Raw genomic sequence first — 72,089 nt, 5'->3', positions numbered from 1 at the left:
AGCTCTGACATATTAAAATCAACCAACCTTACACATGAAGGGAGACACACAAGTGCACACACAGCACCAGCAGCAGGGCAGTAACTCAAGGCCAAAGGAGGAGGTTTATTTTTATCATGGGCAAAGGTGCCAAATCATGTTGGTATGAAGGGGGCTATATAAATGCAAATTGTATTGGAGGGCTATTAGTCCTGGAAAAGGTTTGTATGTAAATGCCCTATATGACCACAGTAGAGCGTTCATCCAGTTCAGATTAGTCGGGTTTCTGGCAAATGTGCTGCAAAAGACAAAAGAGAGAAATAAGCAGAGACTGCAACTGCCTTGTGGTAAATCATGGTGAACAAGACCAGAATTGGCCGGTTAAGGTGTTTCTTTGCTGTGTACTGCATATGCATAGAGAGTTGTTGAGGTCTGTTTCCTTGTAGGTGATCGTATTTATGGTCATTTTTCCCTAAATCTTGAATGTTCGTCACTGAAGCAGAACACGAAGAGCAGAGATGGCGTCTGAATGAGAGAAATGGTGAGTGATCACTGAACGAATCACTGCTAATTAACGCCCGCTGTGCATGGCCTTGAATCTGTTTGACAAAATGCCAAAAACACACTTTGCGGTTGGTAATAAAGACTAGCATACACTGCTGGAAGACGATTATGAAAAGAAACAAATCATAGCACATGACGCCACAGCACTGAAGGATTGAGGTGGTGATACATTAAGCTTGCGCATGGCGCCCTCTAGCGTTCACCAGAGACAACAACATCAGGCATGGCTCCACCACTTCAAACACTATTCATTTATTCTCCAGACATCACTGGAATAAAATCAGAACATTGAAAAAAAACAACACTATTTGTGCAGTAACAGCAGTTTGATCAAACCAAATGAACTGCTCAAACACATGTTGAGAAATATGAAGTTTGCATGTATAGGGTAAATATGCAGACAATCATTACATATAAAATATTACTTGTACCTCCAAATTAATAGAAAATGACAAAACTTTAAGTGCAATTTAATAAAAAGTAAAGAAAGAAAATCAACAGATCCCGTTCAAGAACATTCATGTAATAGATCAGGTTTAAAGTGCAGCTGCAAGGTTTCTTTGTCTCCGAGGTTATTTCTTGTGAAATCTTATGTTTCTGCAGACCCAGGTCATACCATCCTACATAAAACAAAGAAAAAAGAAAGTGAAATGAAATTAAAGAAATCAAACTTGTAATGACTTGAAGCAAGATGAAAAGCATTTCTAAAAGTTGACCATCTACAGAGAAGATTGCGATTCCTTTAAAGCTGAGATGACCAAACTCTCACGTCAGTCACAGATAAAGTATGTAGATGCAGAGAATGCAGTTCATTAAAACAGAAACTATAATGCGCTCAGTCTTTTTCCTCTTAACTCAGTGAAATTACATAACTGAGTGGCAAAAGCACAAGGAGCTCAGACTTGAATAGTGTTGTGACATCTACTGATAAATAAATGTTTCCTGTAACTGTTTATCAGCACTGCCCATTGGCTTGGAGGAATTTAAGTAAATAGCCATGTTTAACTTATGGGATCAAGTTCACATGCTCTGTTTGGGCCTGTATAAGGGTTTGCCATTAGTTCTTAGGCCAGTTCAGACGACTTGGAGACAAACAGTATTATTCTTTTGGGAGAAAACTGACTTTTCCTTGTTTGCTTTTTTCCTAATCTTTATGTATTCATTTTTATCTACTATCTTTGGATGCACCCTTGTCAAAGAGATTCATTGAATGAATGAATGGTTTATTTCGGACAGAATACATTGAAACATTTACATGTTCGTTTCACAAATAAAAAGGTATAAAATAAAATAATAATAAAAGGTAAATAGAAATGTCCGAAAAAGGAGTAGGCTGAAGCCAAGGGCTTATTATAGCCTATCCTGTGCAGTGTATATCATTCGGTGGATGATAATACACAAAAAAGAAAAGAAATATATAAAAAGAAAACAAAGAGAAACTGTCATTGCATTATGTTATATAAAAATAGTAAAACCAATAATGCAAAAAGGAGTATATAGTGGTGCTATTTTCATGTTAATCTATAATAGGCTATACCAACATAATTAACAGATTTCTTTATAACTGTTTATCGTTTTATATTTAAACATTTTTTTGAAAACATAAATTGAGGTACACATTCTTAAATCCTTATCACAGCAATTCCACAATTTCACACCTTTCACAGAAACACAGTTTTCTTTACTTTTGGTTCTTCCCCATGCCGTTTTAAACATACCTGTGTGCCTTAGTTTATATTTACTCTTTTGGATTTGGAACGGCCTCTGAGAACATCTTGGGAGGAGATTATGATGTGCTTTATATATAAACAATAAGGTTTGAAGGTTAACTAGATCCCAGAATTTTAATGTATTAAATTAATAAATAAAGCATTGGTTGGCGCCAGGTACTCTGCTCCCGTAATTATACGTACTATTCTTTTTTGTAGTAAAAATATGGGCATGAGATTGGTTTTATAGGTGTTTCCCCACACTTCCACACAATATGTCATGTATGGGACTATAAGGGAACAATATAGCAGGTAATGTGATTTTTTATTTAAAAGTTCTTTGGATCTATAAACTATTGCGATTGTTTTGGACATTTTCTTTTTGACATGATTTATTTCTATTTCCATTGGTTCTTTCTTTCTCTTCATTAAACAAATCTTTAACATCAGTGTTTTAGCACTCAAGTGTAAATCTGAAAGCAAGTCTGCTGTATTCACCTGCACTCCCTCAGCAGTGATGGCTGAGCAGGCCTGCACCTGCCACATGCGGTCGCGGATAGTGTGCAGGTTCAGACTCTCGGCCAGCTCTGATGCAGGGCTGGCTGTCATCAGGTCCTGTTTGTTGGCAAAGATTAGCAGTGGCACGGCAGCAAGCTTTTCCTCCTCCAATAACTCAGCAAGTTCCTGCAGGGACAAACGAGGGTAATCATTTCGTGTAATGTTTATGCTTAGTCACTGTTCCCTTAACGAAGATTCTCTATCTAAATTGCAGAATCCATTGATAACAAATCTACCTTTATTACCTTAAAAAAAATGAAAACAGGGACTAGATCTTACCAAACTTGTCTCTTCAAACCTTTTTCTATCTGAGCTGTCAATCACATAGATCTGTAAACAATCCAGCAAAAAAAAAAGTATAGTGCAGTTAAAATACTAAACTGTGAGAGCTGTCTGTGTAAGTGCAGCCTGAATACGTCGAGTGATTGTAACAAACAGTTTAGTCAGGGGGCAAACCCTAAGATTGATAACTATGCTCACGATTCTGGGCAAAGTTTGACAACCTTATTTTTTTGTTAGAAGGAACCCCTAGGAGGAATAATAGGGGTGTTGTCATCTTGGATTGTTTTGCTGATGACCACTGGAGGCGCTGTAACATTCAAATAACGGCCAGAAAAGTCAAAGAGAAGTCTCTTTCTGGGCGTGACGTCACGGCTGTGTCCGTGCACTCCATGGATGTATTATATTAATATATATTAGGCTATATAATTATATTATATTAATACATGCATATGGTCACAATAATGGTCAAAATGTACAGTTTATATGCAAAATCTTCAATGTTCAAGATTTCATATTTAGGGAAATGGATAAAACATCAATTGAAAAACTTTTTTTTTTATTGTGTTGCTATATTTTGTCCAATATTGGTTAAAAAATATGACTTTTTTATAGGCGTTTTTAACACACACATAATAACCATCTTTTTTCTTTTTTTTTTTTTGCAGTGAAACACATTTTCTATGAAATCCTGTGTCAAAAACGTCTATAAAAAAGTGATATTTTGTAATAGTAAGTAATATTGGCTAAAATATTACAATATGATTCATAAAGGCTTTTTTTTAGTATTGTTTTATCTATTTCCTTAGATATACAATGTTTTAATCTTGACAATTATGCATATAAATTGTACACTTTGACCAAAACTGACCATATGCCTGAATTGAGAACTTGAATATTCTAGCGCCTCTAGTGGTCACCAGCCAAAAAATTCAAGATGACAACACCCCTAAAATTCATTCTTTAGATTTGTTCTAACAAAAAAAATAGGTTGTCAAACTTTACCCAGACATGTGAGCAAAAGTCTTAACGGAGGCTCTTTTATAAAGTTGCCCCTTGACTAGTTCAAGAAGATCAGACTGAACCTACCAGTACATCTGTGTTCTCAAAATAATTCCTCCAGTAAGGACGGATCTTGCGCTGCCCTCCAATATCCCAAACATTCAGCTTGAAGCCAGAAGACTGCATGCTCTTTATATTGAAGCCCTGTTAAAAGATAACGTCAGTGAATTCAAGCCCTGTTAAAAGATTACATAGTGAATTTAAACATTCCTTGAACTTGCTTTTAACTTGAGTATAATAAAATGAGGCTACATTTCCGCATTGAATGACTAACCTACTGACTAGATGTGTGAGTGTGCAAATGTAAGAAATGTTCATAAAAATTACAGTGAAAAACTGTAAAAATAGTAAACGGCCGTAAAATTCAAAATAGTATATCACTGTAGTAGATACATTATATTACCCTAAATCAAGAAAAGAGTACATAACTATACTTTTTACTGTAATAATATGTAGAAATCACACAATTTTAGTGTAAAAATGTAATTCTTTTGGTAAAAAAATTCTAAAATACCGTAATATCACAAGCATGTAATTACCCTAAAATTAACGGTATTATTCTGTCTAAATTACAGATTTAGCTGATGTTTACATTTAAATTTACAGTATAAAACTGTTCAACATTATGCAAAAACATACTGTAATTTCTACATAAACAGGTTTACAATATGTCTGTTTTTCATAGTAATTTACTGTAAATAAAACAGTTCTCAACTATGAAATTAATGGTTGCCTGAAAAGCATGCCGTAATGTCATATACATTGTTAACGTTTTTTTACGGTGAAATTCTGGCAACCACAGCTCAGCTGCCAGTATTTTACCGTAAATTTCAGTTTTTTTTTTTGCAGTGTAGATGTACTTGTGTGGGGGTGATGTGGCTGATGTCTTCGGCTGCAAGCTGTTTTAAAAGAGTGGTCTTGCCAGCGTTGTCCAGTCCTAACAGCAGCAAGCGCACCTCCTGCTCAGGAGACTGTTTGAGTCTCCGGAGAATGGACAACAGGCCCTGCAGGTGAATGACTTAAACCTCAATGAGACAGCAGTTAACAAGGTGGCACAACACTGCAAGAAAACCTGCCAGACATTTCTCACTGATGGAGTCGCACAAGTGTATCATGTGAATCTTGAATAAGGTCAGAGGCAGGCCTGGTAAAACCCCTCTCCCTGAGCCAATCATCAAGAGCAGGAGAATTTAGCTGCTGGCCTCCATAGTCAGCTATAAATGTACCAGATCAAAAGCCCTCTTTGGTTAGACAAGATTAGACTGGACTGTGTCCAGAAAGTAAGAAAGCCTTTTACCCTGCAGCACAGTTTGTTGAGCTTTTCTCTTTGTGTTATGTAACTATTGTTACAATAGAATCACTACATTTGGTGATCATTTCAGCAAATTTTTGTTCACAATCTTTAGAAACTGCCTACATTTTTTTAAATTATTTTTACATCAGCAAAACCTACAGTTTGCACTGGCAAAAACTGTGTCTTTATCTTATTTTACAGGGTTTATACAGCAATCCTTATGTTAAATTTAATACCAATTTAATACCTTTTTCACTACCTTCAGATTTTTTTTTAAAAACTGTCACAACATTAAGTGTTAATCACGGCCCTTTTAACATTAATACAGATTTTGAACTATAGAACACTATACAGAACAGATTTATAGACTCATTGATGTTGACCAGATGTTTCACATTTATTTCACTTTGTGAATGACAATAAAATAGACTGCTTAAAATGTAAAAGGTAAAAAATAATACCAATTAAAAAAAAAACAATACCTCTGACAGCGAATTTAACACTTTTAATGGCCTTAAATTTGGCAATTTTCATTTATCACTTTTTAATACTTTTTAAAACCCCGCGGAAACCCTGTTTTAATTTACTTTTCTGCTCAAGTCTCTGTAGTTTTGAATAGTGAGATAAAATAAAAGCTACGGTTAAAGAGCTCAGCCGAAACATAGTCTGATACAACTTGTCAAATTAGACACTTGAGCAGAAGCAGACAGACTGGACCAATTGTCTCATTCAAAGCGCTTGTTCTGGCAATTTGCAAGGTTTACATCAGAAACAACAGTTATCTTTCAGCAAAGAAGTAAATGGTAAATTCCATGTTTTTATTGAACTCACCATGATTTCCCCCGGTGCTTTGGTGGAAGTTGCTCAAGCTGAGTGGATTAACATCCTCCTCACCATGTGTCCTGGGCAAGTAGGTGTCAATATGTCGTTGCCAGGGAAACCATGACGTCTAAACAACAGGGCACAGGGAATATCTACAGATACCTATCTACAGGTCCCAAAATCCACAAAACATGTACCCTAAAAAACACATTTGTTTTTTCACTAACAGAGGCCAATTAACATTCTTTTATTTTTCTACTTAATTTTTTTTTTTAATCCATACATTTTCGATGAAACCTTGATAGAATAACAAAAGGCATTGTGTTAAGCTAAAAGTATTTATTTTTCACACAACATAATGTCGAATTAAAGGTAGTCAGGTGGATACATTCAGGAGAATTTAAGTAAAAAAAACTGCAGACTGGTCAGTGAGTGCCAGTGTTTCACCCCCCTTTTTTTAATGAGGTTTTATTAAAAATAAAAAGTAAAATCCCATCTCAAAACCCACCTTTACAGAACTGCTTTTAATGTGTGATTAATGTCCTGTCTCATGTTGTGTCCTTATGTACTGTCCTGTGTAATTGTAATTTGTATTTGTGTTTTGTTGTAATGTAAAGCGTCTTTGAGTGCCCTGAAAAGCGCTATATAAATAAAATGTATTATTATTATTATTATTAAAATACAAATAATGGCCCATACAACACACAGCCACAAAGATGTGTTACCAAAACCATTTTTATTTTTTTGAGATTTAATTAATTAGTGCTCAATTTTTTCTCTCTTTTTCCACTTTATTCATTTTAGTGTATTTCAAGTTATTACAAAAAACTAGAATGTTTCTCATTTTGGAAATGGGAAACATCCACTGGTTTTGTATCGTAAATGGTTGAGTGGGAATATATTTTTTTTAAAGTACAATTTGCAGGTGTGGATAAAAACATCATTGACAGTCCAAAGTTAAGGACTCATGGAAGTCGAGACATCTCAGCATCTTCTTGGCTAATATACAGTTATGTGAAAAAAAAAAGTACCCCATTTTCAGTTCTCAGGTTTTATATCGAAACATAAATCAAAATAAAAAAAAAAAACAAAACAATTTGATAAATACAACCTCAGATGAACAATAACACATATTGCCTAAGATTATCATCAGTTGAAGCAAAAATCTAAGCCAAACTGCAAAAGCATTTAGATGGAATACTGAGTATAGTAAGTCATGGATCCACCTTCAATAATGTAATTGTTTTCTGCATCTCATATCATTATGTGAAGTTTCTGTGCATTTGTGTCCTCCTGTTTACACGTTCCCTTGAGTTTATACAGATTTGTGTGTATTTGTTTATGCTACTTTACCGTCTCAGAAACCATTAATATCTGATATACATATTCACACAGAGTCTGCCTTTGGCTGGTGGTTTCCCTCAATATATTACAGTGACCATGGGGTGAACATGTCCACTCCTTGGAAGATTGAACTTATTTTAAGACAGTTGCCACTCACTTTAATACGAATCCTTCCCAGGCTGTTGGTAACAATTGCTTTTCTAAGATCATTGCTGATCTACTACTGTCTCTTCTTGTAACACACACCTGGAAGCAGTAATAATTACACTTTTCTGCACTTTTGCTTCTGCAGTTTGGCGTAACCTTTGTTAAATAAGTAACAGTGTAATAAAGTCATGCACCATTGCTCATATGGGGTTGTATTTCCCTAATTTTAATGACTTGTATAAACCAGAAAACTTTTTGTGTCATCAGAAGTAAAACCTTGAACGAGGGGGTTCTCCATCATACAACTTTAAGCTGGCTTTGTTCAATGTTGACGTGTTAAATGTGTACAGTTTATAAAATGTATGCTGCTGTTGTAACCGAAGATTAAGGACAACAGTCCAATATTTCATCTCAAAAATCATGACAACAGAAAAATAAGGGAACTGTAATGATTGAGTCTAACAAAAAAAACGAGGGCCAGAGAAGCTGAAAACAGACCAAAGACATCACAAAAGAGTTGATCCATCAAAAAGAATATATAAAATTTTTCCCTTCAAAACACAGAACTTGAAAAGGTGGTTTATCCATTAGTTGGGAGTATAAAAAAGCCCCAAAAAGTAAGGAAAAAAAACAATACATACGCTAGAAAAGGCTTTTTAACTCAAGCACCTGAACAGACACAAGCATACATAGTGACAATATCATTATAGTAGCATTACAAGTATATATATATAATTTTTTTTTTTCATTTTTTAAAAATTCTCTTAAACAAATACATAAACACAACCAAAATTACAGTACAGTGCAACAAGTACTGAGAGTTATATTGCTTGTACTGGTGACCACAGACAAATGAGAAAGGGTCGCAGCATATAACAGTAGGTTAATGTTTTTGCATAGCCTAGTTGAGTACAGTTTACGGAGATGTGTGATGCACAAATAATATCCAACTATGGGATATTAAAATAAAAGTTTTAAAAATCATGACAACTGCTTTGGTTCTTTTTTTTTGAGACAACGGTCAAAAATGTGTTGAAGCACAGCTTTTTTTTTGTTAGTTTTTTTTCTTAGAAGCACAGCTTTTTTTTCTGTTTGTTTTTTTTTGTGTTGTATTTCTTAGAAGCACAGCTTATTAACAAGAAACCCTGAGAGTGTGAAGCCAAACAGACCATCGTCATGGCAACCACATAAACTAGGGCAGCACAATCCGTGATGATCCACGGAGCATGGAAATGGCAAAGACTTTGGTTGATTATTCAGTCAGAACCTATGCATGGGTGGATGTGTCCCTTTTGTTATCAAGGATCTGCGTGGGGAGCGATGCAGCGGAAAAAACAGCCAGCTACAAGTGTTGGCTAGAGTTTGTCACCACAGACCACTGGAGAGTTGAGTCAACAAAGAGCGAACGGGGCAAAGCAGACATCATCTGTGACATCTACACATGCAGATAGTTGCACTAGTAAAAAAAAATTTCAGTGTGCTTATGTGAGAGGAGGGGGTTGGTCAAAACAAAACACACATGGTCAGAAACAATCAGCTATAAAATACATATGAACTCCAACGCAACATTAAGAGACATCTGTATTCAAAGAATGACCGTGTTTACATTACACATTTGTGTTCAGCTGAAGAACCTCAACGACTGCATGCTCTGAATGAACAGTACAGTGCAGACAAAACCCTCAATGAAATAAATGGATGTCTGTCAAGAATGTGTGACTGATATAGCCCTTACTCTCAGTAAAACATGTGAAAACCAAGGAGGCATAGTAGAGGTTTGACAATAGGAAAACTATGGACCTCCAGTTCACTCGTGCACCAAAAAAAAAAGGTCCTTTCCTGACTCTTTAAACCGCTCCATTCTTTTATTTTTTTATATATGTATACAAAAAAACAAAACTGCACCTTATCAAAAAGGTTACATATCTATGTGGAGCTAATTTCTGTACTCCAAACCCAACCAATAAACACCATGACAAACAGCAAAACCATTTTTTAAGATAATGTTTCTCATGCTTTCCAATCTGGTTCATTTCAAGCTAACTGCAAGCAGATACAACTGAGCATAAACTCAACAACCTGTTTTACAAAAATTCTATCAGTACCACAACTAACTATACACGGTATTTTAAACTCAACCCGACCACTTGTCTGATATAAACCCTCCGGTAAATATAACTGTACAGTACATGTTAGTTTCAATCCAGTGGCTTTATAATGTTTATACACCACATCCTTTTCTCACAAGACGAGCACACTTCCCCAGAACAAGATCAAATGCTATGTTCTACCAATTCACATCTCTGCTCTCTTACTACAAGCATGCTGATACTACACAAATAAGGTTAGAAAAAAAGAAAAAGAAAAAAAAAAGCATCTACTCTACTAAGGCATCATAAAATCATTTTCCACATATAGAGGCTATATTTTATTGTGCAGCTCCATATTCAAAACTCCCCTCTATAGAAATTCAGCAAGGCAATTTGAGGTGTGCTTTCAAAAACAAAAAAACATATATTTTAGTACTTCTGTTAATGAGTGTGCAGTCATGCCCACACTGCAACTACTGCTCTGAAAGGTTATTGTCACATTAGTACGGCTTCGAGTTCAAGCACATGCTCACTTGCGTAACACTGACATCGAGATGACTGCAAACCTTTAAATACAACATGCCTGTAAAGGACTGTTGATTGAAGCTGTGCATTTTGTTTCACTCAGTATGAACAAATGCAGTTACCGAAACTTTTGGTAAACTTTACCCACAGCAGTAAGTAATCAGGACGAGCACAACCACAATGACCACCTGCAGCTGTGAGCTGTAGGAAAAAGGAAACACTTCTTCGTCACAGGGGTGAATGGACACTATTATTCAGATTTGTGCACTGAACTGTCTTTCAAATGCATACGATGAATGCAGATTTCTTTTCAGACCAAACTTAAACGAAAGCAGTTAGTCCCCAGTTCAGAGAGTGAAAAGATATGCTATGAGGAAGTCACGGTGCATCTTTGGAGTCAGTGCGGTTATAACAGAAAGTTTAAACAGCTTTTTTATAAATATAGATTTAACCAGGGCATGGCTACTTACAGTAGGCCTGTAGAGATGCGTCGATGTCACCGCCACGAACACGTGACATTGACGCTTATCTCCATCTGCTTGTGGATGTGCTGATAATTGAGTGCACTGCTTTTAGTATTTCATTTTAAAGTTTCTTCAAAAGGAGGGAGGACTGCCAGCCACCAACATGTCAAGCAAAAGGCCAAGTTCAAGGAGGCTTTCAACATGATTGATCAGAACAGAAATGGCTTTATTGACAAAGAAGACCTTCATGACATGCTTGCCTCGTTAGGTAAAAACCCTACTGATGAGTACCTGGAGGCTATGACCGGGCCCAATCAACTTCACCATCTTTCTGATCATGTTTGGGGAGAAACTTAATGGCACAGATCCAGAAGATGTGATTCGTAATGCGTTTGCCTGCTTTGATGAAGAGGGAACAGGTTTGATTCAGGAGGAGTACCTGAGGGAGCTGCTCACTATGATGGGTGACAGGTTCACAGACGAAGAGGTGGATGAGCTCTGCTACGAGGCGCCCATTGACAAGAAAGGCAACTTCAACTATGTAGCATTTACACGTATTCTAAAACACGGTGCAAAGGACAAGGATGATTAGTGACAGAGGCCGTGCTGTGTGAGGTTCATCCTGTGCTTCGTGCATATCTTTAATGGGTTTCCATTTAGTTTAGAAGAGCTATATCATGTAGTTTGCTACTGAATAAGCTTCACTGTGGTATAGCTGGCTGAAGGTCATTTGTTTAATAAGCTGCTCTCTGGGTCCCCCCCAATCTGCACATCTGTAACAACACCACTTCAGGGTCTGTGTTAAGCTTGTAGAGATGTATGAAAAGACCATTATGGATAAAGCTGGAAATAAACTGATACAAGATGTTTTACTGTGAGAAAAAAAAAAAAAAAAAAAAAAAAAAAAAAAAACAGTTCGCCCTTTGCAGAATGGAGACCAAAACTACGACCTCCTTACTGCGTTCCCAACAAAGCCTTGAAAAAAGCCCCCCCAAATTAGTCTTACATCATAAAAAGTATAGGAATACTTTAAATTAAGTACCAAACGCCGTTTGAAGTTGATACCAGACCAGCGCAACAGCGATGTCGGAGCATAAAGCGGAGGCACCCATAATTGCAAAATATAATAAGCTAAATAATTGCAAAAACGAACGTCACATGACGACATGATGGTATGCATCAGGTCGTACGTTTGATGTTTTCTGGTCATAACTCTGTTTACCGGCATGAAAAACGCATTTTTTATTGGTTAGCAGAAGCTAAAGTGTCACCGGAAAATCATTCCGGCCTGAAACAACTTGTTTTTTTTTTTAGTTCCATCCGCTATAGAAAGGTACCTTTCGTGATTAGACTTTTTATGTAATAAAAGCAGTACTCGAGTTGTAAAAAAAATAAATAAAAATAAAAAATTCAGGGGGGGATGGTGGATTTTATCATATGGGGACAGATAATTTGTGCCGATTACAAATAATACAATATATTACAAATAATAGCACTGACCAAAACACCTGCAGAAATACTGCAGGAATGACATAGCAGTAGTTAAATGCAGCCTTCTGTAAAAGCTTTAAATATCCACTGGGCTTACATCAAATACATAAAAACGCAACAATAAAAAACAGTTTTCTGAACTTATCAATATGCCTCTGTCCTTCACAGGATAAGTAAAATAGATAACTGCAAAAACTCAAAAATCTTAACAAGAATATTTGTCTTATTTCTAGTTAAAATATCTCATTTTTAGTTAAAAAAAAAATGCCATCCCCCCTCAACTTGAGTACTGAATAAAAGTATGTAATTTAGTGTGAAACAGTGCCCCGTTTTATCCAAATATTTTATTTTTATTTATTCTTGATAATGTTTTGCATTGCACTGCATTTTTTTTAAAATCTTCTGAAATTTTTTACAAGATACTTATGTTGGACTGTAAGAGTAAACAGTTGGCCTATTTATTTTGTGTAATTGTATTCTATTTTTATTTTGCTGTGCAAAACAGTTTAATAAACTATATTATGGATTTTTTTTTTTTACATTTATGTGATACATTATGGTTTCTATTAATCGAAAAACAGAAAAATAATCGTTAGAATAATTACTAATCACTCATTAGATTAGTTGACTAATCGATAAAATAATTGCCCTATTAATCGTTTTTAAAATAATCATTTTCACCCAGCTCTAACTTACAGCACAGAATATAACCCCATGGAGAACGCATCTAGATGGTGAAAAAAGGTCAGATAGGTGCAGCACGTTGTGAGCATGAGTGCCTGCGCGAAGCAGTGTGACCTGAACCTTTACACTATTTCCATTTTAACACAAAGAAAAAAGCTTTATCACCGTTTCAAACTAAATTCTGAAAATAAAACATCCCGATTCACCTGTAACTATTTGTCCTGCACAGGACTAGTAATTATCTGTATTGAATTGCAATTTACAGTGGGTGTCTGACCTAAGATGACTGATGTGTCATGTTTTGTGTGCATACTGTACAGTATATAAAAATAGCATGACATGCAATGCCTACAGAACATGAAGCCAATCAAAATAGATTCTGTAAGTCGCTTTGGATAAAAGCGTCTGCTAAATGACAGTAGTAGTAGTAGTAGTAGATTCTGAGACTGTGCCAACATTGTATAAACTGCAGAGCAAAGCTTGAAAGCATCTCAATTTGCTAATGTACTAACCCCTCTGATGCCAGTGGAAAATACCTCTGCACATCCTTCACACCGCCAAGAGCTACACGGGCAAAAAAGACAAAAGACAGAACCATCTACCGATCTACCAGCCCTGCAAAACAGCATAACATGGCTTACAAAGTCCTAACAAAATAAGGAAACATCATCCACATATCTAAAGGTTTAACCCCAGTCCACTCTTGACCAAAATATATTCAAACAGAGTAGAGTGGCCACTGTATACCATCATCATTGCAACTGATGTGCAAAGCAAGTAACACAACTGCTAGAAAATGCAAATTAAGTCAAATGAATACCAAATCGTGCCTCATGCAAAACACAGATACTATTTCCATCATGAATGCTGCGTTAGTGATTTTAGGCAGATGCTGCAGCAATTTACAGACATGCACACACACACACACAACTCAGCCTGTCTACTGCACTCCAACACTCAAGAGTATAAACTCGTGCAGCCCCTGGAAGGAACTTTGTTGCAAATTGATGGTGACACTTGTTGCAAACCCGGTTACGAAATGAAAAAAAAATATAGGAGCAACTACATCCATCAATGACATACAAACTGAACAATAAGTCCTTCAAATATTATACACGAAACAAAATACACTAATGTAGAGCCACAAAAAGGCTTTTTATTGACTGAAAAACTTGGTGGCATAGCCCATTTTGTTATTCTATTAATTTACTGCAGTCAGGAACTTGTGTCTGTCTGTGTATATGTGTGTGAGTGAGTGTGGTGCGCACACACACACACACGCACATAATAAAGCGAGAAAATGCTGAGCACCTCTTACATCATGCTAATTAGTGGACACACACTTGATGTGACAACAATGTGAATATCAAATTTAAGAAGGGTCAGCATGACATTGAAATCTGAAAAACCAACCAGGAAAGTCTGAACTCTGCGCTGCTGCAGTGTTTAGTCTCCCCCACTGGAGATCCACAGCCTTCACATTAGATAACGCCAAACATTGGTTTGTATCACACGGTGAAACACGCACTCAGCTTTGGAGAAAATGAACATATTCGCTTTTCATTTCATCCAATTTAATGCTGAGTTTTCAAGTGGTTTGTTTTTGACTCGTCCGCTAAGTCACAGCGGGGATAAGGGAGAAATGTTGTTGACCGAGCTGGCATGCTTCTGGTGGACCATCCTACTGGAGGTAAAATGTCAGCTGGAAGGCTGTACGGAAATGTCCTGACGTATGAGAGCGGCGGGACAGAAAAGGAAACATGACAGCAGTACTGAAGGAAAGGGCAAGGGAAACCGTCAATTTTGGATTCAGTCACAATCATCTGCTGTCTTCCCACCACTTAATGATGTTTTCATGTTTAATACTACAGGGGGAAAGAAAAAATCCAAACAGAGTAACATTGTGTAATTGCTGCTTTCTCCATTAACAAAAATGACAGGAAAGAAAGCCTGGAGTCTGCTCATGTATTATTTATCTGTCCTAAATAGGGGCCATAGAAGATTAGATGTCGTCATCATCATCATCATCTTAAATTTCATGTATATGCAGTGTTGGGACTAACACGTTATTTAGTAACGCGTTACAGTAACGCCGTTAGTTTGGGCGGAAACTAATACTCTAACGCATTACTTTTTAAATTCAGTAACTCAATTACCGTTACCAAACGGTGCGTTACTCCGTTATTTCTGGCTACAGTGAAGCTTTCTTTCCCCACACACGGAGACCAGAGGAAACGTAGTGAGCATGTGTGTGCGTTCAAAAACATGACGGTCATGGCGAGCCAAGAGAAGGCGAGTTGCGCAACGTGGAGATATTGTCATTACAGTAATCCCTCGTTTTTTGCGGGGGTTACGTTCTAAAAGGAACCCGTGATAAGTGAAATGCGCGAAGTATGAACCTTTTATTTTATACAAGGCTTCAAATTGCGGAGATCAGCACCACCTCGCACGTATTTCACTGCTCTTCTGACTGCGCTGCTGCATCCTGACTCTGCTCTGCAGCGTCTTTTTCTTCTAAAGCCTGCAGTGCAGGTGTTTTTTTAGAGAGAAGAACATAGTTATAGGTAGTTGTTGTCGCTCTTTTTTTCTTCTGGGCAAAAAGATTCTTATAAACCGACATGTCACCATGGATTATATCTGAGAACTAATGAACGATTCATCAAAGACTCCCGTTCTTGAGCTGCTGCTGAAACTCATTGGCCGTTCCAGGCATTATTGCTAAGCGACCAACGTTATTGACACAGGAAGTGAAGAAGCGGGGAGACTGTTTAGCCAATCAGAATGCAGAACACGATGCAAATCCATACAGTATCATGCTGAAATGAAGGCTAGAGGGACAATGGGGCATTAATGGGAGCATTTAAAATAATGTTGTTTTTTTTAAGTAACTAAAACGTTACTTTTCATAGTAACGCATTACTTTTTGGTCTAGTAACTGAGTTACTGAGTTACTTTTTAATGAACTAGTAACGGTAACTAGTTACTATTTTTCAGTAACTAGCACAACACTGTGTATATGTATTAAAGCACAGACAGTTCTGATGATGATGACGATGACGATGGCCACAATTATCACCCTGTGAGAAGCAGGAAGCTGCACTGGTAGGCTGGTTAGTTACACTGTGGGTCACACCATGTGGTCTCCTGGACTGGCGTTGGCGGTATGGCCAGACACCTCTGAGGTGCATTCCTTCTGTCTGAAGGTTTCTGGCTGGTTACCGGAACAGCAGCCCCTGTCGGCGATGTTGCACACCCTGTTCTCTTCATCACCTTCCTCCTCAAGCCCTGTGCCGTCGTATGTATCCAGGCGGCAAACGCAAACTTCAATCCCTGAGTCTCCGGTCACATGACGGCGTCGAGTAACAAGCTCCTCATCTTCCTCTGCGTTCTCTTCTGCCTGACGCGGTGCCTGGACTGGGAGCAACTCCGCCTCCTGCTCTGCTGATGACCCTGAAGCTTGACAGTCCATCCTCGGCTCTGCCTCAGGCAGTGGTTGTGACATGGACCCCGTGTCTGACTGGTTCAGCTGAGTAGGGAGAACTGATGTTGACTCCGAAGTGCTTACAGAGTAAGGAGGAGGTGGAGTTGGAGGATGGGCTACAACTTCTTCATAGTCTGGAAGCTTGTAGTCATTCCAGAACCCTGAGGGTCGACAAATGCAAAGGTTTTAGCTTCTGGAGTGATTTCAAATACTTATCAATTCGGGTTTGCACCGGAAATTAAAATTTCGATGCAATGGCATTGTGGCACATTGGTGAATATGGCATATTTACAGTTTATATGAATAAATAAAAGAAAGAAGTATACTTAAATAGTATACATAAATATAGAATATGAATAGAAACATAATTAAAACTAACCTTCCAACAATTCACCTGCTCAAACAAAAGTTGTTAGTATTTTCTTTTTTCCAAAGCCCTCAACTCGAGTACCGTATTTTCTGCACTATAAGGCGCACTGAAAATCCTTACATTTTCTCAAAAACTGTCAGTGCGCCCTATAATCAGGTGTGCCTTATGTATGAATTTTGTTGTGCTTACTGACCTCAAGCCAGTTTTATGCGGTACACTGCACTCAAATCTGTCAAAATGTTATAGTGCGACTTTGGTAAGGGACGCAGCCGCTCCACTTGGTTGATTGTCGGACCATTCCCAGCTGACACAGGGATGTGAAGTCGTCCTTGGTTGGATGCGGGTTGCAACGTTATATAACTAATTATGTAGCACCTTATAACCCGGTGCGCCTAATGTATGAAAATAGACCAATTCATTGATATTGCACCTTATAATGCGGTGGGCCTAATGGTCCGCAAAATACGGTAAAAATGTCAAAATATTTGCACAGTCTTTGTTTCATGCTAATAAATGTCTAAGTTTATTACATTTTCAAGACAAAGCTAACCACTATGCAAAATAATTTGTATGCAGAAAAGCAGCTCCCAAAAGCTTTAACACAGTTATATGCTGAGCTGTTACCACATGAATTGCTTATTACAATTTTCCTCAGGATGAAAAGCCAACTAATTTCAATGTTGTGGAGTCACTGTCTAAGTATGCCCCCAGTGAGAGTTGTGTTCTCATTCCTGACTTGAAGTCAAGCATGTCTGATTTGAGATTCACACTTTCACAACTGTGCACCTAGATCCAACTTCCATTTGTGACATTAACAGATATGATATCCGGTTCTAGGCTTCAGCAAAGATCCAGACCAACCACTGACATTAGTGTGGCATTTCTGCTTTCAGTGATGCAATTTCAGATCCGTTTCATTAATACACACAGGCAATTGAGTATGTATATATGCCAAGATCAAGACAATGATCAGTATCCAACCATTTATGAGTTATAAGTCCATTTTAGGGCTGGCGCTTCATTAAAGAGGAAAGGAGAACATAAGGCGTCTTATGGGTCTGAATAATCCAGAGTTTTACTGTGGAAATGCAGATATTGTATTGGGTCTTAGTGAGGAAGCACAGAGCTGTGTCAAAGATATTCCTAATCACTTATGCACATGAGCTTTGAACTGTGCAGACAGGGTTGCTGCAGAAAAGATGATCCAAGCCTTTCTAGGCCTAACCTGTATTTGACACACAAATATCAATCTGAGATTGCCCTCTCCATCTGATAAAGTGGGCACCAAGCAAATGTTAGAGGTACTGAGACATAGATGATCTATACAAAATCTGCAAGACATAAAAAATAAAATAAAAAAAACTTGCAAGGCTGAAAACTTTGGCACAAATATTAACAGCTAAAAATCAGAATGGGAACAGAAAGAGTACTCACTTAAACTGAGAGGTGGAGGGGAAATAAAGGAACTGGAAGCTCCTTGGTAGGCCATGAGGCTGATCTCACGTTGCCGTTGCTCCTGTTGCATACGCATTTTAACTCTCCGATGTCGGTAGGCACAGCAGCAACTGAGCATGATAATCAGAGACCATACTAACCAGAACCCTGCAAGAGGGAAGAGACTCGATGTAAATGGATCATCAATATTATACAAAGTATCTATTACCAGAGCCTCTTCTGACTCAAGAACTTCACAAGGAGAAACTACAGAAATTTAATACAACACTGTTTTAAACAAACTAAAAGAGGCATATTTCCAGCATTGTATAAGTTAAACGGCACATAGTTACTTAATTAAACAGAATTTATCTGAAAATGAAACTAATCAAGAACAAAACCACTGCTGCAAGAATTACATTTCAAAAAGCAATGATTGAAACAGTAAAGAGAAACGTATGCAGGTCTAAATGAAAGTCAGGGACATAAAAAAATAAAAGTATGCAAATATACTTACACCAGAGTTCATAGTAGTAAGTGCAGCATTCTGTCTCGCCACAGCAGTACCCCATCTCACAGCGATAATATTCATTGTTTACCCCCAAACACGTTCCCTTTCCCTTAAACACACATAGGAGGCACAAACAGGGAATACCAGTCAATACTTATTCACACAAGCAAACAAGGAAATGACCAGCAAACTCAACAACCTTTCTCACTGTCACCTCAATGCAAATGAATGTGTTTGCACATTTCTGCTACATATATGACAAGTTATACACACACAGACATATATATATATATATATATATATATATATATATATACACACATACATACGTGTGTGTGTGTGTGTGTGTGTGTGTGTGTGTGTGTGTGTGTGAGAAAGAGAGAGAGAGATTTCTGCAACAATAAAAAGCTGCTGACTGCAAAGTACATTTAAGCACGTATTACAAAAAAAAATGTCAGGACTGGAAACCAAGGACAGAGGAGGTTGGTAAGACAGGCTAATAATATATTTAAGACTAAATAATGTGGGTGTCAACAGTCAAGTTTTGTCTATCTATGACTCCAATGCAAAGGTTTTATGAGAAACCTCTGATAAAAGAAATACCATCTGCCACTTTCTTAAACAATCCCCCTTGATTCAGGGAAATTTGAAATATTGATTCTACCAGGAAATAAACTGGATAATTGGAGCATCTCCAGCTAATATAGTTTAAATAACTATTTAAATTATCCCAATTATTATAAAAAATGTTTATTCTTTGATCAGTCCATGTTGTTTATGTAATAAAAGGACCATCTGATCTACATCCTCATATGTCTTATTTTTCTAAACAAATTCTTTTTTTCATTTTAAAATTAAAAACAAAGATTGAAAATGCAGACATTTAGAAATCTGGGTTTTCAGAATAGTGTGAAATCACAACATAAGTATATATATATATATATATATATATATATATATATATATATATATATATATATATATATATATATATTGTATTTTATTACATATCAGAGTAACTAAACATTATACCGAGTTACCAACATACTTCAGGACTTTAGATTCTTGTTGGACTGGAAGAATTAAAATGTTATACTTTTGAGTGTGTCTGACAGAGTTGACACAAATCAAGTTCTAAAGTGAAACCATTTTTTATTTAGAACCTGTTCCTTTACATGGTTAAATAGCTAAGGCCCTTCTCTACAGAAATATACTGTTCCAATGAATGCATTATAAAAATGTGCATACAAAAAAAAAAAAGATTTTTTAAAACCTGTCTTGTCCCTTATCTCAAGAATCCCTGTAGTTATTTAAAATATATTTATTTCCTATTTTATTTAATCACGTAAACACTGAGGTGTAGTTTATGTCATTTTAATTGTGGACTGTTTATTTCATTCTTACTCTTATTTTATTATATTTTAATAGATGTACTTTGCACAGTGGCTCAAAGAGAACTGTAATTTAATTTGTGCTGTATGTCTATGTAGCATATCTGTCAATAAAGCGTGAAACTTAACATCAACACCGATAAAATAAGTCGATTTACCGGGTACCCCCGTTAGCAATGGCTACCCTTAATCTCGAAACTCTGCGTTTAAAATTGATATCGAATCGATAAAACATATCTATGGATATTTTCCAGCTGTCACTTAAATGTAAGCAGAATATAAATACAAACTTTCCCTGCCTGACGCCCAGCTTCCTTTGTGGAGGAGAGCGAGGGCCTTCACCCAGCCCAAGAGCCCCGGCCTCGCCTGCGAGCTGCGCCGACCCCCGTGAGCCCCAGCCCGCGCTTACCTGAGCCAGACAGGTCCCGGTACAAAGAAGACCCACAATGGATCCCAAAGTTTTCTGCAGCATCTCTCTGGGTTGTCGCCCGATGATTTCAGGGCGAACATAAAGTAGTCAGTCAAGTAGACGACTTGTTGCAGCACCGGCAGCGGACTGCGGCTCGCAGCGGCTCAGGATGTGTTTGTTGTTTGACCGAGAAACACGCTGCTGGTGCTTATATGCTCCGAGGCCAGGACTGGTCTGTAGGGGGCGCTGTTTGGCCGTCTGCGACCAGAACTTTGAGGAAAGCATGTGGTTTTACATTGCAGCTTGGTGTGGTTCGTCAAACAAACCAGTTTTCAAAGGCTAAAAAAATAAAAATAAAAAATAAAAAAATGCACCTGCCAGCAGTTGTCCTTAAAAAGGGTTAAAATTGAGAGAAAAGAAAAGTCAGATCAGCAGAAAATAGGAATCAGGTTTATATGGTCAAGTTTGAACATGCCAGACAGGGAATTTGACTCCGGTTATTTCGCTCACTGTACAGTAAATAGACAAATGACCCGTAAAATACGGAATTGTCCTTTATTTGAGAAAAAAATGTTGCGTCCCGTATTGAACTAATACGGGACACGATTTGTACCGTATTTTCATTAACTTTTACACCTTATTCTAGTTGAATTATTGAAATAAGTTAACTTTTACACCATATTCTAGTTGAATTATTGAAATAAATTAACTTTTACACCATATTCTAGTTGAATTATTGAAATAAATTAACTTTTACACCATATTCTAGTTGAATTATTGAAATAAATTAACCTTTACACCATATTCTAGTTGAATTATTGAAATAAATTAACTTTTACGCCATATTCTTCACCTGTAACTATATTATACATCTTGGCTGATGTGGACATACTTAGCATAGGAGGATATTTCAGTTGCTAGTATGGTTGTCTGTCTCTACAGTCATGCAAGTTCAATGCCATTAAAGCACTTTAAACTTTAAATCAAAGCATTTTGTTTTTTCATATAAAATAAACACATTTTTATTCAGTTTAGAAGTTTTGGGGCTTTTTTTTTTGGCTCCTGCGCTGCTGAATTCACGGCGTCCCTTATTTCCATTTCTGAAAGGTGGCAACCCTAGCTCCTATTAACATATGTACAATTAAAAAAAAAAGTGAAAGGTGCAGTAGTATGAGGTAGACATGGTTATTGAAAGGTGCATTGTTACAGCATATGGGGGGGGGGGGGGGGGGGGGGGTGGTAGTGGCTACAGAGGTGGGCTTGGGTCTGGAGGACTCAGGTTCAAGCCCTGGAATGGCAACCAAGATGAACCACCTTGGGCCCCTGAGCAAGGCCCTTAACCCTAATTGCTCCATGGTGAGTGTGTCTCAGATGTAAGTCGCTTTGGATAAAAGCGTCTGCTAAAATAACAGTAGTAGTCGTAGCATATGATTGATGTTATTATTATTATTATTGCACAGTTGATTGATTACTCTGAGACTCTATGAGTGATGAGAGTTCATCAGAGCAACAGCTTGGAGGAAGAAACTGTTTCTGAGTCTGGAGGTTTCGGCGTGCTCTGTGCTCGTCACAAAATGATGCAAAATACTGTTTATTTTATAGAAGAATATATTAGGAAATTAATCGAACATTACCATGGTGGCTAGGGTTGCCACCTTTTAGAAATGAAAATAAGGGAGGCCCACCAGAGATCCTCGGGGCACGAGCACCATGGGCCCAACTTCTGTAGGGTGGGTTACCCACATCAGTGGTATGCTTTATTTTATGCCAGTGCTTTTAGTAAAGGGTTGATCAAGAAAACAGTAAGACACACTTAAAGCTTTTCTGCCCTCATTATCCCTATAGTCATTCTTTTTACAATTTTTCAATCCAGTAGAATCTTTTGATTCAGTTTATTTCAGTCCACACTATTAGCTGAGGTTTGTCTGGCTGTGTGTTACACCTGTGTCATCTCAGCTGCACTAACCATGGGAGGAGTAGGATGACAAGTTGTTAATAAAATTAAACATTGGTTTGCTGTTGCTTATGGCTTGAAAGGAAGTGAGGTCATCCAAAATGTATATATTTAAAAAAATAGTTTCCTTTTTATTTATTTCGCTATTTATTTATTAACTCTTGATCCATTAAGATGAGGATTTGATCTTTAAATAACTATATATAATATTTATAATGTTTATTAATACTTACTATATTAAATACATAATTATTAATTCATTCAAAAGTCAACATCCTAAACAATCGATCAAACCACAATAGTTATTTAAAAGATGCTCTGCCTAAGCTCTGACGTCTTCTGATAAAAGCTCAACAGATAGGAAACTGAATCAGTCATCATGACATGTCCCATATCATATCATATCATATCATATGATACCATAATATACCATACCATACCATATTATATCAATTGTTTATTCTTTACATCAATGACTTATGCCAAGTATCAAAAGTACTAAAACCTGTTCTATTTGCTGACGACACAAATCTGTTCTGTTCTGGCACCAATTTACAAAAACTAATGCTTGATATCACAACAGAATTGAGTAAGTTAAAATTATGGTTCACTGATAACAAATTATAATTAAACATGAGTAAGACAAAAAATAATGTATTTTGGTAATTGAAGAAGTGATATGCAAATAAAAGTTGAATTGGATGGCAGCGATATTGAAAGAGTAAACAAAAGATTTCTTGGAGTAATAATGGATGATCAAATTAGCTGGAAATCTCATATTAAGCATGTACAAAACAAAGTTTCAAAGAGCATTGCAGTACTTAACAGAGCAAAACAGTTTTTGGATTACAGGGCCCTTCACATTCTTTACTGTTCACTAATTCTTCCATATTTCACTTACTGTGCAGAAATTTGGGGCAATAACTATAAAACTAGGTTACACTCATTACTCAATCTTCAAAAGAGAGCAATACGATACATTCATAAGGCTGGTTATCGAGATCACACTAACTCACTATTCTTACAGTCTAAAGTACTAAAACTCATGGATCTAGTGGCATTTCAATCTGCACAAGTAATGTTTAAAGCAAAAAATCATTCGCTACCGGATAACATTCAGAAATTATTCATTGGGAAGGAAGGGGGTTATAGTTTAAGGGGTAACCTAAACTTCTAATCTTTATTTGTCCGTACAACAAAAATACGTTTTTGTGTAAAAGTTTGTGGAATTAAACTGTGGAATGGTTTGAATTTGAAGTTAAAAGAATGTACAAACACAAAACAATTTAAAGGGGACCTATTATGAAAAACACGTTTTTTCTTGCTTTAACATATGGCAAGTGGTCTCCCCTCAGCCTGCCAACACAGAGAAGGAGGAAAGCAACCAAATTCTGCAGTGTCTGTACAGCCGCCCGGATAAGCCATCCAGTCTGATGTGGCTTCTACGAGCCATTCAGATTCTGCGCATTTTCGTTACCACGCCCACAACTAAACACTGTGTCCTAACTGCATGCGAGCATCCGACTATCGCGTAGCACTGCGTGACATCGGACACTCTCTGTCCATCTCCCTCCAGCCAGCTGCCACTTTATTGAGGTTTTTGTAGTGAAATGAGGAGGTATCATAGAGATAACTTCTCATTTCAACTAATAGGATCAGCCGTTCCTCATCCGTGACCGATTCCTACAGCGCTTTCAACCGGCTTTCAACGCGAGCGGCAGGAAGAGAATAGAAGCAGCCGGGCGTCCGACAAATGTTCAGCTCAAAACGGCGCACCGTGGCACGCCGCGTCGCGTCGCTGCGGCCAGTTAGGACAGTCCAATAGGAAATAAAGCACTGGAATTGATTTTGTCGCTGACGCTCGCTCACATCGCATGCAGTTATGACACGGTGTAACTCCGCAAGCTGGAGCTTCCGCCATTTTTTCGTAACAGTGTATCGCGTCATTCACGCAGCCAATCAGCACAGTGCCTCATTATCATAGCCTCCCCGCCCACTCAGAATCCAGCATAGAGAAGGAGGTTAGAGAATGGGATGATAAAGACATGGTTTAGAGGCTGAATTTCTAATTTATTTAGCAAAAACAATCAAAAGCTTGTTTTTAAGACATTCAAGGCCTGTTTAAAATAGGGATTAGATTCCATAATAGGTCCCCTTTAAGAAGAAATATAAAGAAATGGTTTATTTGAGGTATAAAAGTGAAAACGTTTAAGACTCATTAACTTCTTTAGGAACAAAATAGCAACTATACGCTCTCTCCTCTCTGGTCCCTCTAGCCCCTCCTACCATTCGGACCGACCTGCTACCAAGGCCTTTTAGACCTCTCAGCTACTTTTCCACTGTCACACAACAGGAGGTTGAGGCCATCATCACAAAGATGAAACCATCCACCTGTGCATTGGACCCTCTCCCCACAGACCTGGTAAAATCCAATCTTGCTGCCATCAGCCCCCTCATTACCCAGGTAATAAACCTTTTTCTTCAAGCTGGCGTCGTTCCACCTTCACTCAAAACTGCTGTCATCAGGCCACTTCTCAAAAAACAGACACTAGATCCAGACGACTTTGCTAATTACAGGCCCATATCAAACCTTCCATTACTTTAAAAGGTGCTAGAAAAAGGCTACTCAACTCCACAACCACCTCAAACTCAACAGCCTGTATGAAACTTTTCAGTTTGGTTTCCGTCAAGGCCACAGCACAGAAACAGCGCTGGTCAGGGTGACAAATGACCTGCTTATGACAGCTGATGCCGGCTCCCCATCCCTTCTCATTCTCCTGGATCTGTCCGCTGCCTTTGACACCGTTTACCACAACATCCTGCTGCAGCGTCTTCACACCACCATTGCCAACTCTGCCAACTCTCTCCAACTCTGCCTACAACTGGTTCTCCTCCTATCTGACTGGAAGAACCGAGCATGTTGCCCTGGGGAAAGTCACATCAGAGGCCCACACGGTCACCTGCAGGGTTCCCCAGGGCTCAGTATTAGGACCATCTCTGTTCACAATATACCTGCTCCCCCTTGGTCATGTAATCAGTAAGCATGGACTGTCATTCCACTGCTATGCAGACGACACACAACTGTATTTAAAAACTGGCTCTAACCACTCCGACCACTCTGCACTCTCCACCTCTTCCACTCTCACCACCTGCCTGGAGGAGATAAAAGCATGGATGAAGCTAAACTTTCTTCATCTAAACAGCTCCAAGACTGAGGCCATCCTAGTTGGTACTCCGCACCAGGTCTGCACTTCCACCATAACCAATATCACCTTTTCTGATCAAAACATTCCACTACTTCCAGTGATCACCAACCTTGGGGTAAAAATGGACCCCCATCTCACATACGGGGCCCACATTCAACAACTCTGCAAAACCTTGTACTATCACCTCAAGAACATCGCCAAACTCCGTCCTTCACTCACCATGGCAGATGCTGAAAAGTTGGTCCATGCTTTTATTACCTCCAGGCTGGACTACTGCAATGCACTCCTCATGGCGATTCCTAGCAAGAGCACTCAAAAGCTCCAATACATCCAGAACAGCGCTGCTAGGATCCTGATGAGGGTGCGAAAATACAGTCATATCACTGCCATTCTCAAAACCCTCCACTGGCTCCCTGTATCACTCCGGATTCAGTACAAGGTCCCTCTCCTCACCCACCGATGTGTTCATGGAACTGCCCCGACTTACCTCATGGATCTCCTCACTCCTCAGACATCCTCACGCTCCCTCCGTTCCTCCTCCACCTACCTCTTAAAAAACCCCAAAACTAAACTCTGCACAATGGGTGATCGAGCCTTCAGTTGTGCTGCTCCTCGCCTATGGAATGCCCTCGCAGACCAGCCGAGTGCCTTGCAGACTGTGGATGCTTTTAAATGTGGCCTAAAAACCCACCTTTTTAAAAAAGCCTTTTCGGGCTGATTTTATTCATGGTTGATTTTAACTTTTAGCACTTTGACATTTGTTTTTAATGAAAAGTGCCCTAGACATAAAATGTATTATTATTATTATTATTATTATTATTAAGACTGTGTTTAAAGATCACCAGCTGTGTGTGTACTGCTATTTTGTCATGTTGTCTTTGTATGTTTATATAGTTAGATATACGTATTATATTTATATCATAGTTATATTATATTTATAATAGAGCTTACATCTTGTATTAAACAGGTTATTTTTTTAAAAATGATATATATTTATACAAATTGGTGTATAGTATAAAAAATAAATACAGACATATAATTCATGTTTAGTTGTGGAAATGGGGTGGGATTAAATACGTTTATACTTCCTCCCACTCCTTTTCGAACATGTAACTTGAAATATATGTTTTTTGATGTTGGTTTTTTTCTTTATGTGGTGGAATGCCCACCTGTATTTCTTTTCTTATCTTTTTTCTTGTTTTTTTTATACATGTTGGAAATAAACAAAAACGAACAAATATCATATTATGTCATATCACACCATACCATAGCATACCATACCATACCATACCATCCATACCATATCATATCAGTGTCCCAGTACAAAGAACTGGGACACTGACGCTTGGGTCGTCTGGGTCCCCATTGTGACATCAACACAAAATGGTGATTGTCAATTCCAAACTGTGTTTCTTGAATTTGCCCCTCCAGAAAAAAACACAACCTCAGACCCAATCTGCATTTTGTTTCTGATATAAAGCGGTTGGTACAATTCCACACAGAACATGAATGAGGCATCTTTATGGAGCTAGAACAGCCTCAATAGTCACAAATGCACAGGACAAGAGTTACAAATGCACACACCGATTCACAAATGCACGGGACAATTCACACACGTGTAGGACAAGATACACAGATGTATTTCTGATGTACACAAATATAACCTGATTTACAAATGTTTTTTGGTCTGTGGTCTTTGCTGCATTTGTGTGTGAATTTTGAGACTCCCCTGACTTGCCTCAATCCACAAATCTCTTTTTCTAAACACGGAATGATCTGCAACCAATCACATATCTTCCTTGTTTCAGGCAATCATAAGAATACAATCCATGTGGGAAACAATTTACTCATAAGCCAATCGCATTAAGCCATTCAAACCGCACTATATGCATGTGTCAAGTCAGTTCAACATGGCTTCCAGCAAAGACAATAATAAGTAAACTTGCTAAACACTTGCTATGAGAAGTGTTTAGTTATTAATCTCAGTCGCTTTAATTGTGCAAATACTAATACAAGCCACTATTGTAGTGGCAGCTGTCCATGCAGCAGCACTGTCAGGTGGGATGGTTCAGGGACTCATGGGATGCCATATTCCTTTGGAGGTTTCCTTCACTAACTGGGGTTTTGTGCGTTTTATATGTGTGGTTTTGCCAGGTTTTTTTTTTTTTTTTTATTGTTTGGTCCCAGCAATATAGTTTTCACAGTTAATGTTCTGGTTGCTGGTGCACCATGAGTGAGATAAGTGTAGCAGTTAATCATATCTCTCTGTTGTTACTTTAATTGTTAATAAAATCTGACTTGCCGAATTTAAATAAAGTGTTCTGAGTCTATTTACATTAAGCTCTGCTGGTGACACGTGACTAGGGTTGCCACCTTTCAGAAATAGAAATAAGGGACGCCCTGATTTCAGCAGCGCAGGAGCAAAAAAAAAAAGCCCCAAAACTTCTAAACTGAATAAAAATGTGTTTATTTTATATGAAAAAACTAAATGCTTTGATTTAAAGTTTAAAGTGCTTTAATAGCATTGAACTTGCATGACTGTACAGACAGACAACCATACTAGCATCTGAAATATCCTCCTATGCTATGTATGTCCACATCAGCCCAGATGTATAATATAGCCTACAGGTGAAGAATATGGTGTAAAAGTTAATTTATTTCAATAATTCAACTAGAATATGGTGTAAAAGTTAATTTATTTCAATAATTCAACTAGAATATGGTGTAAAAGTTAATTTATTTCAATAATTCAACTAGAATATGGTGTAAAAGTTAATTTATTTCAATAATTCAACTAGAATATGGTGTAAAAGTTAACTTATTTCAATAATTCAACTAGAATATGGTGTAAAAGTTAACTTATTTCAATAATTCAACTAGAATATGGTGTAAAAGTTAATTTATTTCAATAATTCAACTAGAATATGGTGTAAAAGTTAACTTATTTCAATAATTCAACTAGAATATGGTGTAAAAGTTAACTTATTTCAATAATTCAACTAGAATATGGTGTAAAAGTTAATTTATTTCAATAATTCAACTAGAATATGGGGTAAAGGTTCATTTATTTCAATAATTCAACTAGAATATGGTGTAAAAGTTAAGGAAAATACGGTACAAATCGTGTCCCGTATTAGTTCAATACGGGACGCAACATTTTTTTCTCAAGGACAATTCCGTATTTTACGGGACGGGTGGCAACCCTACACGTGACACTCTCTGAGGAAGGCGGAAGCTCCGCCGAAACTGTCAGAAAAGTTTTAAGGTAAGACCTCTGATCCTTGTCTGAACAAAAAAAACCCACAAAGCTAAGCTCTGCTGCTGTTACATATTTGTAAAGCTGAATTCCTTGTCAATGAAGAGTTACAGTGTCGTCCTGAGCCCAGGTAGCAGCTTGGTTCTTTGTGCAGTTGTTGGCCCGGGAGCTGTGCTCCGCCCAGGTACGGGAAGAGAGAAACAGTACTGATACTTACTCCAACACCGATGCTTCGAAGCACTAGTCAAGCTCCACGGGGTTGTTGTGGTGAAGCAGTGGGCCGAAGCTTGCTTCCTGTGACGTCACTGGTGACGTTTGAAACATTCCATTGCTTCGTTCAGACCGAGTCAGCAGACTGCTTCGAGTTGACGGGCGGTTCAAAACTTTATTTAAATTCTACGAGTCAAACTTTATTAACACGTCACGTTCCAACACAGAGAGATATGATTAGCTGCTACACTTATCTCACTCATGGTGCACCGGCAACCAGAACATCACCTGTGAAAACTATTGCAACTGGGAGACCAAACAATAAAAAAAACGGCAAAACCACACGTAAAAAAAACACATACAAAAACACAGTTAGTGAAGGAAACCTCCAAAGGAATATGGCATCCCATGAGTCCCTGCACCATCCCACCTGACAGTGGCTTGCATGGACACCTGCCACTACAATAATATGTGGCTTGTACTGGAAGTTGCACTATTAAAGCAATTGAGATTAATAACTAAACACTTCTCATAGCAAGTGTTTAGCAAGTTTACTTATTGCTCCGCTGTCTTTGCTGGAAGCCCTGTTGAACTGACTGAAGTTCACATCATATAGTGCAGTTTGAATGGCTTAATGTGATTGGCTTATGAGTAAATTGCCAGGTGTGCGTTCTTATGATTGGTCTGAAACAAGGAAGATATCTGATTGGTTGCAGATCATTCCATGTTTAAAGAACAGGTTATATTTGTGTGTGCATCAGAAATACCTCTGTGTATCTTGTCCTACACACGTGTGAATCTTGCCCTGTGCATCTGTGAATCTGCGTGTGCATTTGTGACTATTGAGACTGTTCTAACTCCATACATCTCCTGTCGCTCTCCTTTTTGCCACATCCATTATGGTGGCAGTGTTGACGTGTGATTTAGCGCTCAGTGAGGGATCTACGTGTATACATCTATGGTTTCTCCAATCTTCTATTGTCCAATTTTGGTGAGCTTATGTGAACTGTAGCCTCCGTTTCCTGTTGTTGGCTGACAGGAGTAGCACCCAGGGTGGTCTGCTGCTGCTGTTGACCACCTGCTTCTAGGTTCCACGTGTTGTGCATGGAGCTGCTGCCATGTGATTGCCTGATTAGCTAGTTGTGTTAATAAGCAATAATAAGGTATCTTTATTAGGTACACCTCTGTTAGGTACAACTGAACAAGAGTATCTTATAAAAGGTGCACCTCCACAGTTGTACCTAATACTATATCATACCTACTGGAATATATATGTCTATTAAAAAGACTTATCTTAATATTCCACAAAATCATTAGAGCAATAGCAATTTTGTCCACTCTTTCGCTTGCTACTGAATGGTATCATTTGTCAAGCGGCATGACTCATCTAAACATCTTTAAATGGGTCAAATCAAATAAATAAGAAAAAGAAACAAGATTCATTTATTACATGTACAAACTGTAATTTTCATCTGACTGAATGAATACATGTAGAACACAATAGTTCACACAATAGCTACAAACAATAATATAAATAAAGTATATTTTCATGATAGTTACAGAAATAAGGAAGTCTTTGCAAATTTCACAACCAAAGCAGTTAAGTTAAAAAAAAACAACACAAAAAACAAACATGTCGTAAGCAGGAATTATGCAAACCATTTCCTGAACGTAAATACATATACAGTGTGAAGACTGAGCTGCAAAAACACCTTGTCAATGACTGATGTTGTAAGAGCAAGAGGTCAGACCTGTGTCTGTTCACTGGAAGACATTTTCAGGAAAAGAGAGGTTATGTTTTTACTTGGAACAATAGAAACTCAAACTACAAGATCATTTTAGTGTTCTAGAGTGAAAGTAAATAAAGTCAATGACTCTCGTTGCAATGCTAGTATGAATCCTAATTCTCGTAATGACTCTTTTCCGTGCATATCAGACATGCACATTTATCAATTTTAAATACATTTAGAAAGTTCTGCTTAAACCTCCTGTGGAGCAGAAAGGGCAAAAGCTAGCTTCATCTTGATTTTAGTCTGAATACAGACCGTGAAAGCAGGGCCTCACAATCCTTCTGACTTTTGGGGTTTTAAGCAGGAAGTATATCTGATCTGTATCGGATGCCTCCTGGACGCCTCCCTAGGGAGGTGTTCCAGGCATGTCCCACCGGGAGGAGACCCCGGGGAAGACCCAGGACATGCTCAAGAGACTATGTCTTGGCTGGCCTGGGAACATCTCGGACTCCCCTCGGAAGAGCTGGAGGAAGTGTCTGGGGTGAGGGAGTTATGCAATAGCTTAATTGACTTTTTCAGAGCCAAAGTCAACAACATCCGCTCACTGATGCAAATCTCCTCCTCTCTGTTTCTCCCTGCCTTTAACCACTTGCCTGGGAGTCCGCCATCCCTACCATGTCTCACTGGGGTTCAGCAGAGCTACATTGAGGAAACCATCAGAGGAATGACTCCATCCACCTGCATCTTGGACCCCTTCCCAACTGCTCTGCTCAAGTCATACATCCCCATCCTCAGCCCAATCATCACCCAGGCTGTAAATCTCTCAATCCGAACTGGTCATGTTCCACCTGCTCTCAAAGCTGCTGTCACCCGTCCCCTCCTCAAAAAGCCAACTTTGGACCTTGAGGTCCTTGCTAACTATATGCCCATCTCAAACCTCACCTTTCTGTCCAAGGTACTAGAAAAAGTAGTTGCCTCTCAGCTCCAGGGCTATCTCAAACACAATAATCTGTTTGAAAAATTTCAGTCTGGCTTTCGTTCAGCCCACAGCACTAAGACAGACAAATGATATACTGATGACAGCAGACACAGGATCACCATCTTTACTTATCCTCCTCGATCTGACAGCAGCATTTGACACTGTGGACCACACTATCCTCCTGGAGCGCCTTCAAAACACCATTGGACTTTCAGGCAGTGCTCTGCAGTGGTTCCGGTCCTACCTCTCAGACAGGACTGAATATGTGTCACTAGGAGGCTGTAAGTCCAGGCTGCTCCCTGTCACCTGTGGTGTCCCACAGGGGTCGGTCCTCGTCATCCTTTTCATCACCTACCTGCTCCCACTTGTTCGTGTCATCAGCAGACATGGGATATCCGTCCATTGTTATGCTGATGACACGCAACTCTACATAAGAACTGCCCCCACTCCCTCTGCAGCCCTGTCATCTCTCACCATCTGTCTTGAGGAGATAAAGGCATGGATGAGTAACAACTTCCTTCAGCTGAACAGCAACAAAACTGAGGCTCTCCTTCTTGGCACACCACATAGGATCCAGTCTTCCCCCATATCCCAACTCGCCTTCGACGGCCAGGTCATCCCTTTATCCAGCTCAGTCACAAATATGGGGGTTCGATTTGACCTCCACCTCACTTTCAACAACCACATAAAACAACTATGCAAAATGTCATTCTACCACCTCCGGAACATCTCCAAACTCTGCCCCACTCTAACCCTACCAGATGCAGGGAAACTGTTACGTGCCTTTATCTCCTCAAGGCTGGACAACTGCGACTCTTTTTCGGGATCCCTGGCAAGAACATCCAGAGGTTGCAATATGTCCAGAACAGTGCTGCCAGGGTCCTGATGAGAATCCGGAAATACGAACACATCACTCCCACTCTTCACACGCTGCACTGGCATATTCTGGGGCGGTTTGAATACGGGTGCAACGCGGCGAAGATGGGAATCAGCACCTCCAAAGCAGAGGCCATGGTTCTCCACCGCCTCCACCGCCTTCTCCAGGTGGGTGGAGCAGTCCTGCCTCAAGTGGAGGAGTTCAAATATCTCGGGGTCTTGTTCACGAGGGAGGGAAAGATGGAGCGTGAGATTGACGGATTGGTGCAGCGTCCGCAGTTATGCGGCCGGTGTACCGGACCGTCGTGGTGAAGAAGGAGCTGAGCCGAAAGGCAGAGCTCTCGATTTACCGGTCAATCTACGCACCTACCCTCACCTATGATCATGTACTTTAAATAATGACCAAAAGATCGCGGATACAAGCGGCCAAGATGAGTTTCCCACCCGGTGAGTTTCCTCCGCAGGGTGGCTGGACGCTCCCTTAGAAATAGGGTGAGAAGCTCAGTCACTCAGAAGGAGCTCGGAGTCGAGCCGCGGCTCCTTCACATTGAGAGGAGTCAGCTGAGGTGGCTTGGGAATCTGTAAAGGATCCTCCTGGACGCCTCCCTAGGGAGGTTTTCCAGGCATGTCCCACAGAGTGGAGACCCCGGGGAAGACCCAGGACACGCTGGAGAGACTATGTCTCTCGGCTGGCCTGGGAATGTCGCAGACTCCCCTGGGAAGAGCTGGAGGAAGTGTCTAGGGTGAAGGAAGTCTGGGCATCTCTAAGACTGCTGCCCCAGCGACCCGGTAGCGGATGAGTGGAAAAAAATGGATGGATGGATTGGAAATAGATTGCTGCAGTACAGTCATGATTTAAGTCTCTTCAAAGGTGAGAGAGAAAAAAACTGTTGATAAAAAGGAAGGATACACTTAAGCAGTATCTTAGACAATTACTTAAAGAATTAAGCTCTATAAACTACAACCTAAGTACAGTAACATTAGGAAATTAGTGGACGGCGTTTCTCTAATGCAAAGAAAAGTGCTGATGTATCTTGCAGTTTTGCTCCAGTGAACAAGTACAGGTAAATAAGTGGTTTTTAAAAATTCAAGATCTAATATATAGTGATTGTAACAATCTGCAAGCCAGTCAAGCCATTTAAGCCCCATTTTTAAATTAAATAAAATTGCACAAAGAAGACATTTTCAAATATTGAAACAAGATTTAAAAAAACAATGTCTTAATTTGGAATTCGATGACTGACATGTCTTAAAATTGTTCAGACAGAGGCAATAAAAGGGTAACTAAGTTGTGTAGTGGAAAGTCCAATGCTGAGACTTTCAGTTGTGAAAATATGGGAGATTAAATGTATCACTCCACAACTTCAAAACTATCTGGGAATTTCCTCCCGTCTGCGATGCAAAAGGATAAAAAAAAAAAAAATCGCGAAAAATCTCTTTTTGCAATGGACAAGGGTAAAAGGCAGTACTAAACAGGAAAGATCTTCAGGCAGTAACATTAGCACAATATTAAAATCAGACACCAAACTAAAAATGATTAAATGGGCTCAGAAACAATTCATCATCAGTTCCAGAGTTGATTGATGCTCATAAAGATGCAAATTGAGCCTTTTTTGAAAAAGAAACGTATTCAAATTAAATTCAAGAAACACTTACATTTATATCATGCTTTTTTGTAGGACACTCAAAGCGCTCACAATGGGTCCAATTATTCATTCACTGATCATTTGTAGCCACAGCTGTCCGGTGACTGACAGAAACGTAGCTGCCAATCTGCGCCAGCGGCATCTCCGACCATCACTGAAACATTTGTACAACATTCACACACCAGCGATGCCCTCACTGGAGACAAGGAGGGTGAAGTGTCCTGCCCAAGGACACAAGGACAGATAACTGGGGGAACAGGGTTCGAACAGCCAATCCTTCGATCATTGGACAACCTGCTTTACTACCTGAGCCACTGCCCTGCTGCCCACTTCAACTGAGGACATTTAACTGACATCAGAGAATCAGGCTGATGTCTGACTAATTAAACTTTGAGATTGTATTTGTAAATGATGGAAGCTGCTTGAGAAAAGAAGCTGTTGGACTTATTAAAAAAAAACAAAAAAACACAGCATTCATGTAGGTGTGAAGTTTTTTTTGTTTGTTTGTCAGAGAAATAATTAATTGATGCACATGACATTGGTAACTTACACATCTGTGAAGGTAAAAATAATATCATGTGCTGCCAGCCAGATGACATTTTTAGAGAAGATCTTCCTTATTTCAGCAAGATAGTGCTGAACAATATTCTGTACTTCCTGTAAAGAATCTGGGTGCACTGGTTGCTCACAGAAAACGGGATGACAGCAACACCTGTGTGGTGCATTATTATTTTAGTAACTCTGCTCAATGGTTTTGCTCCACCTTTGTCATATTTCTCACATGCTCCTAGTTTAGCTGTTTTAAGACATGCAATCGACTTTAAATCTAAAATGACCTTCATCAATTAAAGAAGAAAAAAAATCATTCATACCCTGCGATATAAATCTTTCTTTTTCCTTCTTTTCTTCTTCTTCCTTTCCGTTTTAATTAAATATTAAACTATCACACCACAGCCTCACAGTCCCATTCAGGATCAACGGTCCTGTTTTATAAGCAGGATTATTTTTGTTTACGACTTCATACTGCAGGTGATTAATGTAATTAACAGGAAAAACCTGCATACATATACATATATATGTATATATATATATATATGTATATGTATGTATCAAAAAACATTTGAAAATATCCGTTTTCAAATGTAGTAAACCTCAAAAAAATGAAACGTACAAGTAGCTGCTCATAAGCTGTGTATCTGTTGTATAACAAGCACAGAGGAAGGGGGTGGTAAGGCTGAGTTGGTGTTGTCAGGCTTGGTTTGAAGACAAAATGTACCAGCAACACCTCAATTGTCGCTGGTACCTCTGAGTATTCAGAAAAAAAAAGGAAGACAGAATGTAAAATAAAGCCAGGAGCAGCAGGTTGAACTGAAGGTACTCCATTACCATGTCAAATTCGCCCGCCTGCCTCTCCACTGACCAATGGCAACATCTCAGTTTTGTCTCGTCGCTGTTCGAGTCTGCCGGCCACAGTAGTCATTCATCACAGTCACCATATCCTTCCTTATGTTCGTCAGTAGAAGCGTTTGCGTCGGCTCTCTTTCCACTGGCTGTAGACCACCAGACCGACGACGAGGAGGAAGATGCAACCCAGCATGGTAAAGAGTACGGTAAAGAAAAGCGCTACTCCACTCCTCCCTTCTTCAATCTGGCCCACTGGAAGATGGAGAGAAGGGAGCAAAATGCCGAACAGTAAAATAATCTGTGATTAAATCATCTGTGTGTTTGTGTGTGTGAGGGGTTTCTTACATCTGAGGAGGTCCATGTTATCTACACTAGGTATTGTTATTTCCTCCTCTTCCTCCTCTTCTTCCTTTGGACTCCGCAACACCGTCAGTTGATAGAGTTTCAAGGAAATTATATCATGGTTATCTACAAATTAAGAATTAGAAAATGTGATTAAAATAAGGAAAGAAGTTATGAAAAAAAACAACTAAAACAATATACCATAAACCAGAGTTCTTCAGTTCCGGTCCTTGAGGTCCAGTGTCCTGCATGTTTTAGATGCTTCCCAGTTCTAGCACATCTGATTCAAATTAATGGTTACCCTCAGCCTGTCATCAACATCTACACAAGTCTGTTAATATACAAATGACACTGTCATTTTTATCAGGGCGTGCTGAAGCAGGGAAATATCTAAAGCATGTAGGACATTGGACCTTGAGGACCGGAACTGAAGACCCCTGTCATAAGCAATCCAAAGTGATCAGGTGTGATTTTCAGAGTCTCACACTGCAGCTCTTAATGTGGCAAAGAGAGAGGTCACAGCATTAAAACCACCAGCCTAAAACTGTCAAGGTCCGACTCAAGGTGGCAAACCAGCTCTGATCAGTTGAGCAGCTGGGGGAGTTCCCTGTGATCTTTGGTTCTGTGGCACTGCCACAAAGTTCTTTCGGATCTTATGCACAGCTACGAAAAAAGAAATACCTTTTAGACTCATCTGCCAGCTAAGTTGAAAATATTTACCGTTAATTTTTATTTTAAAAACAGACACACACTTTACCACAAATAATTACTACCAGCTGTTTCTGTGGACGCTGATCTGAAACATCCCTTTGAAGAAACAATTTGGAAACCAGCTGCAGGCAGCCAGCGTGGTTATAGACACAGATACTTTTGCTCACCTACAGATCTGTAGATATTGAATGAAGAAAAGGTGTACGTTTACATTTTATCCACCTTATGGCATGAAAGGATCATTTTCATTGAAAATACATCTCAATAACCATGCACAGTCCATGAACAAATGCATGTTTTAATATTTCAATCAAGTTTAGAGTAGTTAAAAATACATATATCCTCCATATTCGTTTTTAGCAGTGGTATCTGAAATACAATCATTTTTAAAGTGCTATTGTACCAAATTCACACGTCTTAAGGTCCCGTGTCAAAAGGTACTTTTTATTCGAATCATTTAACTACTAATTTTAAATTAAATTTCTAATATGAATAATTTTGATTTAAAGTTTAAAAAACAAAAGATAATTCATGACAAGCAGCATGTGTGTCGCAGAAGGATGGCGAAGAATGTTTTATATAAAATCAATCCAAAATGATACATTTAATCATTTATTTTAATGGTAGAATGAAAAAAACAAAAAAACAAATGAGATCAGTTAGTCGATATCTGTCTATGGATATTACAAGATGTGTTTAGATAACAAGATACCTTGATAATTTGCCCTATGAGACAAAGAATAAACAAAGATAAATAGTGTGAAGCACTGGTACAGAGATCTTGCGTGGAGCCCCAGACCAAGGGAGATTATCAGGGGTCTTGTATGTCTTCCATTTTCTAATAATTGCTCCCACAGTTGATTTCTTCACACCAAGCTGCTTACCTATTGCAGATTCAGTCTTCCCAGCCTGGTGCAGGTCTACAATTTAGTTTCTCGCGTCCTTTGACAGCTCTTTGGTCTTGGCCATAGTGGAGTTTGGAGTGTGACTGTTTGAGGTTGTGGACAGGTGTCTTTTATACTGATAACCAGTTAAAACAAGTGCCATTAATACAGGTAACGAGTGGAGGACAGAGGAGCCTCTTGAAGAAGTTACAGGTCTGTGAAAGCTAGAAATCTTGCTTGTTTGTAGGTGACCAAATACTTATTTTACCTTGGGTTTTACTTTTCTCCTCTCATCCTCTCCTACTAACCCCCACACACACTCTTATCTTGGTCATAAAACCTCCAAGTTTGTTTTCACTTGATGAGACAAAAAACCCATCCGGCATCTTGAATCACACGAGACTCACTTTGTCAGCCATCTTTCCTTTTGCCTCAGCATGTGTATGAGCACACACAATTAATTTGATTGAGATAAGTTGTTTGTGTTTATTTTATACGTATTTGTCATAGCTGCTGGTTGCAAAGGTCTGTGCTCGGGCTCCTTCCTTCACTATTATTCTGAAGAATAACTTACCTTGAGACTGATTTTACTGTTTAGTTATCATTTTCCTGATTAAGTCAGGTGGTGCCCCATTTTGATTAATTCATTTTGATAAATAATCTACTTTATTAATAATTGTCAAAGGACAATCATTAATAACTCTTTGATAACTGAACCAGCACCCCCTTTGTGGCACAACAGTATGATGAAAATTACAGGCCTCTCTCATCTTTTTAAGTCACAGAATTTGCACAATGGCTGACTACATACTTTTTTGCCCCCCTGTATCTTGTATAAGTGTATCAGTCGGTGTCGAGTTCACCGAGACGTGTCTAAATATAGTACCAGCAGTCTCTGAGATGGAGCAGGCACTATTGACGGGAAGCTAAATGTTGTTTACCTGAGAGGTCTCCAGTGATTGCTGTCGTTCCAAAATAGAAGCCCTGCGGCAGTCTCACCCCAGGTATGTCCAGGCAGTCCCTCCACTCGTGCTGGCCGTCGATATCTATCATTACCTGCGCGACAGGGGGCGTCAGGTAACCACTTACTTTTAGAGTCCAAAGAACATAACATATGTTGACTTCTAGGCCAAAGAGAGGGAAACCAAGAAACTACTATATTAGACGTTGTTTTAAATAAAAAGTATTGGTTGATCAAACTGACCCAGAGTATTCTTAAAGCAAGTTTATGAGTGGGGGACATGAGTAAGTGTCTGTTTGTGTTGAGCACTGTAATCCGAAACAGGGGTCAGTGAGCATTTCTCACCGTTAGCCTGCGGCGGACGTATCGGATGAAGAGGAACGTGTCTTGCTTGAGGTTGCGGACCATGGCGTTGCAGCCGCCCAGCTCCGTGGGCCGACCATCTCGCTCGTGGTCGTAACTGATGTTGCCATTTCCAACCATGGCAAGGACGAAGGGGAAGATCCTCTTGTGGAGACAGCAGTGAAGGAGAGAGATGAGGAGGGTAGTTTGATTACAACGTTCATGATTGCTTTGGAAATCCCATGAAATGCTCTTCAATACGTTCTTTCCAACTAGGTGAATAACTGGACTGAAACTGAGAGTCTAAGTTACCAAAAATAAGACTTGAGAGATGATTCAGATTTCGCTAGATTTAATTAAACAGTTGCATTCAAAAGGGTCAAAACATACATGAGGTGTCTAGATGCAGAATGACGATGAAACATAGTGATTTTAAGGCACAAAGGATGATTCATTCTTACGATTCGAGTATACAAAAAACATCTTTAAGGTCGGTGTTAATCTTTTTGGGGCAGACTACCAGTATGTACATTTAACTGGGCCAAGGATATTATGTTGCTTCTTTCAGAAGTTTAATCAAGTAGTGGCCAAACAGGAATTTTCCATCACATTGATCATGAAAGCATCTAAATCGTATGTGGCTCGTGTCATTCATGTCATAATACAGTCACCTGCTCAAAAGAAGGTGGAAAATGTATATAAAAACCGAATGCAATACTTTGCTCAAGTGAAAAATGAAATGGTGAAACTAAGATTTTTTCTTTTTTAAACATATTTTTTGGGTATCCCCCTCTTGTTTCTGTGTTTGTCTCAGTCTTTTTTATTTTTCCATCTGTTGCACACAACAGATAAAAAAAATAAAAGTATGCAAGTGAGAAGACTGAAAACCTATATTGAGCACTTGTGATTCTCAGCATCTGGGTGAAAAAACACTTCTAAAAGACATTTATGGATAAACAGCTCATCCATTAACATAACTACACGTTCAAATAAAATCTGTATCATGCTAAGAAAAAGATAATTGAAGATAAACTATCGTAACGTTAGACAAATGAAAAACTCTTATAAAAGATGCCCAAAACTGTTAGCCAGATGAAATCCTTTATGAAGCAAGAATGGAAGACGTTTGGCATTCAAGCAATGTAATATCACAGTCACAGATAGCGGTAAAGATGCAAACAATTAGAATGACCTTATAGAACAGGACAGACTGAAAAATATGACAAAGATGTTGGAGGACAAGGACGCAATGAGGTTATTGTGTGCATGCTTTCTAAATCCAACTATAAAGACTGCATTTTGGTTGTTATCATCGGCCTTCAAGTCTCACATTTAGAAACTTGCATTGATAGTTAGTGTGTATATGTATGTATGAGTGTCATTTTGTTTATTAAATGTATAATGCGTTACTTTGAATACGACAATCCCTAAACCAAACAGCAAACCATGCAAGGACAAGAATGCCACAAATAGTAAATGTTTCCGAGATGCCAAATGCGTTCAGAGAACCATGCTGAAGACCTGGTTGAGGCCGGATGTGACGGTTTGACGGAGTGCTGGGTTACCTCTGCGCGGGGAGCATATCTCTTCTTCTGTGCCTGTCTCCAAATGATTGCACAAAAAAAAAAAACACAAATACAATCCCTTTACACAAATCTGCAAGAACAGCCAACAGCTAGTGGAAGTTGTCCTTTCACCCTACGTTTCTTTGGGATCTTAGCGGAACTAATGTGGCATACCTCTATGTGCTTCTCCTCATTGGGATAAGTGTCCACAAAAACACCCAAGCCAGTGAAGTTGTCCATATTTCCAAATACAGGACCTGCAAACACATGTCAGGAAACAGTGCCAATATCATACACAAAGGTTTGTTGTAAAGTGTTACACTAAAAATGTATACATTTACATTGTACCCTATGACATTTACCTTTCTGCATACGTTCTTTAGTGTACCAAATGGCCAATCCATCACCATTCAAGTTCTTCTTTCCTTGCCCATGAATCTTAAAGTGCACCTGCATCTCCCAGTCCTTTAGATGACATGGCTGAACATGCAAACCAAGTAAAAAAAAAAAAAAAGAAGAAGAAAGCAAATGAAAACTTGGAATTATAGTATGAGGGAGAAAAATAACACTGATACAAAAAATTGTTTATTTTGCTGGTAGAGACCTTTAGTAGGACGTATTCATAAATAATATTGGACCAAATTTTAAGTCGCCTGGTGTTCCTTAGCACATTTCCTACCACTAAGGACATGAGCTTTTGAGTTGTGGGTGAATGCAACGCAACTGAATGGTTTAGGTTTGAGGTTTAAGACAAGAGGAAACACAAATCAAAACAGAACATTAATTTTGGTTTGAATAAACTGCACTTAGTATTCAATATTCTGGATTAAATAAAATAGCAAAGTGCCATTTAAAACAAGTAAAACAAAATATGGTAACTCCAGACATTTAAGAAATATGAGGTTTTCAACAAATGAGGAAGGCGTTTATTTTGTCATATAAAATCTAGCAGGGTTGCAGCAAAGACGACAGACGGAGGCAGTCAAACTGACGAATGGGAACCTAACTCACTTCACTAGGAAGCAGATGTTTACTGATAAAATGTAATCACATTGACCCTAACCATAACCAGCCACTGCTTACATTTATCACTGTCTGTCATAATGTGTGTGGAAAAAAAACATATTTTTAAAAACTGCTGTCAATATCTGACTCTGTATTGTACAGTCACTGATGGCAAATATTCCCATTCATATAAAAACAAACAAATAGGTAATATTCTCTGCCATGTTATATATTTCTGAGTGTGCCCAGTTTTATCAGTATTTGGTCTTGTTAGAAAAGGTAAGCTTAAAAACACATGCCAGTATAATGAAAACAACATAACAAAAAGAGTTCCCCACTTTAAACATTTCACTGTTTGGGAGTTACTGACATCTAGTGATTCATATTGTAAATAGCATCAAATTAAACATCCCCTCAATTATGTTTCTGAACAGCAATGAAAATGCCTATTTGTTTTGTATCCAGCAGGGGGTTTTCTGAAAATAATTGGCAAGTATTTTGCTGATGAATGATAGAGTTGATATCTAGTTCAAAGAGATTTTCTGAAGGATGACCATGACCAATAACATATTCCTGTGGGGAATAGCTAATTGTAAGATAAAAGGGCACGACCCCTGATCTGAGCCTATTTACGGACCACCTAAACAGTGATTCATGATGTGACATGATGGGATGATATCATGTACATTTACAAATGTATTAGCCTACCATATAAGTGAAAAAAATTCAAGAAATCCAAAACCTGGACCATATCATTTGTTTCAACCCCCTATGCAAACACAATAAATATTGAGGAAAAAAGTGGTCCAACTAAAGCTTTAGTTATTTGATTACTATTCATGTTTTACTATTGCTTTTTACATTCATTTAAGAATGAAAACACAACAGTTCTAATTCACATGTAATTGTGTCTCATGGGTATGAACTGCAGGGTCGTCCAGGGGTCAATCCTGGGACTCCTATTGTTCAATCAGTACATGCTTCCATTAGGCCAGCTAATACACAGCTATAATGTGTCCTACCACAGCTATGCAGCTGACACTCAGATCTACGTGTCACTGAGAGCAGGAGAACATGGGCCTACCATTCATTGTGTGATTCACTCGGTGTGTGGATGCAAAACAGTTTTCTCCGGTTTAACTCAGGCAAAACTGAAATCATTGTCTGTGGTCCACAGAAACAAAGAGAAAATGTTATCAGTTACCTTGCGACTCTCTCTCTAGAACCTAAAAATCAGGTTACAAATCTAGGGGTAATATTGGAGTTAGATCTGAACTTTAACAGACACATTAAATCAATAACATCAGCACGTTTTTACCATCAAAAAACATTGCTGGGAAACAAAGGAATAGTGTCTAAACCAGATTTAGAAAGACTAATCAATGCGTTTGTCTCCAGCAGGTTAGACGACTGTAACGGCCTGCTCACTGTGCTCTCTAAACGAGTTGTCAGGACTATACAAGGTGAAGCTATGTTTCAGTTTTTTGCCTCTAAAATCTGGAACAGTCTTCCAGAAGATGTGAAACAGGCCTCAACTCTGATGATGTTCAAATCCAGGCCGAAAACAGTTTTATTTAGCTGTGCATAAGACAACTGAAAAGGACTTTATATGCACTCTTCATTTTTAATTGAATCTAATTAGTGATTATTCTTATGTTTAATGGAATTATTTTATCTGCCTTCTTGTTATTGTATGTAGCTGTAAAGAACTTTGAATTGCCTTATGTATGAATTGTTCTCTACAAAAAAATCTTGCCTTTGCTAATACCACAAGAAACAAAACCATCATTCTTATGAAAATGATCTAACATTTCTGGCACTTTAAGTTGGCCCCAAACATTACACAGATGAATTTTAACATTTATATAGAGAAAATGTGTCATAGCTTTACTGATTTTTTCTGCACTGAATTTTATTTTGATTGGTAACATGCACTTGTCAAAAGTGACGGGCTGCATTTGAGGATCAAAAAGTCATCAAGGTATGTTGAACCGTAAGTCAAACTCTTCTGTGTGGTGAAGATGCGGGTCCTTTAACACAGTCAGGTCAATGTGACATACACATTAATTCAGAGGAGTTCAGAGGTTCAGAGGTTTAGTTTACAATTTGAACATGTTAATGATAAAATAAATAAAATAAATTGTCACCCTTAAACTTGGAAGCTGATATCCCTAACAAACTCAGTTAGAAAAAAAACTATACCTAGTCAGATGTATTTTATTATTGCTGACAGTTAACTGAAAGCGGGCTTCAATAATGATGTTTTGACTGCCAGTGTATCAATATTGATTCAAAAGTCAACTGATGACTGAACACAGTGTACTGATAATGTTGATAATGTCGATTTAACCAGGGGCGAAAATCCCAGGGGGGGACAGGGGGGACAAGTCCCCCCCCATTAGTAAAGCTGTCCCCCCCCTAGAATAATTTGAGACAGAATTAATAATTTTGGAACAATGCAGTAGTATTTAGTAGTGATGCACCAACATGAAAATTTGTGGCCGAAACCGAAATCGAAATTAATAATAAACAGTAAAATCTCATTACACTTAAAACAAGAGTCATCACCAGAAAAATAACTTGTTATTTGACAATTTTCACTTGTTTCAAGTAAATTTTCACTTGAAATAAGTAGAAAAATCTGCCAGTGCGACAAGATTTATCTTATAAGCAAAACAATCTTGTTCCACTGGCAGATTTTTCTACTTATTTTAAGTGAAAATCTACTTGAAACAGGTGAAAATTGTTGTTTTTTCCAGTGATGAGTCTTGTTTTAAGTGTAATGAGATTTTTTTTAAACTAAAAATGAGACATTTTAACTAGAAATAAGACAAATATTCTTGTTAAGATTTTGGGTTTTTGCAGTGTATTATGTCAGATGTGCTGTATTATTGCCACCTTCCACCTAATACCATTGTTTTGTATTGCTCTAAGAAAGGTCTTCTGCCTGTTTGCGAGATAGAGATGAAAATGTCAAAATGCTGTATTAAAGGAAGGCTACAACTTTTATTCCTTGTCCCCCCCTGGATTTATTCTCTAAAATTTTACTGTTTATTGTCCCCCCCCCCCCAACTATGAAACGGGATTTTCGCCCCTGGATTTAACGCAGAACCATAATTCAGGCTTCACGCTCAAGATTCAGTTTTTCAGATTGTGTACTCACAGTACGGCTCCACACTGCCCCCTGTTTGCTCTGCATGTCAGGTGTGAGGCGCACCTGGTCGGTGGTTACCATGGCATCCCCCATCAGCTCCCAGTGGGAGGAGCCTGAAGATCCCACACCTGAGACCACAAATGATACATCAAGGAAAGCTGACAAAACATCACAGCTCATTGAACCTCACGTCAAATAGGCTCTGCAACAAAGGACCGAGGGGCTTGAAATTGATTAAAATGAATAAAAAAAAAATAAACATAAATGGCAAAATAAGCACGATGAATATGAATGCATGGCAGATTTGCGTTTGATGAATATCACGAGCAGAGAAAAAAAAAAACAGCCACTCTGGTCTTTTTTGGCACACTATCTAAAAAAAAAAAAAAAGTTATCTTAAACAGAAGCAACATTGACATAGAGATACTCAGATGGTTAAAAGCATCCTTCTTCTGGAAGCATCTGCCTCCCAGCCTTGCAGTCGCTGCACGGATGACATACCTTGATAGGGCTTAGAAAGAGTATACTCCCGCTTCAAAAACTCTTCCATTTCATGATCGTCGTCGGAAGAACAACTGTTTGTCGTTAAAATGATCAAAATGAAAGTCAGGCATAATTTAGAGGGCATTATTGTGCCACTGGAAGTGAAAGCGGACGGTGATTTTGAGTCGCAATAATTCCTGCTGCTGCTGCTGCTGCTGCTGACGGCGTCCATCGTGGTCAAAAATCATTGCCCTGCAAAAAGTCATCCTTTTTCCTATTGGTCTATCGTTTTGCATGGTTCATTCCTATTGGTCATCCTGCTTGTCAGTCAGAATAGAAGCGTATCATTGGATGTGCTGAATCGACGTTTAATGCCGCGTTCCATTTGTCCTCGGAAGTGGGGATTTCCAAGTTCCCAGTCGGAATTTTCAACTGGAACGCCCCTCGAAGTGGGATTTCCCACTGGGAAAGTGGGAGAGTCTTCACCACCCCCGAGTTCACATTCCAAGATGGCTGCCCCGTAGAAGAGAGCTCTGTAAAAATCCGTAGCACTTCATTCTAGTTTTGGTCACACTACATCAGTCGTATACAAGTATTGTTCGGCATATATGTGCTGCTATAGTGTAATTTACATTTTTCATGTGGTATATGCGAACTACAAACTTGTTTACCTACTTTGTAACTGGAACGCTGATAACTCGGCTGTGACGTCATTCCCAGTTCCGACTTCGGACTTCCGAGGTAATTGGAACGCAGCATTATTAACACACGAGCTGTGTGTACTACATACATTTAAAACTATGCTTGAGTAGTTCATACATCTCGAAAACATTGGTGTAAATAATTTATTTTTTGACGTAATGAATGACACACTGACAGCTTGAGTGCTTGTGGAGATATATTAGAATCCGGTATTTTATTTTTTTATGGGAGCAGCCCTTTCTGAGATTAGTTTTGCTCATTCTCCGAAATAAATCATATATGTTGTTTACTGTATTATGATTATTTCGTTTTTTAACAAAACAGCAAATAGTTCGGGGATCATTGAAGGTTCAGCCAGTCGGATGCTCTGCAGAAGACCGCGCCCCCTTCAATGACCTCGCTCAGCGTCGGATTCCCGATGCACACTTGGTTTTTGTGAACATCACCGGGGGATGGAGTAGAGGGAAGTATGGATTCCAATGACGAAAAACCAAGCAAAGCTGTTGATATATATCGAGATACATGGGTCCGCTTCCTAGGTATGCATTGTTTATGTCATTTCTGCTGGCCTAGTAAATCTCCTTAAAGTACATAACAGAGCAGAAGTGTACACCGTGTGACACTGGAGCTGTGTGGTAGCTAACGAGGGCTTAGCAGCATGGTAGGAGAACTCCTCTATATAAAATATATAGATATATATAAATATATAATATGTTTTTAGAAAAACGTGGCTGTTTTAGGAAATGTGTTACTAGAAGACGAAATGATTGTCATAGACTGGCTATAAATGTTGCTCGTGTTTAAATGTATAGCCTAGAACAGCCCAGGACGGATGTCCTTACTTCAGGGAGGGTAGTTGTTGAGCAACACCGGGCGGTGACTCACAGAGGAACAGCCCTAGACATGATCAAACTCTAAATTATACCCGTCCCTGTTTTGCTGACACTATGGTGTCAGTGCATTTCAACCCTGGCAGTATGTCTCTAACATAAATATTAGTAACCCACAACATGAGCTGAATGAGAGTACCTGTATAATGCAATATCCTTTTTGAAGGGCATTTACACTGCAGCTATCCCTCCCCTCTCCAGCATGCTTACTACAATTTCAAAGTCTACAAAGTCTACTTGCATGTACATTTGTTTATCCCCATCATAAAATCATAATCTGTCTGCTTCCAGCCATAATCCTGCCTGTACAGGATTATTTTTTTAATCTCTGCACTTAGGTTTGCTGGCATAGAAATATGAAACTTTGCCTTTGTTAATTTACTTAGTCTTTTTCAGCTTATTAGACATAACAGTATCGTTACCTAGCTTTCTTTGCAAAAAAATTCAAACATGGACTTTTATGGATATGTTTCCATGTCATTTATTGATAGCAATGTTTTATTGCAATTATACGATTCAGTGACTTTGCATACATTTTGTTTCAGATTTGACAATCATATTTGCTTAGCAGAATGCTTCCTATGTAACAATGCTATTTGTCCCTGTATAATATTAAGGACCCATTTTGACCGGTTCAAACATTTAAAACTACCCATTGTCTTCATGGTTTGGAGCAATGTTTTAGGGCTGAGTAGTTTGCTGAAATGCTGTTATGTCGGTAGTTTTCTTGGAATTAAACAAACAAAAAAATCATATTTTTTTTTTCATGGTTGTTTGTTGGCTGTCAGTCATAATCAGGTTCAGGTTCAGGTTCAGGTTACTTTATTGATACCCAAGGGTAAACTGGTTTTGCAGTCGAGAGTTAAAACAAGCAACAGAAAACATACAATCAGTTCAGGAACAAGACATTTAAGAAGAACACATACACATAAAACAAGAGACAGCTTCGGCTCGACAAAAAGTGCTGCAGTTCATGAAATAAATATAAGATATATATAATATATATAATTACGGAAAGTCTTAGGAACATTTTTTTTAATCATCAAGACCATGTTCCTTCCTTCCACTGTTGGATTTCTTATCTCTGCTCTCATCAGTTTCACCTTGCTTTATCACCTTTTTAATACACATTCTCTCCAGCACACTTTCATGCCTTGCTGAGCACAGAACAAATAGTGGCCCATTATACAACACCATGTCTAATCTTATCTTTTCTGACTTTATCATACACCATTACACAAACGTAGCTCTTATCAGCCTGCTACTAACTCAACCTGTCTTCAGCTAAAACCCCAGTAGTTTACCTGGGTGTAATTTTCACTGTCATGATATTGCTCTGCTGTAAATATTTAACCTTTGATATTTCCTGTCTTTCATTATAACTTAGTATTAAGATTTATTTTCTGTCACATCAAGACCTATAGTTTTGATTACAATAATTGTACTGCTCAGCACATCTAACAGGGCTGCAATACTGCCACCGTTTTGATGTACTTAGCTTCTTAAAACACAAGACTTTTGGAGTTGATACAATTTTTTTTAAGTAAAACATCCTGCAAGAAAGCAATTAATAACTTAGTATGTAATGCTCACTTACTCTTGACCATCGGTTGCTTGGCTGTGATGTTTACTCTTCAACATGTGCTCTAGATGGTGTAGAGAAGATTGTAAACAATAGATTTGGAGCTGCTTTGCTGGACAAACAACAGCTGTTTTCATTCATTCACTGTTTCCCTGTCATTTTCTATACACCACTGAGAGGATGCAAGAATGTAATATTTGTTCTGGATATCCTGCAGAGATGACCGAGTCACCTTCCAAAAAAAAAAAAAAAAAGATCTGAAAGATTATTGAGTAAGATCATGTGTGAAAACAGAAATTCTGACAAGTGAAGGCATGTGCTGTAAGTTATTGAGCCATATTTTTATACTGGCCTGTGTGTTGCCTTCCACACCAGTCTGTCTGTCTTTATGCTTGATTTGGGAGTTATGATGCAAAGTGCAACACATTCTGTATTACATTTTAACGACTTACCCACGTGGACATGGGCCGTTACTGGAAAAAAGCTGGATAAACTGTCACCGAGCTGCCTTTCACATTTATCTCTTTAAAAATCGGTGTCTGAACAGCAGCTTCAGTTATGCCAGTGGCATCTTTCATCGTGATAGATTCACGCAGGGGAAGCAGAATTTGACTCCTCTACGCTCTGTTGGTTCTGTCACTGTTGAAGCAAAAACAATGCTCCCCCTGTGACTGGAGTTAATTTTATCATTGGCGTACATGCTCTGCAGCATATGGCTCAGAGGACTTCTTAATAAGAGATCAAGGACATTCAGGTCCTTCCAGTCTGGTTGTTATTTTCTAATCTTGCCAGTGTTGGTTTTGTTTCCACTAAGATCTTGTCTGAGGTGAAGCTGAGGTTTATCAGCTGCTAGTGTTTTCGCTTATTTTATTTTTCTTAAACAGAGCAATGTGGAGCAATTCAGCCCACAATTCATTTCCATGTCACAGTTTCTGTCATCCTGAGGTCTAATTGTGCAGATGAATGCTTTTTTAATGTTTAATGCCCAGGCATCTAATTGCTGAGTGGCTAATAAAAACTGCATTCAGAGGAGACAAAGAAGGTTAAAGACTTTGCTACTTTTATGTTATGTTTTCCCATAGGCTATGCCAATGAAGTTGGGGAGGCCTTTCGTGCTCTGGTACCAGTGAGTTTTGTCTGGGGCACCTATGCGGTTGCCACTGCATATGTCACTGCTGATGCAGTCGATAAAGGGAAGAAAGCAGCTGTGGTAAGATATTATCATTTGTTTCCATTACTATGGAACCAGTAAGATATATACTGTAAATACTTGTGCCCATTAGGAATGTGCGATATTCACGATATACCGTCCAAAAAATTCCCCACGATAAGAATTTGTCATCTCGCGGTAAAAACGATAAATTCCCTTTGATAAAGTTTTTGTGTAAAAATGATTTATGGTTCTGCGTTAAATCCACAACGTACGGGAAGGAAGGAAGGAAGGAAGGAAGGAAGGAAGGAAGGAAGGAAGGAAGGAAGGAAGGAAGGAAGGAAGGAAGGAAGGAAGGAAGGAAGGAAGGAAGGAAGGAAGGAAGGAAGGAAGGAAGGAAGGAAGGAAGGAAGGAAGGAAGGAAGGAAGGAAGGAAGGAAGGAAGGAAGGAAGGAAGGAAGGAAGGAGAGAGCAGGAGGAAAGAAGGAAGGAAGGGAAAACAGAAGGAAGGAAGGAAGGAAGGAAGGAAGGAAGGAAGGAAGGAAGGAAGGAAGGAAGAAAAGGGGAGAAGGAAGGGAGAAAACAAGGAAAGGAGGAAGGAAGGGAGAAAAGAGGAAGGGAAGAGGGAAGGAGAGAGCAGGAGGAAAGAAGGTAGGAAGGAAGGAAGGAAATGAGCCTGAAAGAAAGAAAAAAGGATAAATTCCCATTTATGACGATTTGTGTAACAAACATGGCGGATCTGAGAGCGAGATAGATTTATAGTTGAAAAGGTGGAGTTGAATTGGTATTTTTTAATCGTTATCGGGATAAATGCCGGAAATTATCGTGATACATTTTTTAGTCCATACCGCCCATCCCTAGTGCCCATCTTTAACTTATTGTCTGTAGTTTGATCAGATTCCTTTACTGCTTAAGTAAAATTGAGTGTAAAATGGGGAGTATGAAATAATGAAAATATCTTTCTGTCATTTTGTGCACCCACTAAGTTTTGGTCCTCCTTTTCCTGATTCTCCATCTGTTCCTCAAGGCCCATGGGGACAACCCAGGGAAGACAACACGGGTAGCGGTTGCAGTCGTGGACACGTTTGTGTGGCAGGCCCTGGCCTCTGTGATCATCCCAGGCTTCACCATTAACCGCGTTTGCGCTACATCACTGTACCTGCTGGGCAGAAGCACCAAGTGGCCTCTGCCTGTTCGCAAGTGGACCACAACAGCCATAGGCCTCTCCACGATCCCCTTCATCATTTCTCCAATAGACAAGTATGTATGGATTGTGTCTGTCTTGCTCTCGTGTGTACTTGTATTTTCAAATCAAGGTTTTCTGTATAAACACATGCTTGATATGTTAAGTTAAGCTGAATCTGCTGGTGAACTCAAAAGAACCTGAGAAGAGGAGTGATAAGTGTTAGTTGTAATGACAGATGATTACATTTTGGTGTGAACAAGGAAAACAACTTTTTTTTTATAGTATTCGTGGTAGTGTTTATAGCTCTAATTGCCTTTTATTGTTTATAAAGGACAAAAATACCCGCCCCTGTCACAGACTAACAACTGAAGTGTGTCCAAGACTACTTCTGCTTTTATGAAATGAATTTAGAAATGACGCATTATGAATCTAACACTTCCACTTTTTGTACTCCACAGGTCAGTGGATTTCTTGCTGGACTCAAGTCTCCGGAAAGTCTACAATGCAGGAGAGAAGCATGAATAAAAAAAGGAATTGTCTGGGACAGACAAACACCACCAGTCTGTAGAGCAGCACTGATTGTCATGAAGCTTTGTAAAAAGAGGCTTCACGGAGGAAAAATTATTGAAACCTATTAGTTTTTAATTTAGAATGGAAATATTTATAAAGTGGTTCAGGGAAACTTGGTGGCTTGGTGTTTAACATCGTTACCTCACAAAAAAGGGCCTTTTTCTGTTCAGTTTGTATGTTTCTCTCTATGTTTGTATGAAGACAAGATGGGAACATGTGCAGAATCACGCTTGTTAGTTTCATTGGTGTTTCTCATTTGTCAGTAGATATGAATGTGGGTGTGCATTGTCTTCTGTTTCTCTTTATGTGTCCCTGTGATGGACTGGGGTGTATTCCACGTCTTACTCAGTCAGTGTGGTTACTTGCACATATAAATAAAGCTATTGGCAACAATCTAGCTAAACTGGAGTTTCTGAGAAATCCAAGTATATATGCGCAAGAAAACAATTGATTACTGAGTGAGGTGTGTTCAACTGCTAGGGGACGCCACACGCACTTTTGCATCACTCAGCATGCAAACATACTGAGTGACAGTGAGGAACGGCTTCAGTCCCCCTGTGACCCTGACTGGGATGACAATGCTGTAGAAATATGTTTGATTAATTTGTTAAAAGTGAAATCCTGCTGTATACAACAACATCCTGGGGATACTTAATTTGGGCTGCATCATAGAAGGACGATTGAATGGAAATGCAACAGTATCAAACTGTACAAATTCCTTATCCTTTGGCAGGGTTTCAGTATCCTAATGTATTTCTCCGGTCTTGTGGCATTTTGCAGCATATTGTAGCTTCGGTAGAGTGTGGTATGGCAGATGGCTCTTTTTTTGTACCATCTCAGTTAAGGTCCCAAGTGAATTGAACTGAAACTAAATGGGGAAATATTGATACTGTGGACCTCTGATTTTAACAAAGAATAGTGGCAGGAATTGTTACAAGATAGGCATCATGACCCAATAAAGAGCACTATTTTTCAAACGGGAAAGCAAAGCTGCTAGTAGCTTTTATTAACTTGTCATTCAGCCTCAATTGAAAGTGGCAAGTGCACGCTTGTGGGAAACCTGCTACTCACTGAGCCATACTGTATACTGTACCATAACACATAGTTAAAAAAACAAAACAACAACTGGAGACATGGAAAGCCTCCAAATTTGCCCCCTTGGGCCAAAGCTATGAGCTGTTATTCTGGTTTGTGCTTCGTTTTAAGACATCAGGGTGGTTATATACTGTATATACCCGCACTTTTAATCAGCCATAATCAGCGTTACTGTAATGATAAGGCCATAAAGCCACTATGATCCCAAACAAAGTCATTAACTTGACTTTGATTCTTCGTTTCTTTTCAAAGATAAAATGTTCTGTTACTTGGAGTAACAAAGTTACAATAGTTAAGAGTTGTCATCTTATGCACTTTTCCATTGTTTTATTTTTACACCATAGTAAAAATTTACAGGATTCTGTGCAATCTGTGTAATCAATATGTGCAATACTGTAATGTATTGGAAGTATGTGAGAGACAGCAGTGTGACACATCTGTAACTAAGTTCAAACGGTCTCTCCAGCACCATATGTCAAAATGTTTTGACTCAACTTTGAGAGACAATATGCAATTTTGTGTTTCAGGTTGGTTAATAAGAGCTCATAAATACACTGATCATTCAGCCTCCAAAACACATGTAACCAAACAAGCTGTGTGTATTTCTTAATTTAATTCAGAAGATTTAAATGTACATTTCAGCTGAACTAAATTAAATTAGTTTTACTTCTCAGAAGGTTGTGAAGATCAGAGTAATATCTATGCAGAAAATGGAAATGATTAATAGTGTATATTTTATTATTGTCAGTTCTAAGATACTGTATTTACATGTCATACAAAAGAGGAAAAAAAGAATAATTAAATTAAAAAGGGAAATCTGATGATGTGCCATTGTAAGATGGCACAGAGAATTTAGAGGACATGTTTATCAGTTTTTGTGCTATGACACACCTGGGTACTATTTGAACAAAATCTGTTATTTTTTTCAATAAATATCTACATACATGAATAAATGTGTCCATCCCACACTCATTTGTTTTTGTCATGAATGGAGATTTCTGATTAAAAAGCTTGTGAGTTTTACCATTTTTGTTGAAATGCATGAAGTCTTAAGTGTGTATGTGTGTGTGTTTGTGTGTGTGTGTGTGTGTGTGTGTGTGTGTGTGTAAAAATGTTATTTGTTCATCAGTTGTTTCCTGTGTGAATTAAGTTTTTAGTTTAAAAAAAGTAACATTAGGATAAGCAAAGGTCTTAAAGTGTAAAGTCTTTTTTCAGTTGATTAACTAAATGTTAATCATCTGAAATCAATGTCAGTAGTGAGATTATTTTTCCTATTATGAACTACTAATGCCTGTCTTGACAATAAAGTTTATTGCCCTTTCGCTATGTTCCTATTTTACATATACAATTTTTTCCACATTTCATATGAAACATGAATTATTTCTTCAAAAGAAAGAGACATATATTACCTTGAGCCCTCCTGTCTTTTGCCTGTAATGAGCTAGGATAGGCTCTGGCAGATCCCTGTGACTTTGTGTAGGATTAAGCTGGTATAGAAAATGGATGGATGGATGGATGACCTTGAGCTATTATCAACTGAAAATAACGTGTCAAACAGTTAAAAGTATGGTAAGCAATTATATGGGAGTTTCAACTCAAATGTTTTTGTCACAGTCTGTGAATATTTCCTCACCACAACCTTTGTTACCTAACAGTGGGAAGGTGTTTCTAGGGAAATACTGGAGGGATGGGAAGGAAGTAGAAGGAGCTAGTTCACCATGTTTTGCTTTAATTTAGGTAAAATATCTACAGATGTGATGTCACCCAGAAATTCCTTACCCTTCCTTTATGTTTCATATATGAAATGTAAATCTAAAAAAACCATTAATTTAAAGCTCTGTTTATAAAGTTGGATTCATCCTGACGTTCAGTAACTTCAATTCAGTGCATTTATGTGCCACCAGTTTACAACAAAAATAATTTCAGGATACCTTAAAGAGAAAGTAAACAAATGTAAGTCTAATTTAATACAGTCTAGTCCAGGGGTCGGCAACCCAAAAGATAGAAAGAGCCATATTGGACCAAAAACACAAAAAACAAATATGTCTGGAGCCGCGAAAAATGAAAAGTCTTGTATCAGCCTTAGAATGAAAGCAAATGGCGAAATGTTGAGAAAAAAGCCGAAATGTTGAGAAAAAAGTCGAAATGTCGAGAAAAAAGTCAAAATGTCGAGAAAAAAGTCAAAATTTCGAGAAAAAAGTGGAAATGTCGAGAAAAAAGTCAAAATGTCGAGAAAAAAGTCGAAATGTCGAGATTAACGTTGAAATACAATCTCGGGAAAAAAGTGGAAATGTTGAAAAAAAAGTGGAAATGTCGAGAAAAAAGTAAATTTCGAGAAATAGTCGAAATGTCGAGATTAATGTTGAAGTACAATTTCGAGAAAAAAGTCAAAATGTCGAGATTAAAAAGGAAAATGAAAAAGGAAGAAAAAAAGAAAAAAAAGAAGAAAAGGAAAAAAAGAGAAAAGAAAAAGAAAAAAAAAGAAAAAAAGGAAAAAAGGTCAAACATTTTTGAAAAAGCTCCAGGGAGCCACTAGTGCAGCGCTAAAGAGCCGCATGCGGCTCTAGAGCCGCGGGTTGCTGATCCCTGGTCTAGTCCAAACAAATCCACCTCCAATTCAATTCAATCATATCAATCTAATTTAATGCAGTCCAAATCAGTGTTATTGTGTAAAAATCTGAATCTCTAAGAAAACCAGTGGTTGACATTTAAACGTCACTTTGATTCAATTTCATGTCCTGGGTGTACACGGGCTTGCAGGCAACACCAGTGGAAAAAAAAACTCTTAACACAAGATGTCCAGTTTCAGGAAGGGCGGCTGTTTGAGACCAAGAACAGTAAAGAAAGCAAACACAAAAACATACAGGCCGGGATTAGCTACCATAGGGAAGAAAAAGAGAAAAGACACTGAAACTTAAATTCGGTAGCACACAACCTGGTCTTTGTGCAGGTAGTTTATGCTTCACCAAGTGTTGCTTTCAGATAAAAGAGTTGTAATTCAAGCTGACAGTTAATCCAGTGGCAGTAGGACCCTGCAGAAATGTGCCTTGACTGAGTCAAAGCACAGCTGAAAGCACTTCTGCTGATCAAGAGTCCCACTAAAAAGCAATGGGAAGGCCATCCTCTGGTGCAAGCAATGATGTATGTGCTTCTTTTTGTGTTTTTGGTACATTTGGCCATATCAATGGGTCAAAAAGGTAAGCTTCAAGTTGCAGAAGCTGCTCTTCTGTTGGTTGAGGGTTTTATGCTTGCTCCCTTTTCATCTTAAAACTATTTATTTAACTTTTGTAGGTGTTCCTGTATACCCCAATAACCAATGGATTATGGATGAGAATTCACAGTACTACGACACAGATGGAGAATTTCCATTAAGAGAAGAAAATTATGTATCGCATGCAAACTCATCAGAAATGGATGGAATGCTAGGAGTCAATGATAAGGACTTGCAGACTACTCCAGAGTCAAGTCCTCTGCTGGACCCAGGTGGGCTGACAAATGAGTAAACTCTTTGTCTGGGCTTCATGTGGGATGTGACTGTTTTTGTTTTTTACCTTTGTTAGGTTCTGAAGTGCCCAACTCCAGAGCGTGGGCAATTGGCGTGATAACGTTCATTCTGTTGGCGTTTGTGTTTGTTCTGGTAACTCTGGGCATAGCCTACTACCTGTATTTCTGGAGAGGAGGCAGGATTCACTATAGGCCCCAGGTCGCTTATGCTTGAATGTAAATAAAGTGACTGGTGAAACTCTGACTTTGTTTTTTTTCTTTTTGTCTTAATGATGGACTAATCTAAAAATGTCTGGAGAAGCCACCTCTGGTCATAGCTGCAGGGAATTCGGACTAGCCAGGTTGGAGATTCCTGACAGGGCAAAACTTGTATGGGGAATTCATATGGGCTCAAATTAATGCCATAAGTATTTTGTATCTGTAAATAAACTTTGTACTTGTAGAAATATTTTGTACGTGTGCAAAAAATATTTGTACTTGTAGAAATATTTTGCGCGTGTGCAAAAAGTATTTGTACTTGCAAAACATATTTGTACTTCTAGATACAAAGCTACAAACTTTTTACAAAAGCTACAAACTTTTTACAAAAGCTACAAACTTTTTACAAAAGCTACAAACTTTAAAAAAAAAAGTTTGTAGCTTTGTATCTAGAAGTACAAATATGTTTTGCAAGTACAAATACTTTTTGCACACGCACAAAATATTTTTTGCAAGTACAAATATTTTTTGCACACGGACAAAATATTTCTACAAGTACAAAGTTTATTTACAGATACAAAATACTTATGGCATTAATTTGAGCCCATAAATTCAACTCTACAAGGATGTGTGTTTGTTTTTTTTTTTTTTTTTTTTTTTTTAAATTGGCTCCAATGGATGATTTCATGAAGTACCTGCAAATTCATTTTGCTAGCAGTACATTTAGGCTAGCTCAAAGGGCATAGACTCACTTTATAATGGTATTCCAGGTAATGGTTTCCTTTCTGATAAGTTTCTGAAGTTGGCATTAATTTGCCAACTTCTGACCAAGAATTGAGTCTTGTTGTACCATATATTGAGATGACACAAATGTCAAATATTTGGTTAACATGTATAAAATCAGAAGATGCACTCAAAGACTTGATCCATCAATTTTTCTCAGTTAATTGGCAGTTGGGTTGTGGGGGCAGTGGCCTAAGCATGGAAACCCAGACCTCCCTCGTCCAGCTCAGTGGGGGGTGGGTGCGGGTGTTCCTAGACGAGCTGAGAAATATAGTACCCCCCAAGCGTGTCCTGAGTCTCCCCAGGATCTCCTCCCAGTGGGCCTTGCCAGATGCCTGTCGCCTCCTCTGACTCTCGATGCGGAGGAGCAGTGGTTCTACTCCTGAACCCCTCCTGGATGACCAAGCTTCTCACCCTATCTCTAGAGAAAACCAGGACACTCTGCCGAGAAAGCTCATTTCCATCACTTGTATCTGTGATGACTTGTGGGAGGAATCACATTGTCTAAGCCCTTAACACTAACCTGAAAATGTAAAATCAAATTTTTGTGGTGTAACTCTGAATCTTGTAATTGGCATTACGACCACTAGATGCCATCACCAACATGGTTTATGCCACTTGCTCAGACTGTGTATTTGCACACATCATTCTATAGAAGAGCATTTAAAGCATAATGGCAATTTTCATGTTGCCCATGTTACTCCAGGTTTAGGTCCTTTTTACATATTAGTCCCAGACAAACCTTGTAAATGTTAATCATTAAGGTGGTAGGTGGCTTCTTGGCCAAATAGTGTATATTTTAAAGATGAAGATTTATAATCTCTGGCCAACAGAAAATCTGTCTAATTCATGGAAAATAGAACCTATATTTCCATTGTTGTCCTTCAGGCTGATCTGAAAACTTATAGGTGTGTTTTCTCTGCCTTCACACAATGTAATGGATCATATATATATATATATATATATATATATATATATATATATATATATATATGTGAGTGTGTGTGTGTGTGTGTGTGTGTGTGTGTGTGTATATATACATCAAATTAAACTCCTGTTGGTGTCTGGTTAACCATCAGTCCTGCTTTAGCCAGCGGTATTAAAACTTTACGTTTTTATCTGCCTTTTTAGGCAGCAATTCAAACCATGTACAAATCTCATTCAGAATTACGGCACAAGTGTCAGAGAGCCTGTTGGTAAAATCGGTAGAATACTGAGTGATGTTTTTAACTCTGTGTCAAGCAAGCGCAGATCAAATCCAAAAACATAAGTCCTGAGCAGTATTAGGGGGCCCAAGGAGACAAAAAGCTGATGAATTGAATTAATCTCCCCTGCTGTGATGGATGGGCCTGTTCACAGGGGGCTGGAAAATGGGAGCATTGTTCATCTGTCACTCCAATTGCCATGTCCCTTTATGATTTGTGCCTGTGTTGAGAAGGCCACAAGTGGCCAAAAGACCTCCCTTTCTCCTTCTCACTTGTCTCTCTGCTTTGTATTTCAGGAACTCCCTGCCCTTCAGTTGGTGCTGTGCACCACATAACCCCCACTAATATCCATAAATCCACATGCAGATAACCAGGTCTTCAGCGACAAAGCAAAAACAAAACATAACCTGTCACAATTACCTGAGTTTATATACAGTTTGAGGGGTTCCATTGGCCCTTTCCAGTGTTTCAATATCTTATTCAAAGTCATGTTAGAAGTCAGTTGCATTCACTGCATGGCCAGAACATTTTCACTAAAAAGCTGGATGACTAAGGCTCATCTTTACAATGAAAATTAATTATAAGACTGTGCATGTTTATCCATCTAAACAATTTAAGAGGACTGCACAAGCATTGTTTGGAGAGGTGTCTAGGAGAAAGTTGCTTCTACTCTCTAAAGAAGATGAAGGCACAGATTAGGTTTGCAGAGACCTCTGAAACAATGTTTCCAAGTTGGAGATGTTTGACTACAATGTATGGTGTCCCATTTGTCAAAAACCAAATACAAAAGCGCCAACTTTCAAAAACACTATAGGGACTTGAACCCTTGCTGTCATTGCTGACCATGAACTACCATGTATAATAGAATGCTCTAGAGCCGTGTTTCCCAGCCCTGGTCGTCGTGGCACACTGTCCTGCATGTTTTAGATGTTTCCCTGTTTCCCCACTCCTAATTCTAATTAATGGTAGTCATCAACTCCTCATCAAACTCTACACAAGTCTGTTAATGACACAGCCATGTCTGTCAGGGTGTGTTAAAGCATGGAAACATCTTAAACCTGCAGGACACCGGCCCTCTAGGACTGACTTTGGATACCCCTACTCTAGAGATAAATATAAGGCCACATTAGCTTTTTTACTGCTTATCGAGCAAAACTAGGCTGATGCTTAAATGCAGCAATAGCTACAATTATTATGCAGAAAAATCCTTTTTGTACCGTCCCAGTGTACTGCAATGCCGACATTCCCGTGATGTTGCATCATGATGGAAACATAACACTTCCTATTTCTTTAGTCAGGTAAGAAATCTATAGTGTGTGGAGCACAAATGATGGAAAAAAAAAGAGAAAAAAAAATCAATTCACAGTTCAACTGCGTTCAGCTGTGAATGAAGCAGTGAGCAGAGACTACACAAGACTGGAAGAACGTAACTGTTTATCTGCAAACAAATGTCCTCTGAGCTGACGGCTAATGCAGCCAGAGGATAGGACTTCATGTAAGATGACTGCACTTGCAAAGTCACATACACCGTTGAGACACTTCATGTCAGTGCATTGATCCTGAGCTGCGTCAGGATCAATACTCCATTCACTGAATATATGACAATGGCCTAACCTGAACATACTAATAGCCAACTGTGAGTCTTGAGTCATTGTCAGCTACTTAAATAGCCGGAGTCAAGCTCAACATGTATAAGAACAATTTAAAACTGTAGACCAGTCAAAAAAAAACATAAATTAAACTTTGTCTGCAACATTAAGTGTGGAAACTATTATAATAAGATTTTCAAGGTTAATCTGGCATGTTTGTCAAAGCGACAGCACTGATGGAAGCTGAAATTCATGACGAATCACCAACCGTTCACTTGGGTTTGGTGAGTTGGTTATGCTGACAAAGCTCAGAGCAAGTATATGAGCCGTTGAACAAATCTTTAAAATAGTTTAGTCTAGTGATTCAGTGCAATGAAAAGAAAAGAACAGCCAATGCCCATCATTTGGATCAAGCAGCACAAGGGTAGTGAATGATGAAATACTGAGAGACAATGTAAAAGGTAACTGTGATTAATATAAAACTGAATCTGCCATGTCTGTGACAAATGTTAATGGCAGTTTTAGGCAAAATAAGCTCAAACATATCTCGTAAGAAGAGCCATAAAACAAACCAGAGATGCTGAATTGTAAAACCCGCATCCCCTCTCCATGGCAGGTTCACCTGGATTGGCTCTAATAAGCCCTGGATGTGACGATGGCTCGACCTCAATTGGAATGGCATCGGCTTGATTGTGGGAAGTACTGATATCGTCATGGAGAAAACATTTACTTCATCTCATTGCTGCCAAAAGTAGTTCCACAAGCTATTAAATTATGGGGTTTATTTAATTGGGTTAGTATTTGTAACTAATGACACAGTGTGTTATTATTTATTTGATGTTGGATTTGCTTAATTTTAAGACTTGGTAAAACCTTAGAGCTGAACTCGGGTTAAGATTCCTTTGGACATGACTTTATATTAGAAAATACATTAGGTGCGGGCAAATGCATCTGACACATTGTACCAGATATAAGAAAGCTCATAAAAATGTATGTATTCCACTGTCTGTTTCCTTAACGTGGTTTCTCTTACAAAGTTATGTTGAAGCAACAAGACCTGCTGTCGTGGCTCACATGCATTATATCATTAAAATATGTGGAAATCCATTTCATAATGTTTTGAAAACCCTCTTGCTTTAGTGGTAAGGCCCACATAAGTACATGTGGAGGATCCTGGCTTTTAACGGCAACTAATTTTTTGTTTCCTTGTTTTACTTGTCAGACCTTAAAAGGATGATATTATCTTTCATTTAACCCCTTATGTTCAGAACCATACAAAGCTCTGCCATGCTGCTTAAGACTGTGTTAACAAAACAAGTACGGGGTGCTGCCCTTTGCCATCTTTTTCTTTTGAGATAGACAATTTATTTGAAACTTGAATTTCAAAGTGGTGGAGTTTGCTCTGATTTTTTAGGCGCTCCTGTTTCTCTTTTCAAAACCTGTTCCCTCAAAGGCAGCCACCCTGCTAAAAGTGCAGGTGTTTTTTCTTCTATTCTTCAGTGGTGGAATAAAAGAGATCCGATTTCTCCATTGTGTTTGGGTCAAGTGTGAAATGCAATTTAAGATCTAATCAGTTGTCAGATAAGATCGCCTCCCAGAGAGCGAACGGTGCTGGAGAGTCCTGTGAAAAAAAGAACTGCAAGTGAATTGAGTTTAAGCAGCAGTTGTACCTAATGAAGACTACAGTAGATGTAAGGCATACGTGGGCTGTGAGTGCAGAGGTGCTTAGCGTAAAGATAAAGGTGTTGTAGCAGAAGTTAATAGATTACGGTGAAGATGATGGTCCTCATGTCCAGTGCAGGATTATTGAGTATGGGGTCAATTCCTCCAAACTCCAACAGAGCCTGATATAACAGAATAACATTTGTTTGTCCAAAATGGTGACATAATGGTGCAGTTGTACCACAGAACATTGTTTATAGTCACATACTATGCACTGTTTACTGTGTTGAAAACAGATCATAACACTCATGCTAAGCAGTAGTCGTCTTTGTTGTCCATGAAACCCGTTAGTCTTATGAATTTACTGACTGGAAAAAAAGTAACATTTAAAAATGTACCTAAAAAAGAACTGATAAAAGAGCTGCTCGGTGGCACAGTGGGTTAAGCAAGCAGCTCATATACTGAGCTACGGTCCTCCTGCAGTGGTTGCAGGTTCAAATCCTGCGCACCTTTGCTGCATGTCATCCCCATTCTCTCTCTCTACCCCTTCCTGTCTGCAATTTGAATAAAGGGCCATTAGAGCCACAAAAAATCTTTAAAAAAAACAGATACAATCTGATTTCTTAATATTTAATCACCCAGTCACTGTTCAAAACTGGTCAAGCTGAAAGCAATAGATTTATCCTTCATGCCAATTCGCTGAGTCGATGTTAAGATGCTTCGCAATATAACAAAACAGGCATGACTGACTTAATAGGTGTCATAAAAGTTCCTTTGAAATAAAAACATGCTGACTTTTGACATTCCCGTAAGTCCGAGGGAGAGTCTTTGATTCCCAGATAAGAGGTCAAACAGAGCAGACCCGTTCTCCTTAAAATACCGTAAACTTTAATGAAAATGCCCAATTGCTGGTTATGGCCAATGGGGCCACAATTCTATTATGATACAAGAAGAGGATAGCGCACGGCTCCCTCTGCACTGATGCATGAGCCCACAGAAAGCTCTAAGTGCCCGTCTTTAACCAAGGACAATGTATGTGGAAAGGCCACTTTCGGGGGACTAACTGAAATGTTGAATGTTCACTAGTGAATTTATTGAGGTCAGCAGAAGGCTACGTTTTGTAACACAGATGGGGGGCGAGGCCTGTTTGGATTGATTTTCATGAATGATTTCATGCTGTGAGCAAAAGAGAAACAAAAACAATCACAGCACATCAAATCATGCCACAAAAGAAATAATGAAAGGAAAGATTTTTTTAAAAAGATGAAGGGGGAGGCCAGAGCAGAGTTGCTGAACATCAAATTAATAAATAAAAATGTTTGTCTCAGAGGGCAGCACGGTGGCTTAGTGGTTAGCGCTGTTGCCTCACAGCAAGAAGGTTCCCGGTTCCCCCGGCGGGATTCTTTCTGTGTGGAGTTTGCATGTTCTCCCCGTGCTTGCGTGGGTTCCCTCCGGGTTCTTCGGCTTCCTCCCACAGTCCCAAAACATGCATAGTAGGTAAATTGATTATTCTAAATTGCCCGTAGGTGGGAGTGCAAGTGTGTCTGGTTGTTTGTCTGAATATGTGGCCCTGCGATGGACTGGCGACCTGTCCAGGGTGAACCCCAAGCTTCCTCTGGCCTGTAATGAGCTGGGATAGGCTCCAGCAGACCCCCGTGACCCTGCAAAGATCACAGTGGGTATAAATAATGGATGGATGGATGTTTGTCTCAGAAATTTGGGGACACGAAGCACAAAGAATTCAAAGAAGTTTTCAATTAACACATAATCATTAATTTACACTGATATTGTTTGTGATTTATTTTACAACATGAATCCAAAAAATAGGCGATGCTCATGAACAAAGACCTAATAATTCCACAGTTAACCCTTTATAGGGCACTCATTGAAATACTTGGAAATGTACAATTTCCCTAGAGTGTTATTGGGGGCTACGACCAGAGTGTTTTTCATTTTTTCTTTTTTTCATTTTTTTAAATTCTTGATGCAAATCAAGGTCAAAGAAGTTACCATATATGGTTCCTTGCCCATCGCGAGTAACATTGTATCTAGGGTTGCCACCCGTCCCGTAAAATACGGAATTGTCCTTTATTTGAGAAAAAAATGTTGCGTCCCGTATTGAACTAATACGGGACACGATTTGTACCGTATTTTCATTAACTTTTACACCATATTCTAGTTGAATTATTGAAATAAATTAACTTTTACACCATATTCTAGTTGAATTATTGAAATAAGTTAACTTTTACACCATATTCTAGTTGAATTATTGAAATAAATTAACTTTTACACCATATTCAAGTTGAATTATTGAAATAAATTAACTTTTACACCATATTCTAGTTGAATTATTGAAATAAATTAACTTTAACACCATATTCTTCACCTGTAGGCTATATTATACATCTGGGCTGATGTGGACATACAGAGCATAGGAGGATATTTCAGTTGCTAGTATGGTTGTCTGTCTGTACAGTCATGCAAGTTCAATGCTATTAAAGCACTTTAAACTTTAAATCAAAGCATTTAGTTTTTTCATATAAAATAAACACATTTTTATTCAGTTTAGAAGTTTTGGGGCTTTTTTTTTTGGCTCCTGCGCTGCTGAAATCAAGGCGTCCCTTATTTCTATTTCTGAAAGGTGGCGACCCTAATTGTATCTAACACTGAAGTTACCATGTATGGTTACTTGCCCATTGTGGGTGAAATTGTACCCATACATTGGATATGTATAAAAATACAAAAAACACATACAACATAATATTTATGATACTCTCTTCATAGAGATATTAGAACTTTTCTCCATAAATGGTACAACTTGACTTAGAGGGCTTCTCTTTTTCTCCATCCTTATATTTCGTCCAATCAGTCCAATCAGCTCCTGACCCTCTCTCTCCACCAGCAGCAGGCAGGTTGATCATGCCATTGACCATGCCACAGAACAAGAAGTGAAGAATAGCATTAGAATTAATGGTGGTACTGATATTATGCTATACAAATCTGTGCCAACATCCAATGCAACATCCAATATTGTCTTACCTTATAATGCGCTATTTGTAAAACGAAAACACCCGAAGTATGACTTACTAGATGCACCGGGCATATGTCTACAAAAGGACACTGTCACTTGAACTAGTTTGACCATAAGGGGGTGTATTTGTAAAAAGAAATACACAAAGTATGGCTTACTAGAGTATCTGGCATATGTCTATAAAAGGTTCCTCAGTCACTTGCACTAATTTTACCACACAGGGGCGTATGATCATATATGGGATCACCATTATTCATGCTAACTATTTCATTGATTGCACTAATTCTGGACAAACAACACTTATCTCATCATTTAGCACCATCATTCAAACACATACTGTGTGAGTGTCATCAACTTAGCATGGTTAGTTTCAGCTTTCTGAACTTTTGTGTGGAAGAAGGTAGGAGCAAAAATGTGAATTTTCCCCTTCTTGAAAATCAATGAAGTTCCCGCTTCTCCAGGGCACTACTGATTGGTCAGATGCCATGATGACACTGTCTGTGACAAAGCATGATCTGTGCTGATTGGCAGGATTAACTCACATGACTTCAACACCTCACTGAGAAGTGTGGGGAAAGTAGTTTTTCATGTCCACGGAAATTACCGTACACTAGTATGTGGTTACTCGCCCTATAAAGGGTTAAGGAGCATAAATGTAAATAAATGCTGGAAGTTATGATGAACACATGAACGAAGCGACGTGTGGATCTGGGTTTGTGTTTTGTATGTCTTTAAAGATTAAAGCTTCACAAAAGGCAACCTGATGAAAGCACTTATTTAACGAACAGAAACTGTCACATGTGAAGAGAGAATTTCTGATTTGACAATGTAGTGTGACACCAGTCGTGTGTGCTCTGTTCTGGCAGAGCTCTCCTTTTTGTGAAATAAATTAGGAGGACATGAAATCTGAGCAGACCTTCTGCAATACATTATGTATGAAGACCTTGAAGGCTCCTGCTGAATTCTGTTCAGGTGGCATCAGAGCGAGCAGCCAAGTGGAAATGCTGGCCAGTCACTTATAGCACACTATCTGTGGTAATCTTTCTTCTTCAAGGCGCCCTCCATGGCTTGGGCTACACAGGTTAAAGCATGCAATACAGCCCGGCTTGTGTAGTATTCACAGTAGAGGCGACTGGAGATTAAAGGCCTACAGCGCTTACCTGGAGGCTATCCTACCAAACCCACACTTGCTATGCACATTCAAATCTAAATTGTTTTCACCATCTTGCAGTCTATTTACTAATCACTTTATGTGTGGTAATCATCTTTGTCGGGAACATCAGAGCCTTATCGTACACACGTTATCTGTATATCAATAAGTTTGACATAATTCTAAAATTAGACATTGTCGTGTTTAATTTCCACTCGTCTTTAGATAACATCCAATTTCTTATCTCTTGAGTTATCTTACAAAGACTTTGTCTGCTTCTTGTGAAATCAATATGCTGCGGTGCATGATGAACAGGGCACACACACACTCAGGCGCTATTTCTTCTGATGTGTTTCAAGAGCCCAAAGTGTGGCTATTGTAACATTTTTGATAATAATCATCAGTGTCTAATATGACTCAAATGTCTCTTAAATTTTGACAGTCTCTATCCCATAAAACTGTGAATATGAATGTGTTGCGATTTGAAAAATAACACTTTCTCCATTCAAGATTTGGCATAAAGAGATATCACGTGTCACGATTTGCTGCTTTGTATCTAAAGGTGCTATTTTTCACTACATCAGTGAGTTGATTTAGGTCAAATAGTTTGAAAAAAAACAATCTGAAAGCAGTTGGTCAATTCAATAAATTAAATAGAAATACAGTAAAGAGGATGGACGGTAATGCAAAACAGAACAAGGTTTTTTAGGGCAGCATCATTTTTTTCATGTTAAAATATCAGCTTCAACTTAATTTGAAAGAATATTTAATGATTTTATATGAAGCGAAACCGAGCCAAAGAAACATCGGACGGCTTTCCTGGTCGTCTCTCAACTGCTTATGGCTGTACGGCTCTAAACACATCAGCAATGATGAAACAAGATCACACAACTACAGCGGACACGGTGGCAGAGTTGATAGAGACTCAAGACAGTAACAATGGAAGAGAAAATAAGAGAGTGACAGAATATGAGACTAAACAAAGCAGCTGGTGTAAACATTACTTCACCTCCACACCTAAAGAAGGACCTGCTGAGGTTAAAAAAAAAACAAAAAAAATCCTTTGTGCTGGTTTAAAGGAGACATATTCTTATCTAAACTGACACAATTTCCTTGGGCACTAAAAAGATGTCTGTGAATTGCTAGAGATCAAATGTTGATCTATTAGTAAATAATTAATATTTATGATCGCTCTCTTAATGCCAAGAGTGTCTTATTTAACATCTAATGGCACCATTCGGTGATAAAATGGAAAAATAAAAAACATTCATTAGAAACTTCCCAGCTAGGGTTTAAAATATCAATAAAGAATAGGTAGAGCATTTTGAGCACATTTATTTCATCGATTAACTGAACAAATGAACTGGTGCTGAGAATTTACTGTTACTAGATAGGCCAAAAGTCAGAGGAAAAAGTTTCAGTTGTGCACTTGTGAGGTATTGGGAACACAACGTGAGTTGTAGTTGAAGTTGGGTGGAAATAAAGATGGGGAAGCTGAATAATTTTGCTCTGAGTTTGGTCTGCCGATCCCCAGAAAATCTGAACGGTTCAGCAAGACCTTTTATAAAACCCAGAAGGTCTCAAACAAAGTGACAGGCTTGCATGTCTTTTTTTATTTTTCCCTTTTTGAGTTTGTAGAGACACCAGGCACCCAAATATATCCTCTTTGTACAGATAACGTGATTATTTTCATCATGCTTGTGCATTCCCTTTGTTATTAACAGTGTGTATGTTGTAATCTGACACGGAGACAAACACTTGCACAGTTTCTTGTCTGAGAGTAAAACCAGAAGTGGAGAAAGCAGCTAGAAACAATAACAACAATGAGCTGAAGACAGTCTAGGAGGAGTTCGACCTGTAGATGTTCTGTGATTTAAAGTGTCTCTTGTTCCCTCTCTCTCTCTCTCTCTCTGGCGTTGCTATAATTTTCCGGGGTGGAATGATGGATGAGGAGGTGTCAGCCCATGTTCATTATAATGCACACCATCTATTCTTCTCAGCCAGACTCTCTGCGCTCCAGGAAATGCCAGAGTGGTATTGGGCCCACAAAGAGAGGAGAGACTCACGTTTGATTTTATGGAGAGAATTTGCTGCTAGCTGTGTGTTAAGTCAACGTGTGGTAATCCATCAATCCTTAATGAAGATAGTATGAGGCTATGGATCGTTACTAAAAGAAACACATTCCTCTCAGGGCATTAGTGGTGAAAACCCTTTGATGCTCTTGATCCTTTACGATATGCTCACCTGGAATATCTATCTATCTATCTATCTATCTATCTATCTATCTATCTATCTATCTATCTATCTATCTATCTATCTATCTATCTATCTATCTATCTATCTATCTATCTATCTATCTATCTATCTATCTATCTATCTATCTATCTATCTATCTATCTATCTATCTGTGTTGATATGTACAAATATCTTGGTTATTGACAGTAAACTGTGGCAAATTGTGAGGCTGTTTATAAAAAGGGTAATCAACATCTTTTTTGCCTGAGAAAACATCTTTTCATATCGACAAAGCACTTTTGACCCTATTTATGTAGCTTTTATTGAATCGGTTTTATCTTTTTGTATGGTGTCTTGGTTTGGAAATCTGTCTCTTAAAAATAAGACCTGTCTGAACAAAATAGTGAAATGATCTAGTAAGATAACAATAGAGCAGCAGATGAATCCGGACATGCTGTTTTGCAGACAGATACGAAGGCTGTCTGGATCTATTTAAATGATACTCAAGTTAAAGGAACATTGCAGAGTTAAATCCAACCTATAGAGGAGTTTAAACACTTGCTAGGGACCAACATGACCTGAATCTATATATATATATATATATATATATATATATATATATATATATATATATATATATATATATATATACACCCAACTGCAGGTGTCCTCATCAACAAGGCCCCGAACCCCCCTCTCCCCCGTCTACCACGGACTGCCCCCCCATCCCACTCTACGTTACATTACAGTTTTTCTCAGTCGCTTTGGTACATTTCTCAGATCATCCTGGACATTTGCAAAACAGTAAGTGCATTTCTCAAAACAGTTCGTACAAATAGCAAAACACCATGGATTACCTGCAAAAGCCAGTCTCTTGCTCAAAATCCTTAGTTCATCTCTCAAAATTAAATATCTGTGTCAATGAACGTGTCAGTGCATCAGAATCACAAGTGCTTGTGTCATTGTGTACGGATAAGACAGTCAAATTGCTTAGTCATGTTTTTTATTCATTTTCATTCATTTTTATTGTTTGTACCACAATTTGTTGACAGATCATGTACTGTATTTGTGATACAGAAAAGAAAAAGACAGCACTGCAGAGCAAAAAGACAAAAAACAAAAGTAGAAATGTAACATAGGACAATCTCCTTAGGGAAAACTGTACATGCAGTACTGTAGGAATTACAGTACAGTGCCTATCGTTAGATTACATACCTGTTCTGTCGACGAAAAGTCTGAACGATTGAGGACACAGTTGTTCTCCCAACATTTGGCTGCACCCTTCGACCAGCCTCGGCCATTGTAAGCCCATGATTGAGAACATGGTCTACAAGTGTAGCTCTTACAGTTTTTCTCAATCACTTTGGTACATTTTTCCAATCATTCTTGCAATTTGCAGAAGATCAAGTGCATTTCTCAAAACAGTTTGAACAAATAGCAAAACACTGTGGATCACCTGCAAAAGCCAGTCTCTTGCTCAAAATCCTTAGTCCATCCCTCAAAAGCAAGTTTTTGTGTCAATATACTTGTCAGTGCCATCAGAATGTTTAATCATTGTGTCATTGTGTACAGATAAGACAGTCAAATTCATTAGTCATGTTGGCAATTGAAGGCACTTTGAAGGGACATGTTGATGTAAAATGTGGTTTAGGTGTGATGACAAGTGTTGTACATTTGACCTCATATAATGTATACGTGTAAGATTGATTGGAAAAGACAAGATTCACATTTACAGAATGACTTCTTCATTGGCAAACATTGACATTGCAGTCCGTAAAGAAAAAAAAAAAGACAGCACTGCACATAACAAAGGTGAAATACAATACGTAAGTGTAAACATAGGTCAAAAATATAAACATAGGTCATACAGTAGGTAAACAAAAAAATATGAACAACTCCCCAAATTCTAATCTCAATCCTGATCGTCAGCTTCTTCCCGTTCCTGTCTGTTAGGCCACAAATTCTCATCCACGTCACACCTGATGTCCTCCCGTGCAAGGCAGCGTGGATAGTATCTTCTTGCATGCCTAATCCATGCTCTGCAGGAATCTGCAGTAATGTCTTGGCATGCTGCATCCATTGCAGCAAGAAGGGTCACTTGTGTGTGTGGCTCTCGGTCATACACCTTCCACCTCCGGGCTGAGAAAAATTCCTCAATGGGGTTGAGGAATGGGGAGTATGGTGGTAAGAACTCCATCACCATTCTGTTATGGTTTGCGTACCACTGCCTTACTAGGTTTGACTTGTGGAAGCTTACATTGTCCCATATTATGGCATATTTGGGCTGGGCCATATTCTCGGCTGGGCCACCTAGGATATGATCCCTGTACAAAGTGTCTAGGAATGCTATTAGACGTTCAGAGTTGTATGGACCCATCAGTGGAATGTGTGTCAGCACACCGTTATCCGATATTGCGGCACACATAGTTATGTTGTCACCCCTTTGGCCTGGCACATCAATGGTGGCTCGATGTCCAATAAGGTTTCGACCCCGTCTTCTGCGCTTTGTCAGATTGAAGCCAGCCTCGTCCATGTAAATGAAGTGACAGGGTGGATCACTAGCTTCCAGTTCCATCATGCGCTAAATACAGAAGACAAAATGTTATTTTTGGAATTACTGCATTACATGCATTTGCAAAAGAAGTTAGATCAAACGTATATGACATATTGCATCTTCTTTTCTACAGCCATAGCATATGTGCAAATGCCACACTTACAGTAGTGTAGTGTACATCTTTACATTACATTGCATTTGGCAGACACCTTTTACTGTAAACCCAAAGCGACTTACAAACGAGGACATGATTCAAAACATGGTCTACAAGTGTTGCTCTGATTTCATCAGGAACACGCGTGTGTCCGACTCTTCTGCCTCTTCCTCTTCCTACTCCTCCACCACGCAGCATCACCCCTCTTCCTCTCCTTCTTCTTGGCTGTTTTCCTTCCATTGTCAGACATTGTAACTTTCTATTGTGCTCTGGTTACCTTATATACTCCCCAGTAGATTGTTCATGAGATGCTCCCTTGAGCTCATTCAGAAAACTGTCGATCATTGGTTGATCAACTCTTTTCATTAGAGAAAGTCTAGATTCACCTGGGAGGAATTTACCAATTTAGATCATATTTACAGACAAATGTCTTATGGAAATGTATATATGCTTGACATGTTATGATGGCTTGGTAAATCATTTTGCATGTGAAGACTTATATGATGAACTATAGCCTAAATGTTTTGGGGAAAGAGACTATTTGATAGATTCCTATAACAAAGCATTTTGATTAGCATGACAAAAGCAATTGATAATGTACGAAAAAACTGAGAATTGTACACAATCATTTGCATGGATGGACAAAAGCATTTGCAATTTGTTCAATGCAATGAGAAACTGCCTTTTTTATCTGCACAAATGGCATGATGATGTGAAAACTGAACAAGAACTTTTGAGAATTTCAATTCTGATGTGAGAAATGTACCAAACCAATTGAGAAAAACTGTATCTCTTCAGGAACGCGCATATGTCCTCGGCCTCTTCTGCCTCTTCCTCTGTTTTGCCTACCAACTCCTCCGCCACGCAGCCTCACTCCTCTTCCTCTTCTTCTTCTCTCTGGCTGTTGACCCCGTCCAATTCCTTGTCCTTCCATTGTCAGACATTGTAACATTGTGTTGTGCTCCGGCTATATGTATACTTGCCAGCTGATAGTTCATGAGATGCACCTTTGAGCTATTTCAGAAAACTGGTTGATCATTGGTTGATCTAATGCTTGACATATTTCTCTTCATTACAGAAAGTCAAGATTCACCTGGGAACAATTTACCAATTCAGGCCAGATTTAGAAACAAAGTCTAATGGAAATGTATAGAAATATGCTGACATATTATGACAACTTGTTCAACCATTTTGCATGTAAAGACTTATGCGATGAATTAATGCCTAAATGTTGTGGGGGGTGAGACTATTCAACAGAGACAGAGATAATACATTTTGATCAACATGACATAAAGAACTGATAATGTAGGAAACAGCAGAAAATTGTACATTATCATTTGCATGGATGACAAATGCATTTGCAACTTGTTCAAAGAAATGAGAAACTGCGTTTTTGATGTGCACAAGTGACACAATGATGTGAAGATTGAACAAGTAGTTTTGAGAATTTCAATTCTGATCTGAGAAATGTACCAAAGCGACTGAGAGAAACTGTAACGTAAATACTCCAATCCTGACCTTATGCGTTACATT

The 72,089-nt window shown here is 38.6% G+C and overlaps 4 protein-coding genes and 1 pseudogene across 6 annotated transcripts in view; 2 read left to right on the top strand and 3 right to left on the bottom strand.

Moving 5' to 3' along the window:
• LOC133455203 (ADP-ribosylation factor-like protein 3) overlaps positions 1-6,752 on the bottom strand; it is a 7,939-nt gene extending 1,187 nt beyond the window's left edge. Inside the window, exons 1-6 of one of the 3 annotated variants that reach the window (XM_061734122.1) lie at positions 6,277-6,752; positions 5,012-5,155; positions 4,179-4,295; positions 3,090-3,140; positions 2,751-2,936; positions 1-1,163 (exon numbers count right to left, since the gene is read on the bottom strand). The exon at positions 1-1,163 is cut by the window's left edge and continues 1,187 nt beyond it. In XM_061734122.1, coding sequence (XP_061590106.1) covers positions 1,116-1,163; positions 2,751-2,936; positions 3,090-3,140; positions 4,179-4,295; positions 5,012-5,155; positions 6,277-6,279 — 549 coding nt within the window. In that variant the 5' untranslated portion in view covers positions 6,280-6,752 and the 3' untranslated portion in view covers positions 1-1,115. Of the gene's footprint in view, positions 1,164-2,750; positions 2,937-3,089; positions 3,141-4,178; positions 4,296-5,011; positions 5,170-6,276 lie in introns of all 3 variants that reach the window. The other 2 variants (XM_061734124.1, XM_061734123.1) reach the window with 2 other exon arrangements.
• Positions 6,753-10,831: 4,079 nt separating this feature from the next.
• On the top strand, positions 10,832-11,585 carry LOC133454442 (myosin regulatory light chain 2, smooth muscle minor isoform-like; annotated as a pseudogene).
• A 2,553-nt stretch (positions 11,586-14,138) lies between these two features.
• On the bottom strand, positions 14,139-20,997 carry wbp1 (WW domain binding protein 1). Its single transcript, XM_061734120.1, has 4 exons — positions 20,609-20,997; positions 18,815-18,917; positions 18,298-18,465; positions 14,139-16,654 (listed from the first exon to the last, which is right to left on the bottom strand). Exons 1-4 carry the CDS (start codon positions 20,669-20,671, stop codon positions 16,140-16,142), a joined length of 849 nt encoding a protein of 282 aa, XP_061590104.1. The 5' UTR covers positions 20,672-20,997; the 3' UTR covers positions 14,139-16,139.
• Positions 20,998-35,574: 14,577 nt separating this feature from the next.
• On the bottom strand, positions 35,575-45,541 carry lman2la (lectin, mannose-binding 2-like a). Its single transcript, XM_061733366.1, has 9 exons — positions 45,335-45,541; positions 44,843-44,961; positions 41,037-41,154; positions 40,849-40,931; positions 40,675-40,707; positions 39,113-39,274; positions 38,748-38,862; positions 36,215-36,337; positions 35,575-36,121 (listed from the first exon to the last, which is right to left on the bottom strand). The coding sequence occupies exons 1-9, from the start codon at positions 45,459-45,461 to the stop codon at positions 35,979-35,981; spliced, it is 1,023 nt and encodes a 340-aa protein (XP_061589350.1). The 5' UTR covers positions 45,462-45,541; the 3' UTR covers positions 35,575-35,978.
• An 883-nt stretch (positions 45,542-46,424) lies between these two features.
• On the top strand, positions 46,425-53,495 carry mtfp1 (mitochondrial fission process 1). The gene is made up of 4 exons (XM_061734110.1): positions 46,425-46,557; positions 49,573-49,700; positions 50,668-50,900; positions 51,285-53,495. Exons 1-4 carry the CDS (start codon positions 46,488-46,490, stop codon positions 51,349-51,351), a joined length of 498 nt encoding a protein of 165 aa, XP_061590094.1. The 5' UTR covers positions 46,425-46,487; the 3' UTR covers positions 51,352-53,495.
• Positions 53,496-72,089: the final 18,594 nt, after the last annotated feature.

This window comes from Cololabis saira, chromosome 11, assembly GCF_033807715.1.
Source record: "Cololabis saira isolate AMF1-May2022 chromosome 11, fColSai1.1, whole genome shotgun sequence".
NCBI lineage: Eukaryota > Metazoa > Chordata > Actinopteri > Beloniformes > Belonidae > Cololabis > Cololabis saira.
The sequence above is the reverse complement of the archived record's forward strand: the minus strand, read 5'-3'. Positions and strand labels throughout refer to the sequence as shown.

Excerpts from the sequence above, each read along its gene's own strand:
- wbp1 (XM_061734120.1), bottom strand. The coding sequence starts at position 20,671 with ATGCTGCAGAAAACTTTGGGATCCATTGTGGGTCTTCTTTGTACCGGG. Across the intron at positions 18,918-20,608 it reads CCGGGACCTGTCTGGCTCAG|GGAAAGGGAACGTGTTTGGG; the intron begins GTAAGCGCGGGC and ends TGTGTGTTTAAG. Across the intron at positions 16,655-18,297 it reads CCCTCCACCTCTCAGTTTAA|GGTTCTGGAATGACTACAAG; the intron begins GTGAGTACTCTT and ends GTCGACCCTCAG.
- lman2la (XM_061733366.1), bottom strand. The coding sequence starts at position 45,461 with ATGCCCTCTAAATTATGCCTGACTTTCATTTTGATCATTTTAACGACA. Across the intron at positions 41,155-44,842 it reads GGGCAGTGTGGAGCCGTACT|CCATGTCATCTAAAGGACTG; the intron begins GTGAGTACACAA and ends TTGCATGTTCAG. Across the intron at positions 36,122-36,214 it reads TAACATGGACCTCCTCAGAT|TGGGCCAGATTGAAGAAGGG; the intron begins GTAAGAAACCCC and ends TCCATCTTCCAG.
- mtfp1 (XM_061734110.1), top strand. The coding sequence starts at position 46,488 with ATGGATTCCAATGACGAAAAACCAAGCAAAGCTGTTGATATATATCGA. Across the intron at positions 46,558-49,572 it reads TACATGGGTCCGCTTCCTAG|GCTATGCCAATGAAGTTGGG; the intron begins GTATGCATTGTT and ends GTTTTCCCATAG. Across the intron at positions 49,701-50,667 it reads AAGGGAAGAAAGCAGCTGTG|GCCCATGGGGACAACCCAGG; the intron begins GTAAGATATTAT and ends CTGTTCCTCAAG.